Source organism: Apus apus, chromosome 13, assembly GCF_020740795.1.
Source record: "Apus apus isolate bApuApu2 chromosome 13, bApuApu2.pri.cur, whole genome shotgun sequence".
Taxonomy (NCBI): Eukaryota; Metazoa; Chordata; class Aves; order Apodiformes; family Apodidae; genus Apus; species Apus apus.
This window is the reverse complement of record NC_067294.1, coordinates 9,817,523-9,889,611: the sequence shown is the minus strand read 5'-3', so window position 1 is coordinate 9,889,611 and position 72,089 is coordinate 9,817,523. Positions and strand designations below refer to the sequence as shown.

Sequence of the window (72,089 nt, the reverse complement as noted above, 5' to 3'; positions counted from 1 at the left end):
GGCAGCAGAGATGATCCCTTTCTATGACAAAATGCACCCGACTCAGGGTGTTTCCCCAAGCTCAGTAACTGGTAAGCTGCATGAGCCTAAGATGGGAGAACTGCGCCATGCCTTCAACTGAGGGCATGTTTGTTGTTGTAGAGAAAGTGTCTTCTTCCTCTCCCCCTCTCCCTTAGCAGTGAAAAACCCAACCACCAGCCCTTCCCAAGCAAGTTTTGTGTGTGAGCTCAGGCATTGTGTTTAGGCACCTGCAGAGTAACAAATCTGAGAATTAATCAGGCTTCTATTTCTTTCATTGCCCAAGGAAACGTACAAACCTTAAATAGATTTTCTGGTCTTATTCTTTGCATTCTGGAGGGGATTTTTATAAATCACTGAGCATTTTGTTTTGGTGGGCAGGTTGGTTCATGTAGCAGCATTACTGGCTATTGCTGTTATGGCACAGGATCAGTAGCATTTTCCACTGTGAATGTGCCTCCCCTCTTTCTTCGCTGGCCCTCCCCAGACTTTTTGACTTCGTGGACTTTGGCTGCAAAACAAGCAGTTCCCTTCAGCTTGGGAAGCAGCATCTTCTCCCAGATAAAAAAAAAAAGAAAGAAAAAAAAAAAAAAGGATTTTCAGTGCAACCTAAAATATGTAGGTGCACAACCCCCCAAATTACATTAATCTAAATCCTAAAGCAGCTTTGGAAAAAATCTGTCGAGGTCTCTTTCATCACTGCGGGACTTAAAAGCAAAATAAGTTGGTGATGATTTCAGATGCCTGATTTAATCTCTATAATATTTTAGTTCCTTGGTTTTTCATGTATTTTGATGGAGTGGCTGGATGCCTCAGTAACAACTGGGTTAACCACTCAGTCTTCTGAGATGGCTGACAACAGGTTTCAGACCTATGCTGATGTTTGGAGAACACAGTGAGAATTCGGAGGCACTGAAGTCGACGTTAAGGCCTGGGTGTGAAAAAAGCAAAATTGGAGGAGAGCAGAAAAAGTGTATCACCAGGTTCTCTTTCACACACCACGTCCACAGATGGGCAAGTTGTCAGAAGCTGTGACTGCCCCTCTTCTGCTGGACACAGGCACGAGTGGGTCTCTGTGCCAGGCTGGGGCAGAGCCGGGCATGCTCCGGGGCAGCCGAGTCAGATGCAGAAGTGCAAAGCAGCAGATGTTCTAGGCAAGAACTAAGGCATAAAAGCTTATTCCGTGGGTATGGCCAGAGGCACGTGAGAAGAGCATTGCTTTCCCTGGCAGAAGTGTTTTGACAGCTGTGGGAGCAGGGAACTGGAAGAGCAGGTAGAGCTGCGCAGGAGCTCAGGACTGGAGCAGTGGTACATGGCAGGGCTGAGCCAGCTCCTGCTGCCAGCAGTTCTGTTTCACTGCCCAAACCTTCCTACTCAACCCCTGTCCTCTCCCTCCATCTTCCACCTTCTTTTTCATAAGCATTGTATGCAAAGGGCATGGATGTGAGGGCGTAATGGGTGGGAGGCTGTGGAGCAACAGGAGCAACAGTCTGAATGGCTTTGAACAGGTAATACCAGTAGCATTGTGGCAGAAAGAAGAAGTTTGCTACAGGCAAGTCACAAGGCAATTTGTGTTTGGGTTTGTTTTCTCAGTGTGGGAACAGAGGAAAGGCTAAAATTGAACATAGAGCAGAAGAAATGACAAGCCTCGGGAGTAATGTGGAGTCAAAGACTGAGTCAAGGAGTAAGCCAAGGCTTGGACTGGTAGAGAAGGGACATGAGTACTTTCTGCAAAAGAAAATGTGAGAAGGTTTGAGGGAAAAGATTTGACACACATTTGGTTGCATGGCATATGAGAACAGTTCTCCTGTGCTATGACCCCATGAGGCCTGGCCTCTCTCAGAGTAAGAGGTGCACCTTGTTGATGAGATGGGTAAAAACCACCATGTCCTAACATGAAGCCCAAAGCTCAAAAGAGAAAGAGGCAAAACCAGACTCTCACCACTGAGCATCTCCAAACTCAGTCACTCACAAATAGCTTTCCAATGAGCTCAGAAAGTTATTCCCAAAGGCAATATTCCTCAGGGGACTGTCACAACACACACTCACTTGGCGAATTCACTTGCGTGTAATAACAGGTGAGGAATGCACAGACCAATGTGGTGTTGGGGTTTTTTGTTATTTTTTTCTGGACATAACTGAGAAAAGATGAGTTGTTCCAGTGATGATCTGTAGCTTTTCACTCAAATTAACAAAACCAACAACAGGACCTGAATCAGGACCATCCTGTTTTGAAAGATGGGTCCTGGGAACAGGAACAGGTATATAACCAAACTGGAAATCATTACAGTACAGGCTTGCATGTGAATGGTTTAAAGAAGGCATTCAGGAGAGTCTCCACCCAGGAGGGATCCAAGCACACTCTGTACTGGGAAGGGAAAAGTCTGAGCCAACTATGTAATCATTCTCCACCTTATCATTGCCCCAACATGACTAATGAGCTAGGGACAGTCTGGAGGGAATGAGGAACATGGAAGCAGCAGCAAAAACAAAGTGTTTGCAATACCTCTTGTACTGAACAAGTGCACTGAAATTATGCAGCAACCCTTCCTGCAAAGTGGAGGAAATGGCTCTAGACTAGGTGTTAGATGAGTTTTTAATTTCTCCCCCAAATTAGCAATTGTTGGGGGAGGGAGGAGGAGGGATGTGAGAGTGAGGAAGTTGCTATTTTATATTTCAACTTTGATCTGATCTTGTCTCAATACTTCAAATTCTTGTAGCAGACCCTAGAAGCCAAAATGCAATTAGTTTTATAACCAGAGTTTCTATCTGTGTACAACTTGTGATCACAAATAGACATGACCCATTGCTTATTGCTTTGAAGACCAAGTAGATGTGAGTGAGCAATCTGCAGGGCAGGGACGTGCCATGTCTGCCAGGCATCAGTGCTCCTCATCTTTCTTTTCAAGTGGTAGATCCCACAGGTCAGGGGTGAAGATCTTCCTATCCAGTTATTTATAAACTGTCTTGACAGAGCTGTGGGGGAGAACTTGGCTGTATTGTCAGTGACCAGAAAAAAAAAAGCCAAAAAAAAAAAAAGCCCTTGCTTTCAGAAACACTAAATTAACTGCAAAATAAATAAATAAAATGAAGAGCTCTCATTATTGTGCTGCAGGCATCGTTTATTAGATGCTGCTGTACTGCAGAGTCCTTATCTCTCCCTCCAGATAGTGTAAATCAGAACTCCTGTTGCTGACACCCCAAGAGTGTTCTCATCTGTCAGAGATTTAGCTGCCCTTTTCTTGTATGTTTTCCTAGAGAGTGATTTTTTATTTTTACTTAACCCTCGGCGTACTCATCATTCATGGCATACACACTCAGGAAATAAAGGGCCAAGGAGGGATGCTCCAAGGTCTTTTGTTGCTGTTGATGAACGTTTCTTTCTGTCCTTAGTGAGAGGATCTCTGTCAAAGGCAGATGCTTCAGCCATGCTAAATACATGGTGCTTTATGCAGTGTAAAAGTCAGGGCTCACAGACTGGTTTTTCCCTCTCTTCCCAATCCAGCTGCAGTTATCAGGCTTAATCCCCCCCCACACTGTGGCTTTCACTAGTATTCTGTTAATGGGCTTAATGAATTTTTCCACTTCTGAAACATGAATCAAATGTACAAATTACTCCTGAAGGTATGTGGAAAAAGCTGTGATTTTATTTAGCTGCAGTGACTTCTCACTGAGAATCAGTGGTACCTCAGCCAGAGGCAGGAGAAGCAGACCCCATGTGGAGGGGTGATCCATCTCAGCAGGCAGATTTGGTGATTCATCACTGCCTTACCTCATTTAAATACACTATCCATTTGTCCTGAAGACTTGCTGTGGAGATGGGGAAAAATAATCTACTTTTAATTACTTAGTGGCTCTCAGAGTACAGTAGAGACTAGGAATTTCTCTGCCCAGTGTATCCCTGGCAGTAAGGGACTTTGTGCAACCCATTTTTAACCTGTCTGTGCCACAGAGATGTCACAGGTTCTAGTGCCCAATTGGAAGAATAGAAAAAACTTTATGAAGAGCTCAAAGAAATTAAAATAAATGTAACATGTTGACAAACAATCTGCATTGTGGTATAGATGTTTAGAAGTGTAATGTTGACTGTATGTTTTTGGGTTGGTGATTAAGGGCTATGAAACATTAACTGGTGCACAGCTCTATTGCAAGTGTTGTGACAGCTAAATGCTACATCTGAATGCTAAAAGAAGGTTTGTTTGTATACAATATAGATACATGTATATATATATACACACACCACTTTAAATATGAGTGGAAGTGTGTATTGTGTGCGTGTGCTCTATACATTCTGGACTGAGATATTCTGCTCCAGTGCTAATGAAACGTGTCAAAAAAACCCGTTTTTTGTTCTTGAGTATTTCTGAGACAGGTTCAAACAGCTGCTTTGCACCCCGAAGGTATTAGTCTCAGGAAATGGAGGGTGACCAAATCCAATTCCCTTTTACAGTGATTTTGATCCAGCTGTATTCAGCTTTCAAAGTTTCGTAAAAATCCAAACAAAGCACCCATCATTTTAGGAGAACTTCAGAAAGCAGCCTAGCAACAACTGCTTAATTATCTCCGCAGGTTGGTGTTCTTGTTCTAAGCATCAGCAAAGCAATCTGTCACCAACCCCAACGCTCAGTGCCGTAATTCCTGGGCCAGTTTCTGGTGCTCAGCAGGAGCTTGACTGTTGGAACACATTTTGCACAGAGAGCAGAGTTTGGCTTGAAGAACTACAGAACCCTGGATGAATTTCAGCCCACAGCCTACAGTAGTAGCTGACTCTGGGACAAACCACATACACTTCAGAAAAGCTGCCAAAATTAAGTCAAGGCTGAACAAGAAGAAATAAGCTGGAGGGTTTTTACTGGCCCAATAGGTTAAATGTACCACTTTTGCTATCCTGAAGAATCATTTATGATGATGCCCAACCATAACAGCAGAAAGCTTATTATTTTGGGTGCTAGCAGATGACCTGGGGACACATATTCAAATTGCTTTGCTACAGATTTATTGGGTGAAGAGTGTCCAAGTCGACTGGGTTGAGGTACTAAAAGATGTTTGGATGCTTGAACGCTGTTGAGACAAAGACAAAGGCACTGGAATGGGTTTCCCAGGAAGGTGGTGGAGTCACCAATTCTGGAGGTTTTTTAAAGCCATGTAGATGAGGCACTTCAGGACATACTCTAGTGGTTTGGTTTGGGTTTTTTTGGGGGGTGGGAGTTGACAGTTGGACACGATTATCTTAGAGGTCTTTTCCAACTATGACAATTCTGTGAAATCAGATTCCCAGTCCTTATTTAGGTGCCCACCTAGTCTGCCTCCAATCCTGCTTGTCAAATGTGTCCTGCTCCATTTGCTTTCTCATTTTTCATGAGCTGTCAGGGCTAAAACACTGAGCACCTGCTTCAGTGGTAAACAGCCATTTAGAAGACGTGTGCACCTACTCTGATAGGTCTAAATTGATACAGCAGAAGATCACAAAACCACAGGTTAAATTGGGCTGGCTTATATTAGACTGGGATGTAGCTACTTTTTCTTAGTATTTTGTCTTGTTCTGTAGAATCTGTTTTGTTTTGGGTTTTTGTTGGCCTGTTGTTTTTTTTTTTAATTATGCCTTTAATGCTATGATTAAATAATTATTTTCAGAATGCAGATTAATTACATGCAGTGCAATTGGCCTGGGTATAGTGGCAACTTGAAAAACATCTCAGAGGCATGTTTATGGAACAGAGAGTATCCATATAAAAAGTACCAGGACACCAACCTCAGGGATGGTGCAAGTGCACTGCAAGAGTTCTATATATTTCCTATATAAAAGTGTGTTGACACTGAAGCTCAGCAAAGGTGTTTGTAAACTTGTCAGCATTGTCTGGCTCCTATGATTCAATACTAGTCAGTGTGTCCTGCTGTCACCTCATCAAACTTCATAATTCACTGATAAGCAATGATTTCCATACACTACTGAGTTAGCTACATCCTGCAGCTGAAAACCTGGATGAAAGTACAGGAATGATCAGATGCAAGAAGTCAGCAGAGTCAGCTGTCTGTAATATAACCTGGAAACACAATACAGCATAGAAATGGGTTTGTGTGGCCTAAAGGATATAGATAGAATCTTTTCTCTCCCTAAGATATAGGCCAGAGCAGCAAAGTTCAGATCTAGTTTTGCATCACTCAAGTAGTTTGATAATATCCAACAGGAACATGACCCCACTGGATACCCCATTGGTTTGGGGGGTTTTGGAGATCTGCTTGTCTTCCACACTTCTACCCCCATTAGACCAAGTTACACTAGTGTAGAAGTGTCAAACTGGGTCTAGATCTTCCAGCCACAGAACTACGGGATGCAAATCGGAAAATCACAGGGAACATCTTCTGCCTTTTTAGTGGAGTTTAGACTGCAGCAATGGACAACTCAGTTCTGTTATGAACAATTTAATTATTGTATTTAATTTTATTATTAGTGGCTTTTAGGGCACCAATAGGCTGTGAGGAACTGTACAAACACATGGGGAAAAAAAGATCTGATGAAACCAGAGGCAAGAGAAGGGTTAGAATGAGCTGAAAGATCCTTCAAGGTAGAGAGGATGCCAAGGTATGCAGGATGGGTGATTAGTGCAAGGGAGCAATGCATGAGAGTGTGGTGGAGGACGCTTGAAATTCCAGTCTCTAGGACTGCAGTTACTAGACATTTAATATTTCTGACGGGTTGTTGTTGTTTTTTTTCTCTTCTCCCTTTACATGGCACACCTTCCATTTGTTTTTCAGAATTTCAGTGGTAGGCTTCAAATTCTTCTCCTCATCTTATTTACATCTAGGCGATTCTGTGCCTCTCTGAGGGCTGACATGCCCTGGCTTAAACTGGAGCTGCCCTGAGGATGGTTTTATATTTAGTAGCTCTTTATGAGCTGCTCTCATTTGAAGCAGCCCAGACTGCCTGATACAGAATTTACTGCAGAAATCTCTCTCTTGCTTCTCCCTTTCGCAGTGTAATGATACGGCTGAGCTTGAGAAGGGGCCAGGGCGTTACTCAATGTGTGCCTGGGTAGCAAAGCCTTGTGGGAGACAGTTTCTGCCCCCTTCATGTCACCAGAGTAACCCACATGATCTGTGGTGAGGGATGAAATTCTGTTGCAGGAAATCTGTTGCCAGGAGAGCAGAGCTATCAGCTTCTGCCACTCAGAATGCACTTGCATAACAGGCCTACCCAAGTCCAGCTGCTGAGATCCTCCCCTCATGTGTTGTGGGTTTTTTTTCTCCATTTATTACAAGCTGGCCCCTTCTTAGGGTGGCATATTGATTGGGAGGGCTAAAGAGAAATAGGTCTTCTGCAGGAGTGTTACAAGTGCAGAATCGCCTGGCTTCTCCCACCCTTTGGATGTCAGTTTTTTCACAGAGAGCTTCCAGGAATCTACTTCTCATTTTCAGATAAAACTCCTGGCTTTAATAACCAGGTGCTCTGATACGACCATTGCTCCACATGCCAACTCTTTGTGACAGTGACAGGGTGAAGCTCTGACCTGCAATTTTCCTCTTTCCAGTGTAAAAGTCAGCAGTGAAAGTCCATGGGACTGTGAAGGACCCACAGCTGTCCATCCAAGCAACCCACTGGGCTTCCAGTCTGCAGTAAACAGGCCAGTGCCTTTTAAAATGGTCCCTGTTTCAAGCCCGAGATGCCTTTAAATGGGACAGAGTGTGGGCAGGAAGCGGTGTATGAGATGGAGCAGGGTCTCAGCTCTCAACATTTGAGCCTGCAGAGTAAAGAAGTGGCACAATATTGCCCCCGTGGAGAGCAGCCCTTCCTGGAACGCTGGACTGAAGCAGCGACACGGTAACACAGACTCTGGTCTCTCTAGATTGTGTTCCCGGAAAAGCTGTTCAGTTATTGATAAGGGTCACATTGACATCACCAAAAGACAACGAGGCTCTTGGTTGCCTTTAATAATTCCTTACTCAGCAGATCTTTCATTTACAGCTCAGCAGAATCGGCACTGCAGACACTTCAGCTGCAACACAATAGGCTTTCTGGAAAGCCAGACAGGCGACTGCTCAGCTTCTTCATTTGCAACCTGGGCAGGAAAATCAGGCTGACACCTCAGGTCTATTCTGCTCTGCGAAGTGCTAACTGCCACCATGGAGCTGGCACCACCGGGTTTTCTTTCCTGCTGATAACGTTTGATCCTTGTTCATTGTTCAGAGCTGCTCCTGAGGTCCTCCTCCCCCACTTATCACATATGCTGGAAAGGAGGATTTCCCAATAAAGGTAAAGAGAAGAGACTGATACTAATGCTCCAGATCTAATTCAATTTAAAAAGCACTACTCTAGCTAGTAAAGCTGCTGCTGTTTTGTTCAAAGTGTAGCACTGACAGCTTATGCAGGGAGGGACATTAACCCCATCTGTTCCTTGTACGAGGTTTAGTATTCCAAGAGAACTTTTTAATTAAAGAGAAAGCTTTAAGCCTAAATGTCCCTTTGAGACCTGGGACTGTCTTGGGTTTGTTTCTGTGAATGTGTCCTACGGAATCAGCCCCAAGTGGGAAGCAGGGAGAAGTTCTGGAGGACTCTCAGATGAGATTCTGGTACTCTTAAACCTCAACCAGAAAAACCCAAAAGCAAGTTTGGACCAAAATCTGAACTGCCACCTAAAATAAATGCATATAAGGAGTCCTCTTTTTTTTCAGTCTGTTTTATTGTTCATAGACATTTCTGAGTCTCCTGGTAGTGACTGCCACTCACCTCACTAATGGGTTCACTAGCTGTCCATGAAGTGAGGAGCCTAATGATTGAGACCCATTAGGAAATGGAAGGGAGAGATTTTTGTATCAGCAGATCTGAATGTCAAGCAGGGCTTCCCATCCTTGAAAACATGAGAGGAGTAACTTCCCAGAAATTCCAGGCAAAACCAAAAATGTGCACAGGTGTCACACCTCGGAAGGGTTAGCCTGGTCATGGAGATTTTGTCTGAGATCTCTGCCGCCTTAGAAGCTGTCAAACCAACTGCTTTTCCACTTCCACTCAGTTCTAGCTGCAAGAGGTATATGTGTGTTTAAGGACCCTGTTTACTGTGCAAAGGTAAACAGTCAGGTTCCATTTTCACAATTATTCCTTGTTAGAGGTAGGTGCAAACATTGGGTTGCCAGCCCTCCTGCGTCACAGATGCAAACAATTTTCATCAGGGTGAAAGCCCGGATGATACCACCATGGCAACCAATTTTAAATAGAAACAATAGGCCAGCTTCTTTTGCTGAAATAAAGGCACAGAACTCAAGGATCTGGTTCCATATTCATACAACAGACAACACAATTTTTGAGCATTCATATTTTCTGCATTTTTACTCCTTTCCTCAGAGCATCTCCACATGCTGTTTGCAGTTTATATGCAGTAAATACTAATGGAATGAAGCCATCTCTGTGGGGCTGGCAGCAGTCAGAGAACAGCATGGTGGATAAGGGGAGATGTTGCCAACTTCTTTATCTTTCCACTTGCAGAATCTTTAAGTCCCATGCAGACAAGTCTGTCCGGTTTTTCCCTTGAAAATCTCAAAAAAATAAACAACAAATCATTAGTGTTGGAAAGATGAAGTGCTGAATCATGCCTCCCACGCTTTAGAACTTGTGTATCACTGAGGCTAATTATTTCACACTTGCTACATAACTCTTTGAGCAGCCTCTTCCAAGAATACTCATGGTGAGGGTTGAAAAAGAGAAACTTTTGATGAACAATCTAACATGGGGACAATAGTTCTGGTCAAGCTCACTGGAACCTGTTGTTGGCTTATCTCATAGGATGGGATTTTATTTGGCCCCCAAAAACCTCAAACAAATGGGAGAACAGCACAGTCAACGGGCAGCTGAGTGAGTGTATAGAAGGTGCAAGAAACTGTTGAACGTGTATTTAAGCATTTTAACCAGTGTCTTTTGTGTACCTGAAGCAAAGTGAAAATGTGCTAAAATCCCAAGAGATCTCTCTCTTTCTTTTTGCTGCCAGCGTATCCTTAACAGAGTCAGTGGGTGTAGAAAAAGGAAACTACTTTTTGTTTTGCTTGGGTATTGGGGATGGGGAGTTAGTATTTAAAAAACTACACAACAACAACAAAACCCCAAAAAAACTAAGCTACAGAAAATTCAGGAAGGGCACGGATCCAGGTACTCCACAGCTCTCAGTTCTGAGAAGGAACTTCAGTGTTCTGGCATTGTTTTCCCCTGTGCCCTTCTTATCCGACAGGTAGTATCAGTTGCCAGAAATGATGTGGGTTTACTCTAATATAAATGGAGCTGAATAGTTGTCATAGTCCTTTGGGCAGGGCTCCTTACTGCTGCAGGGTTTAATATTGAGATTGGCAACCCTGCGTTAGCTGATGTAATCCATTCCATTACAGATATTTATGGCATGCCATATTACAATACAAAGACAGAGGTTTAGAGACTAGAAAGATGTGACAAGCCAAAACAACCAGCCTGTTCAAAACTGAGACTCACGCTGTAGGGATCTGTTCCTCTCACACTACATTCACAAAAATATCTTTTAATGACTTTAGGAGCATACATGATGCAAAATTCGGCTCGGGCACAAAGCAAATGGCAACTCCACTTGTGGTAAATAAAGTGGCTGTTAGACACATGCATCTGACTGTAGATCTGTCTTTAACATTAGCCAGTGAGTCATGATCACCAGCATGTATTGTCCAAAGTCACTCCTAGGCTTCCCCATCATTTGGATGAACATCACAAGCCTTGGCTTATTGTAATGCAGGGGGAAGGAGCAGCATAGAGGAGTGTTTGTTCCTCTTTCTAGCAGCCTCTTTATGCTGCTGCAGTAGCCCAGGAGCTGGTACAGTGATCTGTGAGTTATTACAAGTCAGAAAACTATGTGCAGCTCATTTGTGCTTTCAAAGTCCTGGGTATTTCCTTCTTGAATTTCTTGCTTACCTCTAAATTCTCATCAAGCCTCATCAAGCAGCTCTTTCAGATTCAAGGGCAGGAGCTGAGTGACTCCCTAGCTGTGTAAGAGCCCATTTCTTCCCTACAGCCCTCCTGGAGGATCTGCAGCGGCTGTTGTGCAGAATCAGCACTTTCATTAATCTTAATGGAGCCTCTTCTTGTGGAAGACACTAGAGAGGCTTCACATGTAACTGAGGAATTTCTATTACAGCCCATCAAGGAGATATACACCCCACAGTGCCTAGTGCTTGTGATTTGAAGCAAAAAAAAAAAAACTGATAGTGTGGTATGAATGCAGTGCTGTGCTTCTGATACAGATGGGCCCAACCCAAGAGCTTGTTGCCCTGAATTTCTTAAAATTCACGGGAGGCTGGAGCCAAAATGCTTAACTGAACAGTCTGATTTTGTGTTTAGTTTTATTTGTCAAGGAAGTAGCAAAATTGGTTTTATGGAATAAATGTTGTTTGCCATACCATTAAATCACTTTATTGCCTTCTGCAATGGCTTCTCAATGCTGTTGGTAAAAATAATGTTGCTTTTCCAGTATATCATGTAAAGTGATTTCAGCTGTGATTTTTCCACTCCTGACCTCTACAATGCTTGCATTTTAGACAGTTTTACACGCTTATTGATTACCTGATGTACTGTTATAATTTCTAGGAAGTAAGAACATAGCCCTTAAATCATCTAGACTCTTTGAAATGTTTTAATTTCCTCAAGTAAATAGAGCATATTTTGCCAGGAATCTTAAGCATATGATACATGGATCTGATTCCACTTTTACACAGGTCTTGTATAACTCCCTTCACTTCAGTGAAATTACTCCTGATTAGCATTGAGAATCAGGTCCAGAGTATGGGGAGGAGAGTGGGTTAATGCCATTTTTTCTGACATTGAGTGCTTTAAAAGCACTCAGAGACTGTAACCCATTACTGTTTCTCAGTAAATGCTCTCTGAGAGGATTGGGAAGGATTGAAGAGTTTCTAACCAGGAAGTCACTTCAGGTCTTTCACAAAACAGTAGATTTAGCCATTTCTAGCTACTGGCTATTTGGTGACTGTGTGTAGCTGATAAGCTGGTGGTCTCAGCCACTGATGGACATGTGTCCACAGGACCACAGCTGCTGCGATTGAGGCTGAATGGAGCATGGAACTGGTTCTCTTCCCAGGCTTTGCAAGATTTCCTGTCAACAGGGAAGGAAAGTGTTCTTACAAAAATGCTTTACAAAATTGTATTATTTGCCTTATCCAGAATTGTCATGCTCCAATGCCTAAATACGCAGGCTGATATTCTCTAACAACCCTGTCAAACTCCCACACCGTAGATGACTGCTACAAGTTACAAGCACTCCGAAAATAGGGCTGGATTTTCACAGTGATAATTAAGAGCCATAACTTTCTACCAGGGAGGCTCTGGAGGAGGGAGCAACAGCAGAGACAGTAGTAGCAACAGTGTCGAGGCTTTTTACTAGGATCTTATCTAATTTTATTTCAGTATCAATATGCTGCAATCCTATCAAGTATAGCCTTTCCTTAGCAGATGTCTCCTGTAAATGGTTATGGACCCATCTTTTGTCAGTGTGAGAACCCCAGGGGAGCTAAGAAAAAGACTGTCCTTATGACTGCCCTAAGCCCTGGTTCAGGAAAATGTTCATATTCAGACTGTGTTTAAGCTTTCTGGACATTGTTGAATTGTGCTGGCTTCAGTGAACTCGTGACTAAAAAAACATGTCTATGCAGGGTTTTGTTCTCCTTCAAAAGAACTGAAAAGGTTACTTCGTGCTACCAATACTAAATAAAACCTTAAAACACCACCAATCACTCATTAGCTCAGTTCTGATGTAAATATCTGAATATTTAAAAACAAGTTAAAGAACGAGAAGCAAGATGGAGCAATATGCTCAGTCAATGTAAGCAATAACTGTTGCTCTTTTGGGACCACATGGCCAGAAAGACTGAATAAAAGAACACTTATGGGTCACATTCTTGTCTGGTACATCACCACCTCCATCAAATCACACCAGTGTTGCATTGCAGCAATTGCTGTTGAGATCAGAATCTGCATATAGATATTCTGCCTCTCAAGTTCTAAAAGTACTGTTCAATTTCCAATCAAAGTGGAGAGAGAACAAATAACACAATTTATTGCTGCAGATTATTTTTATGCCTGTGTGCTCCATTTAAGAGAATAATCTGTAAATGACTTATTATCAAGAAAAGTTATTTGTTTGCACTAATCAAGCCTTAAACTTGAAGGCATAATATGGAACTAATTATTTTTAACTAACTAATCAACATGTTTCATTCATAAGTTGGGATTTATCAATATAGCACATGAAAGGAGAGAACATATTATTATTTCAATTTAGATAATATGCAAAAAGCACTCTGTTTGTAATGACCTGCTTTCACTGAATATAATCAAGCTCCAAAGCTCTATTACAGGCTGGAAATAGCAGCAGCTTACTTTAATGAGATTTCTGGCTCTGGGCCCCAGCTGTTCTACGCAAGGCTCTCCCTTTGCTCTATGACCTACCAATATGTGCTGTCACCAGTAATGAGACAGGACCTATTTCCTAACATGGGGAAAAATTGGAAAGCATGAGTTCATTCTACTCTGTTGGTGGAAACACACACTCTTTCCCCTGCAAGGCAGAAGGAGGGGAACACTGAATATGCAACATGCCCCCACTCCCTTGCCAGTGGAATTATAACATGAAACCCATAAGGTAGAGAACTCAAAAGTAAGATGGAAAGGCTCTTCTTAACTAGTCCCCATAGCACATAGAAAACCAATATTCATTAGGCACACACAGAATATGTCTCTCCCCTGTGAAGTACCCCAGCAGAGAACTTGACACTACCTGCAAGGCTTGGGGAAAGGGGAACAGTAGCAGTCTGACGCTCTGAATGGGATGGATTTTGTGGAATTATGCTCATCTCAGAGCCATGTTAGGAATGTGCCAGGAGCCAAAGAGCTGCACTTCATTTGCCTAAAATGGAGCAGATTACCACTGCTCTCCTTTTTAATAATGGACATGCAGCCTGGAGACTACAGATTCCAGCAAGCAATGCTCCAGCAGGAGCCAAGCAGGCCAGGCACTGTGCTAGAGACAGAGCATTGTCCCCAGGGACACAGCCCCAAGGGCCAAAGCCTGCAGGGGGTAACTGTGACTCCCAGGTAGAAAAAAAGAACAATCTCATTTTGGTCTCTCTGAATCAGACCTTAATATTGTTCTCTTTGCCTTTTTATTATTATATCTCCGAATTTTCAGAAAATCTGGTCTTGGAAATGTTTTATTAGCTAACATTTGGGGGGGCTTTTGCTATTTTTATATTTAAGCTGTCACAGGGCATTCATTAACACTTTGCACGTGAATCTGGTTTTTTTAGGACAAGAAGGCAGTGGTTTTTTCCCTGAATAGCATTGTTAAGTATTTCAGGAATCTAAAATCCACAAACTATTCCTCTGCCCTGAATACAAGCCTCTTTGGAAAAAGCTGATGAACGTTTTAGTCAGAAATTGGAAGGTGTGTGCTTAATGCACTTGGAAATTAAATTATTTGGTGCTTTTCAATTTGTCTTTTTGCCCTTCCAAAATACCCAGAGGCACTAGCCCACTTTGTAAATGAATTGGCTATGAAATCTTATTCTGAGAAATGAAGGTGTCACCGAGTTGCAGTAAAAATTATACTTAGCAGCAGTGCACTTTGCAAGCCCTGACTAATTGGCCTTTGCAACAGCCCTGGTGGGTTCCTCCTTTATGAATAGGAATTAAATAATCCATTATTTGATTTTAGAAGTGGGGAGGGAAACAAAACAAACAAAGAACCCAAGAGACTGAGAAGCTAAGACTCCACAGCATAAATAGCTTCTTTCCCGTTAAATGCACGGAACAACCACTGCCTTCCAGGTGCCTCCTGGACAACTGGTGGGGCTGCCCATGGACAGGCTGTCCTGGCATGCCTGGGGCTGGCTCACCCACTGTGCTCAGGCTCAAATATTTGGAAAGAGGCCCCTGGCTGTGCCCCAGGCTGTGCTTGCAGGCTGCCTGTGTTCATGGCAGATGAGCCTGTGCTGAAAGGGATTTGGGGCAGCCCTTCCTGCAGACCAGGCACCAGAGGGAGGATCTGCCTCTGGCCTCCCCCATGGGCACAGTGCTGTGGTGTGGCTGGGATCAAACGTATTAACTTTCAGCTTCAGAAATCCCACTGTAGCAGAGATAACACGAGGCTCTTTGCGAAAGCCTGTAGTGGGCAGACAAATAACCCTTGTGTGCTTTTTGCCTTCTACCATTTCATAAATAAACTTATAAATTTGGCTTTCAAATTTGCATTTTAAAGCTCCGTACCTGTGTGGACTTTTTTTGCCCAGCTTGAGAAAGCAGTATCCTTAAATGAAAGAAGAAAAATGCATTTCCAAAGGCCATATCACCAAGTTTTGAAGTACAGTGCTAAGAACACCACTGCCTTTGGAACACTACCTATTTCCTTTCCTAAATTATTTATGTATTTATTCTATTTTACATGAGCCATGGAAGCTAGAGGCATTTTTGCAGTGTCAGGTCATTCTAAAGTACATTCCATACAAAGAATGGGGCTGGAAAATACAGTTGTACGTAATATTGTTCATTAATATTACATAATTACTGCACACAAAATAGTTCTTTGGGCAGTGATAAGGATTTTTTTCATAAAGACTAAAGACTCCAACGCAACATATTCCATTAAGGGGTTGCTTAACACATGAGGGCATATCACTATGTGGTCCCTTCATCCAGTTGCAGAAATATGACAAAGCCAGCTTAGCCAAATGAAGCCATTAGCATGTATAATGTGTTTGACACAAGAACTATATGGTTTACTGGGTTTATAAAATCATACTTTGATATTGCAGTGACCAAGCTGAGATACGATCTAGCAAACAGCACTTGCAGCTGCATCAGCACAAAAACGAGCTGTTGGATTTTCTCTGCGGCCTAGGGAACATTTTCTGCAGTCTTTTAAAACTGCTCTGAAATAGAAAAAAAAAAATCCTCTACTACTATTAATGACTAACAGCTTGCCTAGAGTTTTTAGCTTGGCCTTCCTGGAGCAATTGTTCAGGATAAAATGTTGATGCAGCTTTTCAGGTCTGTTGGTTGCCACTGAACATGAGCAAGTCCTGTGTATTATGTGATATATTAGACCTCAAGTTATGTGGTGGAACAACTAAGTGACTAATAATCTCATAAATTATCCCTTATGATGCAAGTATAGTCTTAATTTTTAGTTTTAATTTGGTCTATGAAATGGTTTTAATATGCTGTAGACTGTTGTATGGACAAGACCCAACAACCATTGTTAATATAAAACTGGAGACCTGGACATCCTGGTGAGGCTTTTGACATTCAAGAAAACATTAGGCATTGTTACAGGTTTTGATACCTAAGATCCTGTTGATGATTTTGGTTCCATAAAAGAGATTTTTATCCTCTGTTTGCCCCTTTAAGGCAGAGGATTACTTCAAATGTATGGCAGTGAGACCTGAATTCTCAGTTTCCCCACCAACGGTGTTGAACAGGTGCCCCAGTCAGATGTGTCTGTCACAGCAACGTGTGCAGTGTTAATGTTTGAAGTTTGTGTGTTGAGTCACCGAGGGTTCACCTTTCTTTCCAGATGACACTGTGACAGCTGCAATCAGCAGATGCATGAGAGATGACAGTCCTTTGATTTTTAAGAAAGAGGGTTGCTGGCAAGGCATTTTCCATAAGGAGTTCCTTCTTAGCTCTGTAAGTCATTTCACTTCTTAGCTCAATAGGACTTTGATTTGGTAACACTCAGGGTATAACACAAACTGCACATGTGCTCTCCTGGTCTCCCAGGATGAGTAGTGTGACTGAGCTGCAGACACTTTTTCTTCAGTATTACATTTTGGGGGGGGGTTAGTTTATCTGTGAGCTGATTTGATTAAATTATCATTAATGATTCCACATCTTATGGGTTACATGACCTTACCTAGGCTATGTGGTCTACCTGCCAAAATTGTTCTGATTTGCCCTGAAGATTTTCCCCTTTGCTGTGTTTCACCGGTTGTGTAACACTGAAAGGTTGAGTGGGGGCTACACCAGGCCCAGGCAAACCACAGATCTCAAGATTGTTTCTGACTGAGAAGCGAGCAAACAGATTTCTCTACCCCAGTTCAGCCATCCTCAATTTTTCCTGTGACCCGAGTCACCGTCGGGCGCTTACTGGGTGATGTGTTACGGTGAGACTGTCAGAGTAAAAGCAGGCTAAGAAATCTAATCCTCAGAGGAGAGCAATATGTTCCCACTTGTGAGTTAGTCTCACAGTGAAGAGGTTGTCAAGGGGTTTGTGATCCTGAAGATTGATTCTGGGGGGAGCCTGCTTAGTACACGGTGCCACTGGCAGTCATCAGCTGAAGCTGCCTAATGATGTCAGCTGGAGTGGCCAGGGGAATCCTCTCTTGTAAGGTAGCCAGAAGAGTTAAATTGCTTCCAGATGTGAATCCATTAGGTGCTGATAGTGATTAGTGCAAGGTACTATAATGACTAAAAGTACTTCAAGTGTAATTCAGTCTGCAGACCCTTTCAGGTGAAGGGTCACGACTGAGCTGCAGGTACCTGTTTGGTAAGAAAACTCTCCCCCTTCCTTCCCATTGAAAATACCCTTGGCTGTTTATTTTGAGGTAATGGGAAATTTGAGATTAAATTCCTGAATGAGTTAGATTCACATTATTTAGATGCCCAATGTTTGGTGGGTTTTTTAAGTTATTTTCATCTCATGTTTCAAGATTCACAAAAAATGAGGCCATAGTATAAGCTACATGAAAAACAGAGGGCCACTTGGTGCATGATAATAGGTTGATTTGACTGTGCAAAGATTTGAGCTTATGGCTTGAGTGATTTAAAAGAATTTCCTTATGCTGTTAGCTGTATGTTGCTAGCTATATGTTGAATTAGAGCAATGTCTGTGTAATGAAATGTGTCTGTAATGAAAAGCAACAACAATATCTTTCTCACTCCAGGTAAACTAGCTTGGCTTTGCAGTGTTAACACAGCTGAGAAAGGAAGACTCTCTCCTGTAAAAGAAAGTGGCAAATGAAATGATGTTGTTATTAAAAGTATTTTTTAGTGTTTGACAATATTTTAAGCTGATCAGTTGATTTGATGATTGGTTTCTGCAAAACTTTTGTGACAAAAAAAAATAATCCTGTTGGTTTTCATAAATTCCAAATAAAACTCAAAACATTATTTGAGACTCTCTTTATGTCACCAGTCATCAAAGCAGCAACTTCCTCCCAGGTTGTTAAAGGCCCTCATTTATACTTACTACTCTTCAGTGATTCAGTTTTCTTTGCAACTAAACGTAGTGAGTGGAATCCCTGTATCTTGTTCAGGCATTTTTTCCTCAAATAGGCTGAATAAAATGACATTAATTAAGTTCTGCTGGGCAGCTGATACCATTAAAACATCAGCCGTTATGAAACCCTCCCATGGTTTCAGCAAACCATGTTTGTCAAGCAAAGGGATTGAAGTCAGATTTTGGAAGTTCTGCTCGTACCACTCTAGCTGATCTGCATCTACCCTAATGCATTCCAAGGGTGTGCCTGAAATTATATGGAGGCAATCTACTCAGACTTTCTCAAACTATTCGTGTTACAGCAACCTACTGCTGGAGCCAGGCTCATAGCTTCTTGACAGAAGTGCTTGTTAACCCTAAATCCGACGATGATGATGATGGTAACAGCATTACTAGCAAAATGCAGAGGAAAATAATACTGAATATCAGATGGGCTCACACAGGTTCCAAACAGTAAACAAAAAGGGAAACTCAAACCCAATAATTACAAATCCACAAGCAGTGATGTTTGCACCAAATATAAAGAAGTTTGTTCTCACACCTGGAAATGAGGTATATATGACTGCAAAGAAAAATGTTTCTCTAATGAAACTGTTGAGAAATACCAGGTTTGTTAGAAGTATTTTATCACCCAAACTTAAATTCAGGTGATGGTAGGTTGGCAAGAGCCTTGGAGGAAGTAAATTACTAAAGTATTTAGGAAATGTTTCCCTTTCCTCTTGTTCTTTCTACCAGTGTATCTACATACAGCTATTTTTACTTTTTTTTGTTGTTATTTACTGTTGAACTATATTTTATTTCCATATTTTAATTTGCAGATGTGCAATAAGGGCTCTCATCCCAGAAAGGAACTATTTTACAGTACAGAACTGTAGCAGGCCAAAGATTTGATACTTGCTCTTGAACAATTCACATTCCTGCACACAAATACATTTTAAAGCATACTTCAGATTTGGAGCCATGGCTGTGCCCAGAGACCACAATTATATGTAAAAAAGCCAATCCAATGTGCAAGGTGTGGTGTTGGCCTGATGGTAACTGCAGTAGGAGTAAAACTGGAATTTCACTTTGTATGCCTGGCAGCTGGGGACAAACAAGCCCACTGCTTTTACACAGATCTCCTATGCGTGGTGAAATAATAATGACTAAATGTGTAACAGAGCTAAATAAAATACATGCTGAATATTTTATGTTGTACAACTTGCTGAAATATGAACTAACTTTCAATCCAGAACTTCCTAAAGAATACTGGAAATGAAAGCCTTTGTATCGGTTACTGGGATGGAATTTCTTGCTGGGACAATCTCATCCTGAGGCACCACTCACTCAAGCCAGTTTTGCACCAGGCTGAAGTGAAGGTGGTCTAGGAGCCACTACATGGGCCACAAGACAGTTCAAGATATCAGAGTAGTGCAACAAAGGTCTGCTCTCCTCACCACCACCCCAGCTCTGAGAGCTGCGCTTCAGTGCGAACGCGTCCTGTAATCCCCCTCCCTATAAACACCTCTATTTATAGGCTTAAAATGTTGTAATGGCCTCATCCATCATCCTGAAAGATGAGACTTGCTGGCTGTCGCAGCTCAAAACTCCTGTCCCTTCATTGACAAATACATCTGAAAATCAGAAAACCCCCTTCAGCCCAAGGGGTGGGTTTCAATGCCCCTGGTACCGGGTGGTGAGGGCCTGGCCAGCACCCACGGGCCCTGCAGCAAAAGCCACCTCTGAGTAATTCTCATTGACTGCCCTTTTTTTTTTTTTTTTTTTTTTTTTTTTTGCTTTCTATCTGTTCATATCTTTCACTGATCACTTTTTTGCCTTTCCTCCCCCCCTCCCTTAAATCCACATAACACATTTTATATGGGAAAGCCTTTAAGATACCAAAGTGAGCTGGGCTTGCAGAAGACTTTCAGAATGACAATCCTGGGAAAACCTCCCGGAAGTTTTTCACAGATTTTTAACGCAGCCCTCCGTCATTGTGTCCAACTTGCATGTGTCAAGAGCTAATAAAAATAAAAAGCAGAAGTCGGGTGTTGTAGCGTTTTCTCCGCTGAAGCTGCCCCTCCGAACATGCTGTGATTCTTAGTTTGCTCTTTCTGCTCCAGGAGATGGCTCGAACCTGGTGGCCCAGGCCGGGGTGATTCAGGGAGGAGATGATTCCCCACAGGCACCTCAGACCTCGGGTGTTGTTACCAACAGGCAGCGCTTCGGGTAAGGCTGATTTTTAGCTATTAGCCAGGCTATTCCAGCAGGGAGGGCCTGCCAGGGCCCGGCCCTGCCACCTGCCCTGCACAAAGATGGCGGCGGGAGCTGCGCTCCTCGCTCCAAGATGGCCGCCCCGCCGCCACCCGCCCTGACGTTGTGCCCTTACCTGGCATGGCGGCGAAGCGGCAGAGACCGTGCCCAAAGCAAAGGTGGCCGCCCCAGCCAGGGTGCTCCCTGCCCTTACCAAAGATGGCGGCGCGCGGCGGCGGGTGGGCGGGGCCTCCTCCCGGGGAGCCGGGCCCGGGGGCGGGGCGGGGGCGCGCCCGGCGCCGAACCGGAAGTGCCGCGCTGCCTCCTCCAGCTGGTTGTCATTTCGTGCGGCAGCTCGGTGCGGAGGAGACGGGGCTCGGCAGCGGCCGGGTGGGGAGGAGGGAGGCACCGGCTGCGGCACCGAGGCAGGAAGCGGCGGCCGCTGGGGGGGTGGGGGGAGGGGAAGGAGGCAGAAAAGAGAAAAAGAAGCAAAACAAGGCGGCGGCAGCGGAGGCTCCGCGCGGAGGACCCGTCGCGGCCAGGCTCGCCGGCTCCCGAAGCGCCTCCCGGCTCCCCGGGGTCGGTGTCGCGGCAGCTCTTCCCCTTCTCCTGCCGGTCTCGCCCGCGGAGCCTCCTCCCTCCTTCCACCTCCGCGGCGACCCTCCCGGTGCCCGGCCGGTGTACATGAGGGGTAAGGAAGCCCTCCTGGAGCCGAGAAGACGCGCAGCAGGGGAAGGACTGCTCCGAGGAGCCGCCGCCGGACCCCGCGCCCCGCTCAGCCCGCCCGGCCCCCCGCCCGCTGCGCCCGGCGGCCGAGAGCCCGTCCCGTGATCCCGGGCGATTCGGGAGAACCGGTTAAACACCTTCCATGGGGGAGAGAGGAGCCCGGCCCCCCGCCGCCTGCACCTTCCCCTCCCTGCCGGAGGCTGCTCCTCTCCTGAGGTAAAAAAAAAAAACAATCCAATCCCTCCTGCCTTCCCCGACACCGGGACTCTTGCGAGGGAGGGGGGACACCGCGGGGACACCCCACGGAGAGCCAGGGCCTGGCGAGCCCAGCCTGCCCCGCTGGATGCCGAGTCCCTGAGGAGGAAAAACACGTTCACGCGTATCCGCTCGGCCCTTCTTCGGCCAGGGGCTCGCTTGTCTGCAGGGAACCCACAGATCTCGGTGGAAGGAGGCGAGCCCCGCACCAGAAACCACCCTCCCGGCAGCAGTGAGCGAGAGAATCTCCTTCCCCTTCCTCCTGCACAACTCGCTGTCCCCTCCCTTCCCTTTTCCCGAACGCTGAATGCTGATTTCTGAGATGAAAATCTTCCTCTTCGGACAGCCAGGACTCATGTGAAGGACATGCAAATATTGGATCATAAATAAGAAGCGAGTCTGGCGAGCTCAGAAACCCAGCCCAAAAGGAGCAGCATTAAGAATCCACTCTTCTCCTGCACAACTCACTCCCCACCCAACACACATAGAATACTAATTTCCTGAGATAAGATCTTACCCCTTTAAACAACCACACACACGCATACACACACACACACACACAGAGTGTATATTATTACTAAATATAATAGGTTAAACACAGCAGCACAGGGAAAAGCCTCTTCTGCAACTCACTCCCTTTTTCACCCTTCTGAATGCTGAGATCCTAAGGTAAATTTTTCCCTTACCCACAGCAAAGACTGTTTTTGAACAGGACACAAATATATATTAGATTATAGAGATGTATTAAATTATTCCAGATTTAAATCTATTTTTTGCTGCCAAGGGGTCAGGGGACCAGACGTCATTGTATATTTTTTTTTTTCTTCCCTCTTAACTCATTTATGGGCGAGTCAAGGCTGCTGAGGAGGAAAAAAACAGGATAGTTAGAGTCTCTTTATCCTTATTCTCCAGAAGCTTTTTCTCTCATCGCTGTGCATTTCCTTTAGAAAAAGGAAACCTCTTATTTTGTGAACCAAAGATTGATTTTTCCCTTCCTCCTGGCCAAAGGAAGGAAACGGACACAAATTGACACATTTAAATAACTGAAGAGATCTATCTTTTGCAAAAACAAAACAAAACAAACAACCCCAACCATCTTTATCCAAATCTGAAATACACTGCGTGGAGGGAGAAACTGGAATATCTAGATAAAAACAGGATACAGACTAATCTCGCCTCAGAAGAGGACGAGGTAAACACTAAACATCAACTTGTTCTTACAGGGAGGATTCAAACCCTAAATATAATAAATGGGGGATTACGGGTTTGGAGTGTTAGTGCAAAACAACACTGGAAATAAGTCAGCTTTTCCAGTCAGATTTCATCCACATCTGCAGCCTCCACACCATCATCAAAATGCAACCCCCAGCCCTGCTGCTTTTATAAATAATAACACAGCTGCCAATGGCAGTAGTGCTGGGTCAGCTTGGCTCTTTCCTGCTCCAGCTGCCCATAATATTCAGGATGAGATTCTGGGGTCAGAAAAATCTAAAACTCAGCAACAGGAAAAGCAAGAGTCCCTAGAAAAACAGCAGCTTTCCCCTGGTCAAAGTCAGGAAGCAGGCATGCTCTCTGAACCTGAGAAAGCTAAAACTGAAGAAAGCCAGGGCGATAATTCTTCAGAGAACGGCAATGGGAAGGAGAAAATAAGAATAGAATCGCCGGTGTTAACAGGATTTGATTACCAAGAGGCTTCGGGGCTAGGTACTTCGACGCAGCCCTTGACATCCACTGCATCTTCTCTGACCGGTTTTAGTAACTGGTCTGCAGCTATAGCTCCTTCTTCTTCTACAATAATCAATGAAGATGCAAGTTTTTTTCACCAGGGAGGGGTCCCTACTGCCTCAGCTAATAATGGTGCTCTGCTGTTTCAGAATTTTCCACATCACGTCAGCCCTGGCTTTGGTGGTAGCTTTTCCCCCCAAATTGGACCCCTCTCTCAACACCACCCTCATCACCCCCATTTTCAGCATCATCACAATCAGCATCAGCAACAGAGGAGGTCTCCTGCAAGTCCTCATCCACCTCCATTCACACATAGAAATGCTGCTTTTAATCAATTGCCTCATTTGGCTAATAATCTTAACAAGCCACCTTCTCCGTGGAGCAACTACCAAAGTCCATCGCCTACCCCCTCTTCATGGAGCCCTGGTGGCGGTGGATACGGTGGGTGGGGTGGGTCCCAAGGTCGAGACCACCGCAGGGGACTGAACGGAGGGATAACACCCCTGAACTCCATCTCGCCCTTAAAGAAGAATTTTGCAAGTAATCATATCCAGTTACAGAAATATGCTCGACCCAGCTCAGCCTTTGCTCCAAAATCGTGGATGGAAGACAGTTTGAATAGAGCTGACAACATTTTTCCTTTTCAGGTGAGCACCCTCAGTTATATCCATAAGAAAAATAATGCCTAAGTGCATTAAGATGCCCTGGACAGGGCTGGGGTTTTGAACAGTACCTTCTGATTGTGACACTTATGTGCTTGCAACTGAAAGAAACAAATTACTAACTTGAAATGTCATAGTGTGAATTACGCTCTGCCCTGTGAATTCTGTGGGTTTTGTTGTTTATTTGTTTGGTTTTTTTTTAATAGTGGTGGTCGTAAAAATATCTGTTGCCCACCAGACATCTGTCTTAGCAGGTTTCCTTCAGCCTAACACATTCAGAAGTGGCCACTGAACAAATTCAGTTCCAAGTAGCAAGTATAACTATAAAAAGGAGTGAGGAAAAAAGTGCTGCCTGATGAAGTATGAAAGTATTTGAGAGCGTATCACGTCTGAGAAAAAGTATTAAGTGACTGTAATTTGTTTTACAATATCGCATGGGCTTGTAGGGCAACATAATTTCTGCTGTATTTTTTTGGGAACTCTGAATTTTTTACATGCTGAGAATCAACACAGTGTCCTTACCCAGCTTATGGCAGCATATTTTGGTTACAGGCCATTAAATCATCACCAAAAATAGATCTGGACCAGTTTCAGTTGGTGGTCTCCTGTATTTTAATATGGCCCTATCCTGGCAGGAGACAGGTTGTCTGGCAGTTCAACCTCTCCTTGTAGCTGACTTTTAATGAACTTGAAAAGAATTGTGTAATGTTGGACATAATTTGCAGTAAAAATGAAAACAGAAATACTCTTCATCTGACCACTAGTTAAACCTAGCTTCTGTGTGTGTGCCTTTTGTAAACTCCTTTAGAGTGAATCCAAAAATGCAGGGCTTCTTTTCCCTTGAGTGTGATGTTTTTCAAGATCTTAAATGAGGGTAAAAGTCAAAATTTCAGAAGGGCTGCAGTATTTCTAGTAAGAGCCAGGGTGACCTACTTTAAAATAATTTGAAAGATCTGTAGATAAAAACCATGCAATATGTCTCATGTTATAAACCACCCTAAAGAAACAGAAATATATTTAGCAATGACTTTGTGGATTCAGACATAGGAACAGTTCAGTTCTTCTTCATAAACTGTTCAGTTTCTGCCTGGTTTGCAGGGCCTGCCTGTGCAGCCTTCTGACAACACAGCAGCTGCTGGCAATAACTTAACATTAGAGACCTTTTTTCTGCTGCAGAGCTACTAGCTGGTTCAGTATCAGGTAAAGCCCTTGAAATTTAGAAAGCATAGTAATAATTGATTCTGATGTCAGGATTTGTAATTAATATAATGAACCTGTGTCCGGCATACCAAATTTATACACTGAAACCATTAGAGAAAGGGACACAGCTGGAGTCGGTCTTTTTTCAGCCTCACTGCAGCGAGACTTGGCTCACAGTTTAATTCACTCTGTACCCTGACACATAGCTGATGTGCAGAGTGACAGAATGAAATCAAGTGTGTCCTTGCTGCTGTGTATAAGGCCCAAATATATACACAGCAATAGAAATGTTCTTGGGTTGACATCAAGGAAATTTCAGGAAATTGGCAAAGTCAACCTTGGCTTCTCAGTTACGTGCCAAACATAAAATATCAGACACACGTATTTTGATCATGGTAAAGAAATATTTTTTGTGTAGCACGTTGGTATCTGTTTACATAAACACTAAGATGAAGCTGTACATGTCAAGACCAAGTCTGACACTTCCTCATGCCAAGAAAAGGAAAGTGTTGGAGCAAAGTGCTTTCCAGTCTGTTACTATCACTTCTGTGAAGAAAAGGGCAGGGCAGCAAAACAGGACTTCAGCACTGCAGACCTAGAAAGATGCTGATTAATTTTGAAGCCATCTTGGACAACTGCTCGTGATAACTTTTTTTTTCTTTTGGTATAAAATCTTTAGCTTCTTTGGTCACTTAGTCATTCGTGTGTTGGAAGCATACTGAATTTTTGAATCACTGGAAACAAATGATGTAAAATTTGACCTTTGATGTCTTTCTATTTTTTCTTGATTATGCAAATTGTATGCCTGACTCAAAGCAGAAATAAGGAGTTTTGCTCATTGTATATTTGTTTTCATGCATATATAAAAATATCTATAAAGTACCCTTGATGATGCAATCATGTACTGGACAAGGCTATTTTGTTACTGGAATCTTCTTAGATTCGTGTTTAGGAAATAATTGAAAGCTGTCTTTGCTGCAGCAACATAATGGAGTAATTTGATACAACTATCCCTTTCATTTAATATTTATGTTTTGCTGCTTAAATCATTAACAAGTGTTGTTGCAATCTAGTGAAAATTAGTTTCTTTAGAAGGCAAGATGTAAACTGGCAACTGCAAATATTTGGGGATCGCTTTCTTTTTTCTCAAAGGTTGTCTTTACTCCAAAGCTCAGTGAAACACAGAAGTTTGTGTTTTGATGGACATCTTAGGGCAACCAAGTGTAAGTGCTCGTTTCCTCTTCAGAGAGAACAACATTGCATAATGTCCCTATAAGCCACTAATGTGAACTGCTGCTCACTTCAAGTATTTCTGCCCATGGCCCTTAGGTGTTTTTGATGACATGGGCATTCCAAATGGTGCAGATAAAAGGAAAAATACTGTGGCGATCTGTTTGATAATCTTGCAATTTGAAGATTGCTTGCTTGGTCTTGAGAGCTGCATGCAAAACGTTGTGCTTTTTGTTCTAAGTGTTTTTCATTTGGAATTCTGTCTCACAACATTTCACAAGTAGCGTGTGTGTAGGAATCTTGCGTTGCAGGGATGGAACTGGATGCAAGGTCAGAGAAGACTGTTACCAGATCTGTTAATGACATTATGTTTTGATATTGTGCTTTAGCCACTGGGCAGGCTTCCCCTTCAAAGATCTTTTGAAAAGAGAAAAGCCATTGTTCTTTGTGCGTTCATTTGAAAAGGAAATGATCTCCAAATGAAAAAATGGTTCCTGAAGAAAAAAAAAAAAGTATTTTGGATATAACAGCTTTCCCTGAGAATTCATAAATGAACATGTTTTCACTGTGACTATTGAATCTTACAAAGTTACTGATTTTTAAAAAATAATTCTTTCTACTTCTCTCCCAGCAGCACTGACAAGCTAAGTGCTCAGTAATCGCATTTTACTGCAGCATTGCCCTCAGGATTGTTTTGGCTTTCCTTGTGCTGTGTACTTGCACTTCCTCATGAGAGTGGAACATCCTGCCTGTTATGCAATGCATAAATCTTGCTTTGATAGGCATTTCCAGGTTTCCAGATCTCATCTTCAAATGTGGGATGGTGTTTTTTTAAATTGATCTTTGAAGCACAAGCAAATTAAGCAGTAGTGTTCAGCTTTCTGTAAAAATGCTTAAAAATAATTTGTGTTTCTTCCTGGAATCAGGCTGGAAAATAACTGCCCGTTTCAAAGAATTTTGTACATGAGAACAGTTCATTATATTCACTTGTTCAAAATGTTTTTTCCTTTCTTCTCCAGTGGCTGGTTTCCAGGTATATAAGCCCTTCCAAATCCATTGGGGGTCTGTGCCAGAGAGGCTTTCTCTTCCCCCAGGCAGATATGGAATGTTTGAGAACATACATACGTGATTACAGAATGTGTTTTAATTCTGAGCTATACATCATGATTTGTTTGCCCATACAAATGGGTTGATTTAATAAGTGTGTTAAACAAATTCACAGGAAACTGGAATTGAAAAAGAACCTCTTGAAAGCATTTGCCGATCCTTCCTCTTGAAGGAATTTTGCAGAAAAATTTCCTTACCATGCCTCTCCATTTTAGTATTTGTTCTTTGTTTTTGAGGAACCTTTTACATAAATCACAATGGCTGGTTGCCTAAATGAGGTTACTTGCTTTGCAGAACTTTACTTTCCATTCTAACAACAGCAATTATTTAAAGACATTTCAAACTGTCTTTTTAAAATAGAAGAAATACTTAAAGTTGGATTTTTAAATTCCTCTTCCCCCATTTTTCTAGATCAGCTGTGTAGTAATTAGTGTTTTGTGAGCTGTTCCCCACAGCTACTGATCTGTGGAATTAGAAGCACCCTAATGTGGTATGACATGCACAAGTTAAGTACTGTGGAAGTTAACACTGTTCTTGTTTTATAAACTTACTACTGACGTTAATACTTTGGCTTTGGCCCTCCTGTGTGTTTTTGACCTCGGGGTTTCTTTTTAAAGAGAGCTTTTGTTAGAAGCTATTTGAATTATGTTTGTATTTTCCTAAGATTAAAAGGAGTACTTTTATTAAGCATTTTGCTTTGAAAATTGCATACTTAGCAGCCCAGCACAAAGACTGAGAACACAAGGTATTGTGGAAAATAATTTCTAGAAGGTACATGAAAAACTTAACTGTGTGGCTAAAATAGAATGAGACATGTTACTGGAAATTTTTATAAAGGTCTGTAATTTCTAACACTTAAAAAAAAAGTTCAAGTTTGACCAAACAAGAAGAGCTCCCTCCCAAAAAAAGTTCTACTTATGCGTCACTTAACTTTTCCAGCTTTTTCTTATTGTTCCCTGGTGAAGCTATAAAAGATGATCAGGGCAGCACACAGCAACATCCTTTCAGGAAAAACCTGTTTATTCAAAGCCTTTAATTCACTGGATACTGGACAGGGAGCTGGAATACAGCATTTGCAGGGTGGTGGGAAGGAGGAGAAGCTTACCCAGCAGCATAATCAAGCCCAAATTTGCTTCGCAATTAAAAGAAAATGTGGAACTTGTATTTAGTACCTACATCTTGCCTCTCCCTGCACACTTTACACAAGGCTTTTTAATTGTGGGAAATATGTACAAGGTTTCAGCAAGTTTCGGGCTTCCATGCTCTAATGAGGGTAGTAAATGTAGTGGTGAGTTTTCTAAGTTTCACAAGTAATTCTGGTTTGACAAAGATTTAAATACATAAAATAAGCTCCAGCTTCACAGCTACTTCTACTCCATAAATAATGATTACTCACCTTCAATAAACTGCTTAACGCAATAGCATACTTTGCATTATTATTAATGCCTTGGTCTTCAGAAAAGTTGTGCTTTATAAGATTAGGTGCAGCTTTAGCTACCAGCAAGTGCTTACACCCTGCCAGGCTTTACTACTTGTACAGTTTGGTATTTTAGCACTGGGAGGCCCATCATGGGAAGCTCAGGTTCTGGAATCGTAATTGTTCAGGTCATGATAATGCTATTGGTGCTGGTTTAATATAGTGAGTCTGCACTTTAATAGTTGTTATATGTACATTTTTCTGATGCTCAAGAGAATTTAGGTACAGGATTTATAAGTGCAAAATATCATCTTCCTGTGCGTGACAAATTCACCTTTAATTTCTTTGGCATAGGAGGATGTTCCACAATGTCTCATGCATGCTTAGTATCAAGTGACGTTCTTTTTGGAATCAAAATGTCTTTGGACTTTGAAAAATGAAATTTAAATAGGAATTAGAATGTAGTAATTTCCTATTTACAAGTGGCTCCATTTTAACATGAAATACTCTGTCTGGGTGCTACTGGGGAAACCATTCCAGTAACAGAGGTGAAGTGGTTTGCCCATGCTGTTTGAATCCAGTGACACCCTTGTGACATGAAGCTCTGATTTCTGCTCTCTATGCTTTTAAAATAAGATTGCATTATTATGAGTTCTTTACCTACTTAGCAATGATTTCTAGACAATAGGATAATCAGAATAATTTTATTTTTCTGCAGACAGAGCTGGCTAGTGTATAGTTCAGAACTGTCCTGTTTGCTGTTGTAGAGTGTTTCCAGTCTCGATAGCTCTTGCTTAACGAGATCTGCTAGCTGCCACCTCTTGTATATTAATATGGAAACAATACTGCTGATTCATGATTACGTTTCATGAATGCCTTTTAAAATGTTGGCTGACATTTAAAACATCGTCATGTATTAAGACTGCAGATGAATTTCTTTCTTTTTGGTTGACTTTTTTTTGTTGTTGTTGTTGCCATGTGTTCAACCTGATGCCTTTCTGCCTCTGTTCTCCTGCCCAAGGATAAATGTTTGTGCCCTTTGAGCCTTCTGATAAAGCAACATTTTAAATGCCTTAAACAAACTTATGTAAAGCCAAGTTCTTTTGATCAACCTGGGTAAATAATATCTGGCTGTAGTTAACTTATTTTGTTACTGAAGTGTACATACTCTTTATTTCAGGGTAATCATTGCCCCTATATATTTTCCCTATAAATACATGAAAAAGTATACAGTGAGCAATCCAGCTCTATGGAAAGCACTGTAACTTAGGGAATTGATCCATTAAAACATCACAATCTATTGTTATTAATTCTTTCTACATTCAGTCTCTTGGAGAAAAGCTTCCTTTTTTCCTAAGTACAGTGTGGCTTTTGTGCTCTATAACTCGTAACTAACATAACACTTACTAGTTAATGCTCAATATCTTGATTGTTACAGCTTTTTTGATGTCATGGAATAAAAAATGTATAGTTACACATTTCTTAAGCGATATGGCCACTACCACTAATCTGTCATCAGTCTTTTTTAATGGTAGCTATAAAATAATTATATATTCAGATATAATAATATTTCTCATAAAATGTGCTTGCCGTCGTGGAAGTTAAGACTGGCAAAATTTTTTCAAAGCACTCTGAAAATATCAGGCCTTTAAATTGTATAAAAATTTTAAAAAACTACGAATGGTGACTTTCTCTAGTAAAGTAGACCCTTTGCATATTAGGGCAAGTAGCCAATTAAATTAATGGGCTTCTTTTATAACAAGCACTGTGCAAACCTCTGAACCATTTGAGCATTTTGTCTGGTCTTTTGTTTAGGACATAGGTGGCTCTGACCTATTTTTGTTGGATAGATGGATACAGGTTGACTTACATACTAAGCTACTGAATGACTGCATTTCCAGACAAGTGGGCTGCTCCATTAATTTTAGGGATATATCCATGTTCAATGGACCAGTAGTGGTGGCTCTTAGCAAACCACACTGAGCACAACACTACCTTCTAGTTAACAAGCAGAGACATGGAAGAGCACACTGTTTCAAACAACCCAGGAACAAGACTGATCTTCCCAAGGGTGTTGAGGCTGGACCAATTCAGCACCATGTATTGACAACAGTGGTTAGATACACAGAGATCTTTTGTTGGAAAGACAGGCAAAAAATAGATGGTGACACATTGGCATTTTGAGGGTGGCAGTCTTCTCCATTGCTATGGCGAGTTACTGGAACCAGTGCAGAGCGTGAATATGAAAGTGGGCCATATTTTACCCAGCCCTCCTTTTTATGTGATTGCCAATAGCTGCAGGTAGGATTATGATCTTCTGTATCAGTGCACGGGGTCATGTTGTAAATGTTTGCAGTATAAGAAGCAGCTTATGGACCTTCTACTATCAAGTGACAGCTGGTTCACTCAGAAGGGGAAGACTATAAACTCCTTACCACAAAAAGCTTCCACTGGAGAATGTGGTGTCCCCACCACATAATCAGTTTAATATAATTTTAATTTTTTTTTCTCAAATGTTAAAACTCTTGCTTTCAATATTAAAAAGGTACCATCGCAGCCAAGCCCTCTGTTACTATATCTCTATGCAACATAACATTTTGGAGACAAGACTATCTTTGGGCTCACGTCCTCCAGCATGTACACAGCACAAACTAGAAATGGCTCAGCTTTGGTTTCTCTCTTCGTGTCTCTCAGACAGCTGAACTGTTAAGTGCCACAAGTTCAACAAAGACTTAGGACTAGTCAGGGTTCTGCACTTTGTGAAATCAGAATTGTGTGGTTGAACATGGGTTGGACTTGAGGTTAATTCCACAAAGAGAAACAGGATACACTATGAAATCAGAATGGAAGAAGGAGTAGCTACTGAGGGATGTCAGATTTTCAGAAAGTGCTCCCACCTGTGTTTTAGGCTATTTTTGTCATGTTGGGAGGTCTGCTGCAAATGTAGAGATTGCCTTCTAGCATCCATTCCTGAGTTTCACAGCTGTTAGATCCTAATGGATTCAAGATGCACAGACCCAAGAACTTTCCTGCTAAGGTATTTTAGTGTAACTAGAGTTCAAAATAGTTAGGAACTAGTAACACATAAACCAAAACAATACATAAATACTGCTATAAAAGGAAGTAACCAGTAGGAAACACGTACAAGTAAAAACCACAGAATGAAAGAACCTAGATGCTTATGATAGTTTCTGTAAGATGCTTCAATTATCTGGTAATATAAATGACTAAGGAAATAAAGATGGTGTAGAGAGAGGGCAGCACTATGCTTTTTATACCAAATTTGATTTGGGGTTAGACTAATAAAGCAAATGTCTCCAAACCCTGATCTTTCTAATGCTATTTGAAATGCAGCACATCCGGATAGAAATACTTCACCTGTTCTGTGTCAGTAATACACTACTCTGAAGAGAGGAATAATCTCAGAAAATTTCATTGAAAAATGGTATTTTTTGGCAGCCAGAATGTAATTTATGAACTTTGAAATGAATCAGACTCTATGACCTAATGGATTCCTACTCTTAAAACAGTATTTAGGTAAAGTCCAAGATGACTGATTGTTGTCTCAATACTGTGTTAGCATTTCATTCCTGGAAGGTAAAGGACATTATAACTTGAAACAACAGTCTTTGTGCAATGCTATTCTTTTAGTTCACCACTGGTTTTAAAAATCATCAAAGCTGGGTCTGTGTGCTTTGGAGACATTTCAGCTTCACAGCTAGAGTTAGGAACAAAAAGATATTCACTGCTGTAATAACGATAGTTGGTAGTGAAGCAGTTTAGAGAAAATGTCTCTTGAATTTCTCACATTTTGCTTTCTTATTTGAACAGATATTTTCCATGCTTGATCTCAGTTTGGCTGTGAGGCTCTTAGAACAAGAATGAAATAAAATCTTTAGAACTGATGTTACAGTTTTTCTTGGACACAGAAAATTAAATTCAAGGTGGATTAATGAAATTGTAGAAAATTTTATCCAGGTGTTTCTACAAATGTCCAAATGTGTAAATACCCAGGTAACATGTGTAAGTGAATAATTTTGGGAATGAGAGGGATTTTTTTATCTCCATTAGTGACTTTTTGTGATACTGTAAAGATTACAAAGTTTATATGTAATTTCATTTATTCTAAATATGCTAATTAAAACAATGCAGTGCCAGGATATTTTATGTGGTCTTACACTACTGTGGCATCAAATTTGTAAGATGTGGAATGTATTGTTTTAGTTGGGGAAGTCTGTGACAACTGCTGAAGTGTAGTTCAAATGGCTTGAGATAATGAAACAGTAGGGTCCATGAAACATCCTGCCTCCCATTTGTTGAGTCCTCTTTCAGTTCTAGGAATGTTTGGAATACCAAATTTGTGAATTCAGGGAATTAAAACTCAGAGCTAAATTGTCTGTCCCCTAGTGAATGAGGCTATTTGGAACACTACTGCTTGTATGGGACACTTCATGTATGGGATAATAATGCAGAATTTGAACTGACTGTGCAGAATTAAATTATTTGTTAGCATAGCAGTTCAGGTGAAGGGAATTCTGTGTGTTTCTGGAACTTAGATTTTTGTAAATTTGGGCTGAAATAACTTATTTATTATTTCTTTGTGCAGTTCTGTTACCTGGGATATGATCTCTACTTCCTAACTATGAAATGATTTTAAACAAAATTTAACTGTGTAGCAAGGAGTACAAACTAAGTATTGGAGTTCTCAAATTATTGTTTATGATACATTTAGATTAATCTTTAAGAGTATTCTAATGTTTAATATCAGACTGACTTTCGTGGTGTGTTTTTGTTTAATTATAGCAACTAGAACAAAGCTGAAGCTTTTCTGATGGTCATTTTTCTCAGCTGGTCTAGCTCAACACTGCATGTTGCTTCAAGTGGCTTTGTTTGTATTTGTTTGCAGGATCGAACAAGGACTTTTGACATGCATTCACTGGAGAACTCCCTAATTGACATAATGAGAGCTGAAAATGACTCACTGAAAGGTAAATTTAGAAAGAGACTAATTGGGAAGATGTGCTTACTTAGAGTAAGAAACCTCAGTTTTGGTTAGGAAAAGTGATGTGACATTGTGCACCTATTGCATGTGGGTCAGCTCGGGTGGGCCTCCTGTTACTCAGTTGTCTCTAGATGAAGCTGTTGCAATACATGAGCACTTGAGTGTCTTTTGTTTTAATACAAAGCAATGCGAAACACAAACATAAGCTGATCTTTTGTGTAAGTTGCCAGTGCTGTTTTTAATAGATACAATGTGTCCACCCTGTAAAAATGATCAATTTCAGGAATCTTGTGCAGATCAATAAGACGTAACTTTTTGCTTAATAGTTTTCCTGCTGAACTCATAATTCTTTCTGTCTTGGGGAAGAATGATGTTTGTCTATATCATTTTGACAAGAACATTGAGTATTGAATCACCTTTTTTTTTAATTTTACCTCTGTTTTTCTTGCTGCCTTGAATTGCAGAATTCTTTGAATCATTGGGAAAGAAAAACAGGGGGTTGAACTGATTTGCAGTTGGGATTTATCTTTTCTTCTTTTTTTTTTTTTTGGCAAATGAAATCTTGCTTTGAAAATACCTCAACTTACAAAGTATTCAAAGCATTGTTTACATATTTTATCTAAACTTGAATAGAAAATTGCCTATGGTATTACAATTCAGAAGTCTAGTTTGTTATTCTTGTTCTGCCTAATGAGTAGTCTATTTCAGTTTGAGGGTTACTTGTATAAGTGAAAGCAATCAAACTCTTACTTACGTTTGTTATCTAAGCACTCAGTTTTGTTACCAGACAAAAGACAACTAAATAAATAAGCCTGCATTTCTGGTTTCTGAAAGCAAATTTATTTCAATATCACAGTTTGTGGCGTTAAGGAAACCTGACCTGTCTTAATAGTGATTCTTGCTCAGAAAACCAAACTTTGATAACCTGGCAAAAACTTGCATTTGCTGCATTCACAGCTGTCTGAGATGCAGCTTGAGTTTCAGATCCCCAGCACTGTGCAGCAATTCAGGGTGATGAGAAACACCAAGAAATTCACTTCCCTATTGAAATGACAAGGAGAGCTTGTTGTAGCTAAAAAGTAATGTGAAATTAATTTAAAAAACCAAAACACATTCCCTCCTTACATGGTGGGGGCCAGGCTTTTATTAATGATAAGAATTAATAGCTTTCATTTGTTTTGTATGCTGTCTGGCAAGATCCTATGCCCCAGCATTGTATACTGACCCATGGATCAGGCACCTATCCTTGACTGCAGCACCCGGGATTTGCCCTGAGACCTTCTTTTTATTCAACTGGCAGGCAGACCCAGCCCAGGTTTTAGCTGCTGAAATCTAGCAAGATAATCCAAAGTGACATGGCTGTAGAACAAATAAAATTTCCCTTTAAATTTTAACTTGAATGGAGTCAGGTTAACATATATTTATATTCAGCAACTAAACAAGGGTAGTTCTATATGATTTTTAGTTTAAATGCATTAAAAAGGTTCTTTGCAATTGAAATGTGATTATTTTTTTTTTAGTCCTTACCATGTTTTAAGGATGATGGAGTAACTGTATCAGTAAAGAATACAGATAGTTCTGATATGTTAATTCCTGCTTGAGCTTGAGTGTTAGTCCCTTCTGCAGTCATCTGTGGTTTATCTAGGTTTTTGTGTGCATTGTATCATACTGATTGGAACACAGTAATATCAGTCAGAAATTGTTCTGGGAATTATTTCTTAAGTTCTTTATAAATTGTTCTGTTTACTGGTTACTAGTTATAAAACTATAAAGAAAAAGCCTCAAAGCTGAGATGAAGAAGTTAAGTGATCCTATGTGAAATACTTTGTTGTGAAGTCTCATTTTTCAAGGATTTCCTCGCAGAAAATTCAACTGTGCTTATAGTGAAATATGCAGTACACTGAATTTGACTGCTGCTTATCTAGCATGGCAGACTTAATACAGTAACTTACTTGTTGTAATATGCTTAGGGATGGATCTTTATTCAAACTAGCATCTCTTGTGTTGTGCTAATGCTGCAGTGATCGTCTGTAAGTAGGGCAGGATTTGTAAGGAGAGGAAATACCTTTATTTAAACCAACTGATACAGATGAAAAAAAGAAAAAAAAGGAGCTTGCTGGTACAAAGCATAGAAGGGCTGAAGAAGGGCTCATGTGATCTCGAGCCTTTTGTGTTGGTTTTTTTTTTCCCATCTGTATCAGTTGGTGTATGATTATGCCTTAACACAGATTCTGTTTTCTCCTGTTTTCACTTTTCTCTTCTTTTCTCACTTAAACAGTTGGAAAAGAATCTTTAAAAACCTTGGATCTAGAAATCTTATAAGATGAGAAATTACAGTGTCAGTTCAAATCTTGCTGTTTCAAACACCTACAGTTAAATAAGCAGTTCCATAAGATTTATTTTTTGTTTGTTTTGCATTTTAAATGGATTACTCAATGCATACAGTGCTTTTAAACTGAAGTGGGATACTCTCAGAAAGGAAAAGCTTCTGGGTTTGAGACATTAAAAATAGCCTGAGCAGGACACTAATGAAACACTAGAGAGCAATCTCAGAATGGCATGGAAATAATTTAGATGATCTAATAGGTCTCACTGCTATCTTGTGAGTATTTGAGAGGCTTTAATATTGACTCAACATGAGTTTAGTATATAGCAGGAACACCATCCCTTTTCATAGTTTAATGGACCTCGAGAAAAAGAGGTAGTGTGTTAAAATATACCTTCAAAACAACTTAAAATAATATGGACATGATAATAGATACCAGTCACAGTTTGGAACCCAGTGTCTCTTGGAAATAATGTCTGTCTTTAAATGGTATGTTCAGAGCAGCAGGTTTTTGATCCTGCAATAAAATTATAAGTAGGGATTCTTCAAAATGTTACAAAATCCATTCTCAGTGTGTACTGCTTGACTGGGGTGATTAGCTGTTCTAGCCTTGGATTTGTTTAGGAGTGTAACAGTTATGTTCTTGAGTTGTCTTGCTGTATGAAATAGTGTTTCCTGCTTGAGGTTCAAAGTAGATCTTAAGTATCATTGATTCGGTACATTCAATATTACGCTTAATGCTTTTGATTGGCATTTCCCCCCCTCTTTTAAGGTATATTTTTATCCCTGCTCAAATCCTCTTCCTTTGCTGAGCAGCTGCCATTTCAATATGTTATTTTTATCCATGCGAGCGAGTGTGCTGCACGCTGTGGAGCCAATGACAGCCTGCAAAGCCTTTCCCTAGAGACTAATTGCATCTTCTTTACAATGTGTTCGGCCTTCGTGAGCTGAGCCTGAGATCCAGAGACTGATTTTTGAATCTGGGTCTTCCAGATGGCAATTTGAGCTTTACTGTAATAGTAGTAGATTGACTAAATATTTCCTTGTTAAGTGACACTGAAATGTCTTTAAATACTTTATAGCCACAGACTGTTTTATTACTGAAATATCCTATGGTTCAGTTTGGGATATAAGGTTATTGCCTGGAAATCATGCAAGGTGAAATGGATTAAAGAAGTAGGCCAGAACATCTGCTTCTAGCACTGCAAAAAACTCCTGTAGAACTTGGATGTGCATAGCTCAGTATCTGCACAAAATGCTGTGAGTGTGAAGTAAAGACTAAAGACTAAACATATCTACACACACACAAAAAGGGAAGGTTTTAGAAGTAGCATGAAGTCAGAGTATACATATAGACACCAGGAGAGAGAGTCAAGTAGCACCTCTAAATGTCAGAGATGAGAAAGCCAAAATGATGAGAACTGGCACCATTCAGGAGTTCTCTGAGAAAGTGGATGCTTCTTGACTGTATTTTTAAAGCAATCATCAGCCTTTTAATATTGATCTGAAAAACTACTTCAGATCTGAAAAAAGTAGGTAATTCTTGTAAAGCCTTCTTTGGTGAATGGTGTTGAAGTATTTTTGACAGCATTTTCTGAATATCAGATAAGAAACTGAACGAGTTGTTTCTTTTCTAGCTGTAGGGATTATGCAACATGTTCATATTAATTGAGTAGAATGGGCCTGTATGATCCAGAAAATTAATGAGGATCTGTTAAGAATCAGTCCCAATTTTTGCCAAGGGCTAAATAAAATAACAAAGGCTATGATTCTTTTTGATTAAGTAGTCCTTTGTATATGCACAGGATAAAATCTGGGCTATTTTAAAATGAAAAATAATAGACGTTGAGGTTTTTCTTAAATTTTAAAACCATCTTTGTTTTCATAGGAGTGAGGAATGCTTGAGCTTGGTGGCTTAGATCAACCTTTCTTCCCTGCTTCTGTTCTGTGAGAAGAGGCAGATGATCTAGTTGTTGAGTGCTGAGAGTCACAGGCCTCTGGCCAACGTGTCTGTCTGTACTGGCACTGCAGTCGCCTTCAATCCTCTGCTGCCTGTTCAACTTCTGAGAGCAACATCAGTGATTGATCTCCCTTGTCTGCCTTGTCTCAGAACAATCTTACCTAGGAATTACTCTTTTGCAATTTTTTTATTGTATCTAACTTAGGATAAAATGCAGAAAACTTTTCCCTTCTACTGCATCAGGCTGTTGACAATTTTTTGCAGCCGATGAATGTTTTCTGCTCAGGGTCTCCTTGCATTGTATCTCCTGGGAAAGGCTAACAGGATTTACAGACTTGAGTGCAGATTAATTAAGAGTAAAACAAATTGTTTTATTACCTGAAAAGATTGCTGAACTGAGTCTAACAGCAATAAACTACAACCTGTGCTTGTGGAAATGTGATGGGGCAAATGGTTTGGAATCAGCAGCTTCCATTCCTGTTGCAGTCCTCTATTTTTTGGGTTAGAAGTGTGGTAACTTCTATTACCCAGTAAGGGCATGCTCCTTGCTTTCTAAATGCAACCATTATCTGTCATTTTTGGGGCAATATTCAATATTTTAATTTTTTTAGTCTTTGGTATTCTCATATCAAGACAGGCTGAGGGAACTGGGGCTGTTCAGACTCCTGGGGGACCTTACAGTGACCTTCCAATACCTTAAAGGGGCCTATGAGAAGGCTGGAGAAGACCTGTTCACAAGGGCATGTCATGCTAGGACAAGGGGTCATGGTTTCAAGATAGAGAAGGGTAGATTTAGGTTGGACATAAGGAAAGAGTTCTTGAATATGAGGGTAGTGGTCACTGGAACAGGTTGTCTAGGCAGGTGGTGTAGGCCTCATCCCTGGAGACATTCAAGGTCAGGCTTGATGGGGCTCTGAGCAATCTGTTTCAGGGTGAGATGTGCGATTCTGTGATTCTATCTATGCCCCTGCTTATTGTAAGGGGGTTGGACTAGATTGTCTTTATATGTCCTTTCCAACCCAAGACATTTTTATGCTTTTTTTTCCCCAGTTCCTCTCTTGGCAATTGAAGTGTTTGTTGATATATCCCTAACTTTCCAGTGTTTGGGGTTTACCAGAGCCTTTACTTAGAAACAGCCAACCATCTAGTAAGAAAATGAAATCCCCAGGGCAACAGGAGTGAACAGGAATCTGCTGTTAATAAATCCTGAAATCAGACCAGAGGCTGGATTCTAGCCTTGCCTAGAAGTAATCACAACCATACAGCACGTATGGTTTGGCTATTATCTAATGCACTTCCAGCTTTCTCATTTAAATTGACGTTTGGTTTTGTGGCTTGAACCAAGCGCTTCTTCGTCAGACGTGCCTGATGTGACGAGGCTTAGAAGGGCAAAAACTTGATTTGGAAAGAAAAAAAAAAAAAAAAAAAATCATGCCTTTAAACCTGCAAAAACGCCAGGGCTCGAGCAGAGATGACAAGGCAGCCAGAGGCTGAAACGAGCCGCCCACCAGCCCGCGGTTCCCGGGGCTGCCCAACCTCCCCGGGCGGCCCGGCCCGCAGGCCCCCGGGGGCGGCCCGCGGAAACGCGGGTTCGCGGCCCGCGGAAACCCCGCAGCTCGGAAGTCCTCGCTCCCCGCACGGCCGGGCTCGGGGCTGGGAGCAGCGGCTGCAGAAACCCCCCCGCGCCTGCTGCCTGCGTGGACTGTCCCGAGCGCCGTCTGGGCCGCCCCGCTCGGGCCTTGGTGAAGCGGCGCTGGCAGGTGAGGATTTCCTGAGGATTTCCCGAGGATTTCGCACCCCAGAAGGTATCTCTGTTCTGCTCGTGGGGTTGTTCATGCGCGGGCTGGGCTCGGCGCTAGGAGACCCGCACGCCTTGGTGGGGAGTTGCGGCCGAAGCTCTGCGGTGTTTTCAAGCTGCTGCGGGTTGACAAGACTTGTGTTGTAGCTGGGAAGGGGGGAGAGGGACACGGGGCAGGGAATTCCCGTCGGTGGCAGGTTCCAGGCGCTTCGCTCGGAGCGTGCGCTTCTTCGGGCTCGGATTTAAAGGTCACTGTTTGTGTTGTGCTTCCTGAATGCATGCGGGAGCCTGCAGTGTTCTGCCCGGTTCGTGGGATACCGGTGTGAAACAACAATGGAGACTTGGAACATGGCTGGGTTCTTAAAGTCACAGGCAGCCCCTCTCTCCCCCTACCCCGCCTCCGTAATTCCGGTTTCTGGTTCCTCGCCTCCAGTACCCACAGACCCCGGAGCAGGGGGAGTGCGCCGGGTGTGGGTTGTTTCTGCCGCAAGAGAAATAATATGGAACGGCTTGAGTTGGAACGGACCTTTAAAAAGGTCACCTGGTTCGACCTTTTCCCCCCCCCCCCCACGGGTGTATCCACGGTATTTTGGAGAGGGAAAGCCTTGAAATGAGACCGATTGCTGAGTTATCAGGTGATTGCTTGGTGTTGTGGCACTGTATGTCAGAACAAAAATTGGGTCAGGTTTTTAATTTATAGCCGTCTGGAATTGGCAGCATTTCGGTGGGTGTAAATGAAAAAAGAATTTGCTGTTTTGTGTGTGGACTAGAGCACGAGTTGCCCTGAGGCAAAGATAGAGTGTAATTTAGGTTAAGACTTTTGAGTGTTTTTCCTGGTTATTCCCTGGCTTCGGCACCTTAATTTTCAGTTATCAACTGCAAAAAGCCAATACCCATTCGTAGGAGCTCAGAAAACATTGTGGGTTGTATCCACGTGTGCTGATGCATATGATTTAAAAAATAAACCAGTAGTTATTGCTGTTAGTTTCACTCTATGCTATAAATTCTCTAATTATGATGAAAACTGCTAAAATGTTAGGACTGAGGTAGAATCATAGAATTCTTGTGGTTGGAAAAGTCCTTTAAGATCATCAAGACCAACCTGTGTTTTTATAGAAGTACACGTCTTCATAATAATGCAGCTGTCAAACAACTAGATGTTTTTACTTCACCACTTCAGGATTTTGAAGTAGGATACTAATTTAGCTGAGGAAGAGCAACACCTTGATTTATGCTCTCTGTCTAAAATGGAGCCATCAAGCAATAAGCTAGAGAGTATTAATGTAACTACCCTTTGAGGCCAGGAAATTCCTTCCCCTGCCACCACAGAGCAGTACAAATATCCCAGGGTTTTCTGATCCTGGTCCAGCTTTGAAATCTGTGTTAGGATTCCTGTTAACTTCATTGGAATACGAGACCTTCATTTTTTTTGTTCAATCTTAAAACATTTCTTACAGGCTCCTTGCCATGCTGTCCCATCTCCAGAGTCTGTATGGAAAATTAAATGCCTCTCATACTCCTTAGAGAAGATATTTTCTAAGAATTTATATGCTGCAAATAATGTGGCAGTTAAAGATTCTTAAAACACAACAAAACATTGAAATACTGCTAAAAATTTCATGTCTAACTCTGATTCAATTTTGAAAAGTGTTGGAGCCAACAAACTTGTGCTGAATTCCATGACAGCAGCCAGCAGCCTTGCTAATCTGATTAAAACTTTTCTAAGGTTTTCTTGCTTGCTTTTTTTACATTTTTGTCTTTGTTAAATTAATTCCATCCCTTTTCATAGAAGCATTTTGAATTTTATGCCTTCTTCGATATCACTGCCCACCAAGTGGGGTTTGCTTTTTTCTTTTTTTCTTTTTTTCTTTTCTGAATTCTTGCTTTGATAATCTCTGACCATCCTGGATCATCTTCAAAGCAGCCTTTAATTTGGAGCTGTATTCCATAAACAGTGTCTGTTCCTTGTTTTAGAAGACAGAGCTCACCAGCCTCCCCTCCCAAACTACTGAAACTACCTGTCTCCTCTTATGTTCACTTTGTTCACTTTTTTTTTTTCCTTGGTGGTGGATTGTTAGCTCTTTGAGACTTTTCTTGGCCTGGTTTTGCACACTCTCTACCATCACGTTTATCAGGCTGGAAACGGCATGAAAGGAGCAGAAAGAAAAGCCTGAAGTGCTTTTCTTAAACCCAGAGATAAAGAAGAAATGGGAGATATAAGAGTGAGGATGAGTTTTGGAAAAAGATAAGGAGTTGACAGATGAGGTGTAAGGGTAAACAGGAAAGTCCTAGAGAAACACGTTTTGATAGTGGACAGTCTTTGTATATACCTGAGTGACCATACAACCCCCTGAAATCTGTTTTTGGCATAAATTAAGATATTTCGAGATGGGATTGTGATTCACATACAATTTATGTGTTCAGTGTCATTTTAATTCAGTATTAGGTAGGTTTAATTCAACTATTGATGAGTCAAATCTAAAAATAATCTTACAATAGATTTATCCATACTTGACCTAACATAATGTTTGTTGGAATGCAGATTGGGTACCTGTGATGCTAGTTTTTGGGGTTTGTTGGCTTGTTGTTGTTGGTTTTTTTTTACTATAATGTTGATAGATTTTCAGGTGAGTGGAGCAGTCAAGTACTGTCTCTAGGTATGCAAATGTCAAGTGTCTTTAGAGGTGCAGGGAATGATATTGTTTCAGCTTAACTTAGAAATCCTATTAACAAGAAATCAAGCTAAGCAGTCAGATTGGTTAAGTGTGAGAAAAGGATACATTTTCTTTGTAGAATGTGATGATAATTGTGATAGATAAAATCTATAAACCGATTTATAATACATTAATAATATCCCAGTAATTTATAGTAATGCTACAGATGAATCTTCATATTGTCCTTAGTGCACACATGATGAGGGAGATGGGATAGCTTTCTGAAGGCATTCTAAAGAACATCTCCATTGTTCATATAGTGTTGGTGTCTGGTCCTGTATACCACTTAGTATCTAGGCAAAAAGATGAAGTATTGACTCTTTTGAAATGCAGTTTTCTGTTCCTCTTCTCATTTGGATTGGGTATGGAGGAGTGTATAGTACATTTTTTCCACGTATATTACAGGAAAAATTAGTGTATTAATCTATGCTGGTTACTGTAAACATGAAAAATGGTGAAATACTCTGATGCAGAGACTTGAGTGTGCTGGATGTTGGCTTGCTTGTATTTCTGTTTCCTTATTATTTGGGAGTGAAGTAAGAGGATGCTTAAAAAGGAGCAAAGCCCTGGTTTTGCATTCCAAGCTGTCTTGTGATCATTCCTTCCATGGACAAAAATAAGTTGCTTTGAACCTATTATTGTACTTAAGGAGCTCCGGTTTAAAATCTTGCAGCATGTAAGTGTATGTCAGTATAAATCCAGCTCTTGCAAGTCACGTGCTAGAATTGCATTTCAGGTTATTCATTAGAGCGTGGGCAGAACTCAGCCTGTTCCTGCACATGAGTTGTTGGGCTGGTGCTACAGGCAGATGATCTCTCCAGGCTGAACACTGTGTGTAGAGACTCCAGGAACACAGTGTGTGTGCACCATGACAGCCAATGGGAAGCTTGTGAAGCTTTTCCACTTTTTCCATATGCTTTCATAAGTTGTTCCATAAATTCTGTAACGGGTTCAGTAAATTATTCTTGTCACACTGTCTGGCTGGTGATGTTTAGACTCTGTCATCCCATTCTTTTCTTTCCTCATGTCAGAAAGTCCATGATTAGTTTGGAATTCACTGAAGTTAGCACATTTGAAGTAACTCTTTGGCTGACAACCTGATTTGCTCTTTGCTGGCAAAGCTGTGTAATGCTTTTCCTACTCCCAGTTGCAAACTCTGCCTTTCATTTTTCATTTTTAAAGTGAATATAGTAATAGTTTAAGTGTTCAAAAGATAAGTGTTGCCAGTTACTCCATATCATAAACTGGGAAATGTATTGAGAGAAAAGATGGAATGTTTTTATAACTTGTCTATTATTCAGAAATCATACATTAATATATATCTATAAAAAAAGAGAGCTCAGTGCCACCAGCAGTAGGCTGGCTGCTTTTCTGAAATACATAATTCCAACTCATATCCAGCCTTCAGAAGAGGGTTGTGCTCCATTATTTGCTTTTTCTGCTTTTGGTTTCTTATCTCTGACCCTGTTGGGGTTCCTGGGTTTCCTGCTCTGGCAGAGGGGTTGGGTTAGATGATCTTTTGAGGTCCCTTCCAGCCCCTAAGATTCTGTGATTCTGAGAGGGAAGAGTTATATGCAGATTCTTATAATATATAAAGGTTCCACTTAAATTGGTTTGCAGTAATGAAGTGTAACCTAATTGGATTTATAGAAAAAATATTGATACATTGTAGACAAAACTGTAGCTATGCTTAGGTTTTGAAGCAGGTTTATTTAGGAGGAGGTTTCTCGTTATTCTTCTGTTTGATAGCAAAGAAAACTTCAAAGTTAGCTTTGAAGCTTCTGTATTTCTGAGAGGAGTGAGACTGAACTTGATTTGTCATCTTTCATGAGTAGCTAAGTGGTTGTTGAAGTGTTTGAAAGATCTCTAGAGGTTCATTCTCCGTGGCACTGCTTTAGTCTGGCTGACTACCTGAGAGCATCAGGAGCAAAGGAATAGTAGTAACGTGCTGGTTTTTAAAGCTCTCACACAAACCTAACTGCAGTGTTTTCATAGTTAACCTTTTTTTGTTTCCATTTCTCTTTTAGTCTTATGCTTGTATAGCATGCTGGGAACATATGTTGGGTTTTTTGTCCCATTTGGAGTTAGCTTGAACTTGCAAAAGTGGATTTGAACTGATGCTGGGCTGACTGGCTGAGCCATAAACATGCGTGCCTTCCTGCCCTGGTTTGTGCAGTGACAGTGTCCCTGGGTACCACAGCAGCTGGGTTTGTGCAGTGCATGGGAATGAAAGACACTAACGTTTTTTCCCCCCAAGGATTATTCTTTTCTGAATAAAATAAAACTTGAAGCCCATTGCGCAAGTCTTGGAAACAGTAGCTTTCACTTTCACTGTTTCTCAGCTTCTCTCCCTCCTCCCCCACCTCCCCCCCTCCACTCTGGGTTATTTGGTGTATTAAGTTGTCAACAACCAAGCTATTAGAAGTAATTATGCTGATAATCTTCTTTGTGCTGTGCAGTCAGGTTTTACCTTTTTACCATGTGAACCCAAGTTGTTCAGCAGAACCTCAGGTAAAACAGCCCTGCTGTCAGAAGAGCCAGTGCTGGAAGGCCCAAGGTTCACTTCTTTTAGAAGAAAAGACTCTGGTTTGTCTGTTGTGTTTTGTGACAGTGACCTGGAGTTTAAAATGTTTTAGTCAGACCTGTACTTGAATGCTACAGAAAACCAGAAGCCTCATTTCATTAGAGCTCTTGACAGAAAGGTGAACAGTTGTCTTCAGGCATCTGGCCTTTCTTGAAATACAGTATAATAATTGCATCTACTATCTCTTGTTTTTCAGCATTTGTTTGGATGTAAACTAGAGCTATATTTCTCATCACATGCATGTGTGGGGTTTTTTTGTTTACCTTGAGTTTGTTTAAAAATAAATTAGGAGGGAAAAGACACAGTTTGGGGCATCTGCAACTTGATTTTGCAGCATCATTGCTATCCTGGCTTTGTGCTGACTTTGACATTGCTGAAAATGTGACAAATACACATTGTGCAGATGTGTGCATAGGGATGTTTAATTGCTGGAAGATTGTCTTAGATTAAGAAAAAACTATTTAATTGTTTTTCATTCTTTGAAGTTAGGTAGCGTTTGAAATCCACGTAATAGGGCTACTTTTTAGTAGCTTAGTTTTGACAACAATTTTTTAAACAGGGATTTCATTTTACAGTATCATAAAGGTAGCTGTGACTGTAACATGCAGAGTTCTGACATGAAATAAACCCGCTGTCAGTGTCGATAACATTTTGATCAATTTATCATGGAGTAGGTACCACGTGTGTGTGCCACTCCTTGCCATGCATTGGCTGTTGTTCCACACTCAGCGTACTGTGTGCTCAGCATGATTTGACAGAAATGAGATTATGTGCTTGAACTGGGCAAAGTCTTTGCACATATGCACATCTCCTAAGTTAACCATCATGGAACTGTGGCCTTTTGTCCTTAATATTTTAGAGCTAAAATCAAAGTATGAAAAGCAGTACTTTTTTTGCCTGCCAGGCAATTCTTTATGACACTATATGCTTTCCTGCTGAAAATGTCATCTAGACTTAGGTTGTAAGGCTCTTTTAAATGCACCTTTGTTTATAATACATATAGGTAGATGCAATTTTTATATTTTAACTTGCAACAGGACATACACCTCTCTGACAGTACCTGCCTTGCTCTCTGAATTGCTCCTTCATATACATACTTTAAATAAAGATAGGTTAAATATAGATGTTCTTCCTAATTTTAATTTCTTTGGTTTGGTTAAGGACACAATTAGATTCTTCACTAGTGAAACTGGGCTTGAGATGACCTTGCAGAACTGCTTGGGAAATGTACTTGTACCTATGGGAGAAACGTGGTCCCTGCATGGTGTTTGAAATGCGTTGTGAAATGTGAAGAGATGATAAAATTTAACTCCTGAATTATAATCAACCCTGCCCACCCTCAGGGAGTAGCAGGGGGAAAAAAGGTAGTAAGATGCTATAATTCATATTTTCATGGCTTTGTGCACAGCATTGTCAATCTTGCTGCACTTACAAAATACAGTTTAGTGTAGAATGAATTAGAAATAAGGCTTTGCTGTTGGAATGGCAAAACCAGATTGCACTTAAAGTGTTTTCTATAATTCAAAAGCAACACTCATGGAAGCATAAATGTTTTCTCTGGTAGATTCAGGGATACCTAGCTCACATTTAGAAATCATCCTGTGAAACTTTGATACTTCTGTTTCTCTAAAAGTTAAGTCCTAAGTGCAGCACCAGATGATTTCCCTATCCTCTGTTTAGGGGGAAAATTACTAGCAGAGTAAACAGTTTAATTGTAAATTTGAAGCTCTCTGTGTATGGATCATATTTGGTTTCCAGCATAAGCAACTGGCCATCAATAACCAATTACAGTTAAAAGTTATTTTAAATTATGTGGAGAGGTTTCTCAAGATGGTCTTAGAGAAAACCTTATTTTCCCTTTTTTTAAAAAACAATCTGAACTCTTCTCCATTATTATAATATTTAACAAATAGCTGATGATGGTACAGAGGCTTTGTTTTTTCTTCTACACTGTGCTGCTTTCAGCTGCAAGGGCTGTTGTTTGTTATTCCCGTAGTGGTCCCTGTGTTTGTACCACAGGTTCTTTGTCACTTTTGGTCCCTAAAAATCAGCAGTTAAAATAATTACTTAATTCATGAAAGCTTATGAAATTGGGACCACTTCAGGAAAATCTTGTTCAGTTTGAATATTTTTCCTGGATCCTAGATGATTGGTGTAATATATAAAAGAGTTGTATGTAAATTGACTTAAGCTTCCTTATTGGGAAGCTGTTGCAGTGGCAGAGCCTGGTGGAAGGATGTGTTCTCACAGTCAGATTATCTAAAAAGTCAACCTGAATATTTGTCCCTTTTAAATTTCAAAAATATTTCACTTGTCCCTTCAGTGATGTACCTGGACACCTGAAATTCCTTGGTACTCACTAATGAAACAGAGCATATCAATAACTAATGTAAAAGATTGTAGGGTGTTATTATATTGGCCTCTGTGCCAAGGTAAAGAACAGAATCCCTGCCTGGAGGAGCTCTTGAACTAAAGAGGTGAATGACATACAGAACTGGACGGGTTTGTCAACCTGGACCTGGCATGCCTTAAAGCAGCTCTAGCAAGGTAGTGATAATTTAACTTTGAGCATTTACTTACTCTGTCCATGCCAGGCTTTTATGATGTTTGTATTAACTGTGGATGCTTGTATAGTTCTCCCAGTTGTAAAGTGGCCTTAGAAAATTGGGATGATGTTCACGGGAGATATGGATCCTCTTGCTTGCTGGTCCCTTTGCTTGAAAGTCTGCTCTCACACTGACCTTTTCGTGTCAATCTTCCACAGTTAATGATATAAAATACTCCTGAAATGGCTACCTTGCTACTGTTCTGCCTACTGGGAGGCAGAAACAACCATTAAAGAGCAGTAGGTGCTCAGCCTGGGTACACTTTGTGCAGGTCAGGCTTGTAGTAAATTTGGGGTTTTAGAGCAAACACGTTTCATGCTTCCTCAGCAGAACATCTTTGTCATCAGGAGCTGTGTACACAACATATTGACAGTGCTTCCTGTAGAGAGAAGAAAGCTCAACACTGGGGTTTTTTTAGACACAAAATATGTGGTTTGTTTTTTTGTTTGGTTTTTTTTTTTTTAAGAAGAGGGAGATGGCCAGGAGCCCATTAAGTGTCTCAAGTGAAGGGAAGATGCAAAAAATGGAGTGGGTTGCTTATTCGTTGAGTTCCTTAAAATGAAAGTCAGTAAAAGCAGCAGATATTTGCAAAAGATCTATTGTTTTCTGTACAGCTTTATTTCTTACATAGAAAGCAGTGTTGCAGGAAGGGCCGAGGTAACAAAGTAATTGAAGCAGCTGCTACTAGCATTTTAAATTTCAGGCTGATTTTACTGGAAAAATATTTCTGCACAGACTATTAATGAGCAGTTGAACCAGTTGCATAAACACTTTGTATATTTCAGGTTTTTTAACATAATTCTTGCTAAAATATCTTGCGAGATTAGTAAATCTGTCCCGGGCTCCTTATGCAATTACCTGATATGCTGAAAAAAATGCGGAGAGGGAAAATATATTTGAGGAATCCAAACCAACTTGTAGTTGTCTCATTTCTCAGCAGGGGACAGGCAAACATCCTGATCTTCAGAATGAAATCTTTTTCTCTACTTGGTGACAATTACCTTAAGGCTTCAGTTATGTTACAGCTTAGCTAGGGTACTCCCATAGCAAAGGTTTCTCTTAATATGAAATTATGAAAGCCAGAGACAGAATGGGTAAATCACTGTTAGCTGTCCTCCTGGCCTGCCAAAACAGCATTCTTTAGTTCCAGTGTTGTGTATTACATTGTGTGAAATTAATGGCATGTGATGAGCTCTGAATTCAGTGAGCAGAGAAAGTTTGTGTCTGTGCTGCCCTGGGATAGTTTATAAACTGTGGCTGCTGAGAAATGTTTTGAAATGTCAAATGTTGGTATTTTGTGGGTTAGATGAAGGAAATGCAGAAAATAAGCCAAGTAAGAAGAAAAAAATCTTATTATTTGATTCTCAAAACCTCTTCAGCAGTATTTGGCACTGGAAATACTAACTAGCTGGTGGCTGAGCTTTTTTTTTGTTGTTTTCCATACTGGAAAAGGAGAAAAATCCTCTTGCCTTGAGTGACACAGGTGGTAAAGCAGTGAGGAGTCTGCTGACCTAAATTGTGGTCACAGATCTGCGGTGGGATTCGTATCTCTGCTGCATGCTTCATTGCCAAGAATGGGTGTACTAAGTGAAGGAGTTTGTGTGGTTTTGTTAGTAATTTAGAAACCACAAGCAAGATTTTTATGGCTTTATAGGCAGAGCTGTTTTTGAAAGTGCTTGATGTTTTCTGTAACGAGCTTCTGAGCCATGTCAGAAATGCAGTAAGATAGCTGATTGCCTTCCATGGAAGACAAGTTCCTTGAAGCTTTCTATTTTGAGGACTAAAAGAGGACCTTGGATTTCTAAATTCAAAATTACCGTGGAAAAATTATATTTGTAAAGACCCTCAGCCTTTAAGATTCTCCCATAAAGCCAGTACCCGTGGGAATGCTTGAGAGAACGCTCCAGTATGAAGACTAGGGCTTCCTTATTTTGTATTCTTGGTGTTCATTGTGAGTATCTTTATCAGCAAAAGATCAGAGAAGTAAAATGATGTTAAATAATCATGAAGTAAATTGGGTTGATATGATTTTTATTTTGAAAGAGGAAACAACTCCTGTTGTGGTTTACAAATATTTAAATGCTTAAACTAATTGTCAGCCTTAGTTTTGAATGAGGAAGCAAAATAAAATGCATTATGTGCTCCGAGTTTCTCATAGTACATGTCAGGAGAAACCAAGTTTTGAAAACAGTTGGCCTCGTTTCAGACACAGATTTTAATGAGATTAAAAGAGAGAAAGAATGTGCAAGTTTGATTAGAAAGTTTGTCCGTATTCTGACAAGGGGTCCCAGGAGCCAGGGCAGAAAAATGTTGTATTTTTTTAGTGAGAGAATTCATTTTGCTTTTGAAAATGAAAAGTAGGAAGCTGTGGATAGCTGTCAAATAATTACAGCAAAGGGTATTAAGTTAGTAGAAGAGAATGCCTGCTGTTGTACACAGACTGCGGGAGGTCTGAAAGGCAGTTTTAGTGGCCCAGATGTTTTCTCCTTGACTAAGTTTTTCAGCTGGTTATTTGCCAGTAATAATTTAACCAAGGACTTTGTGGATTGTGCAAAGCTTTTGTAGCAACCTCGTTTCCAAACAGAAATGAACACAATAGCCCTCCACCTTCCTGCAGCTCAGCTGAAGATCAGTGTTAGAGTATGCTTGATCTTGGCAAAGAGGAGAGCGTGGTGTGTTGCAGAATGTTTCAGGAGACCTGGTGCATGAGGAAGGAGGCATTTACTGGGAGGCATACACACAGCAGAGGGCTAAGGAATAGATTAAAAAATAAATGTGGAAATTAAGAACTAAAATGGTTTTCAAAACAGTCTTTTTTTGAGTATGCATGCATACTTTGTCAGCCTTGTATCAACATGTTCTATTAAAAAGATGGTGCAAGGAGGGCATGGTGCTGTGGGTGGTGGGGGAGGTCAGCTTCTGAACACTATTTTAAATGACCTGGAGTATGAAAAGGCTTGAGAACCACTGAGTTAGTATAAAGGCGATAAAACAAGGTCTTTTGGTCCTTATAACAATGTTTGAAAGGCTGTTTTCTTTCTCATTTAACATGCAGCAAGGACATATGGGAGAAGGCGAGGTAACAATATTCCTATTTAATTTTCTAATGTTGACATTGTCTCATGGCAGAAATAACATTAAGTTGTTACTAGAGGGCAAACTCCAAAATACAAGCATCAGTTTCACCTAAGTTTACGTAGTCTGCATGCCATCCATAAACATTTTAACTGAATTAGGTAGTACTCCACAGCAGTACTGTTGAAGCTGAAATGATCCCAACCTGGGGGTGGGCATCAGCTGTATGATTTGTTACACTGGAGGGCTGTGTTGTGTGTTTGTGTGTATGTTGTGAATGCCAATGCTGGACAAGTTTATTTTGGTTCTTCTGAGTGCTGATGGTGTTCATGATGCAGCCTAGACTGTAGGGAATATACATCCTGGCCTATTAAGTTAAAGAACCAGATCCTGCAAGCATGGATGTTGCATTATCTAACAGCAGTGGTGATGCTGAGGAACCTGAAGAGGTTGCTTAGATATGGAGAACTGCTTCCTTCCAATGACACCTGCAGGATTGGGGTCTTAAGAGATCAAACAAGATGTGCATCAGTTCATTAGGGGAAAACAAGATAACATTTAAGTCTGTATTACAGTATTTTTATCATAGTAGGAGCCAGGCTTGCCTAGCTACAGAAATAGGCCTGATTATAGTTTATTTTTATTTTAATTCAAGATGTACAAAGATACTTGAAATTTCAAATAAAGCAAGCTGACCAAGCCTTCCATTTTTTATTTGTATAAATTCGGTGGACTGTGGATTTTACTGTATTTTTTTTTTTTCTTACACCTTGTTAGCTGATTTTTGCATGGAAAATGTCCATATATTGGAATTGGCCAAATTTTTTGTTTTCAAGATGTTTTCTTATAAAAAATAAATGTTTTTCAAAGGAAGGAAGCAAGAGCAGGATAAATTAACCTTACCAGTGCCTTACTGTGGTAGATTGTAATGAATTCTGAAAAAGCAGACATAGCAAATCACATCATAGGCAAAAAGAAATGTATTAGAAAACTTGTAACATACCTCATTTTTTTTTTGCTTACTTTCCCTCTCTATGTATTTATTCTTAAAATGCTTCTTAAATGAGTGGGAGTCTATTTAGTTTGTTGTCTAGGTATTGAATACTGTAACTAAAGGATGGATTCACAGAAGAGATCAGCTTGTGTGCTCTATTTATGATATTATATACAGTTGCATTTAGAAATGCAAGCATCTTATTAAAAGTAAGAAATATTATTAAGGAAATCTATGATAATCATAGAAGAATACTGGGCTGTGAGGGGAAGCATGCTTACAGCATTTTCTCTTAGAATGAGTCCATTAAGGAAACTCTGTTGTAATATCTAAGTAAACTTGCTACTAGGAATTACACAGTATTGCCTAGTTTTAAGTCTTCGTGTGCAGAGTTACAGTGGGTCTTCCTGTTTTTATCAGGATATTTTTGTTATTTCCAAGTGGGTGGTTTTATGATATGTTTTGATACCAGGTAATTGAAACACAAAATTGTATAATATATTTAGCTGGTAGAATTCTTGGTGTTCCAATTGCACTGGGAAATTGTATCTGCTCATTGAAATATACTGTTCACTGGAAAATTACGTATGTGGCTTAGATTTAAGTGATGTCTGCTATTGGGAAAGTCCCAGAAAAAAAAAAAATGCCCTGTATTCCCTTCTGTTTTTACACCTCTTTGAAAGAAATCCAATTGGAAACATGAAATACTGTGGAAAACGGTCAACTTGAGCATCCATGAGAAATACAGTTTTGTTCCAGATTTTCATAGCTGTAGTGCAGCTGTGAAGAAGGTAGCAACCTCTTCTCTGAATTAATGCACTTGAGTTATTGAATGATACTGAACACTAAAAGGGTCATGTGAAATTGAGAACATAACTGCTCATTAAAAGGGAAGATTGCAAACAGTTCTATTGCTAATGCAGCAACTAGTGCCTTTAAAAAAATATATTTTAACAGTGTGTGCTTTGTTCTGTTAGTATGGTTTTTTTCCTTTTTTTTCTTTAACCCCCTCTTCAGGTCAGTCTTCACTGTTTCCAATGGAAGACGGGTTCTTGGATGATGGACGTGGGGATCAGACTCTTCACAGTGGTTTAGGATCACCTCACTGCTTCTCCCATCAGAATGGAGAAAGAGTGGAACGGTATTCCCGGAAAGTCTTTGTTGGTGGATTGCCACCAGATATTGATGAAGGTACGTCCAGAAAAGCAGCTCCTTCTGGCTTAATGACAGAACTGTGGTGTAAAACCTTTTGTCTGTTAGCTAATGAATGATTGTTTTCCAACTCTTTGGAAAGGCTCTAATATGTAAATGGATCTTTGTATGTTACCACTTCCAGTCCATGGAAAAGGTCATGTAACTGAAACTAGTTTAGGCTATAGCATTACTCTGCCATTGAAGAACTAAATGGTGTTACCACTTAGTTAACTGACTTTCACAGCAGAACGATTATAAAAAAGGGATAGGTGGAAAAATAAGCAAGTAAATATCACCTATTGAAACTCATGAATACATTACCATCATTTTTTAGGCACCAGAAGGCAATAGTAGGAAAGTATTGCCAGTAGTTTTTAAAGTTTGTGTAGTCCTAAGTCATAGGTCTTTATTTGGGTGCCTATGTGTAGTTCTCAGAGCTTGTTTCCAGCAATGATTATGACCTATGGCAGCTTCTAATGTGTGCCTAGTGAGGACTCGGACAGGAATGAATCTGTACAGAGGCAGTTACATAGAGTAAGGAACAAAGAATTTGTGGTGGGTCCATCATACAGACAAGGTGACAGAATACTGCAGTTGTTATTAAAAAAACAACAGTATATGTCATGCAAAAGTATTGTGAAGCTTCATTTCACCAGAGTTCTGCAATTCTGTATGAGTGTGCTGGGATAGTGGTTAAAGGAACTACAGCAACTGTAAATCTGAAAAGTTGCTCTTTTTTTTAAATCACAGAATCACATAATAACTGCTTTTTGTGTCAGGGAGGCTGAATGGTTTGCACTGCAGGGGGTACTACTATCATGTGGCAAATGGACTTTCATGTCAAACATAAGAGCTACTTTATTATTATAAGGTCAAATATAACATGGGGTTTACAAGAGGAAGAATGATCTTGAAGTTATTCTTTCTTTGGTGGTGTTGGGCTTTTGTTTGCTTTTTTAACTTTGCCACCTTGTGTTTTAAAAGCAGATGAGCACATGAATAGTTTGGTCTCTGTCAACCCTATTTACTGAAGAATGGGACCTTTCCTAAACCTGTGCTAGGAGGGTAGCTTGAATATTCCAGAGTTGCTTCTGTCAGCTCTCTTCCAATTTAAATGCTCAAGTGTGAACTAGAATAAGGAATATACAATATAAAATCTACATCACAGCTGAATGTTTCAGCTTCTTCTGATCCTGTTTCTAGAAAGCATTTTATGTTACGTGCTTTAACATTACAGTTGTGTGAAGTGTTGTTCTGAACAGAGATCTATTTTAAGAATAGATACGTAGTAAACGTTCTGCTTGGTGTGTATCTTCATCAGTATGTCATCTTGGCACACCACCATGGCTGTATACCTTCTGATGATCTGCAGTGCACAGAGAAGCTGTCAGCTCGTGGGATTGTCAGTTGCTATTTTGTTAGCTGTGTCATCAAAGACTCTAAATAAAGTGAAACAGACGTAATTCAGACCTTTTGAGATTTCTAACCAAATTGGAGGATATGGAATATCCTCAAAATCATGTCTTAGGAACTCCCAACAGTGTGCTAGTATAGAAAGCCCTGTCGTACCATAACCAGAACACAGCTGAGCAGTGTGCCAGGTTTTGTGACACTCTAGCAATGTGAGGTTTGTTCTTCTTGTTTCAATTTTTGAATGAGAATTTCTTGTCCAAAGAACTTTATCTGGCAATGATTCAAGCATGTTTGTCAAGAAGGAAAAGGGAATGATAACTCAATTTCAAGAAGAGCAGAATTGCTACTGGAGGACTTCTGTGGAACTAGCAGATGCAAATTTATGCCAGTAATTTGCAGTCAAAGGCAGAATTGAAATGCATGCAAGAATTACTCCTTGGTATAGTAATATGTTCTTGCCATCTCTCTTGTAAAATTACAGAACTATGTCCTGCAAGTTTACTGTTAGTTCAAGGTCAAGCTGAGAGGGTGTTTGCACATGTGGCACTGGCATGTGATATGAACAGGCATGGCTGGGTCTTGTGATAGTCTCTTAATTTTTTTCCAGTCTTTGTGCAATTATAAGGTATATTGGCAGAGCCAATTGCTTACTAGCTACCTGAATTAAGTTGGTGTTCTTTAATTTCAATTTGTGCCTTGTCCCTTCTCTCTTCACAGATGAGATCACTGCTAGTTTTCGTCGCTTTGGACCTTTGATTGTAGACTGGCCACACAAGGCAGAGAGCAAATCTTACTTTCCTCCTAAGGGTAAATACCTGATAACTAATAACAGATGAGCATTTTAGAATTTCTTTTTATAAGATTCCATTTTAGACAAGACTTTTGTGAAAATGACCCAATGTTTAAGGGGAAAAAAGGTTGAATCCTTAGGATTGTTATAAACTGAAGGAATTTAGTTGATGGCTTTGCAGTTATTCTGTACTAGAAGAATTCTTCCTTAGCTTCCTGTTTTTACTTTATTCCATATTTTTTTTAATTTTAGTAATATTTAGTCAAGACTAGTCCTCTTTAAAAGGACTAAATGCCCTCCACAGAAGCTAGGAAGGATTTGTACCTTCTGTTAACAACCATCCTGGCATGTTTGCCTTTGCAGCTGTGACTTTTGTTCAGTTCAAACTTCTTGTTAATTCTTTTCAAAGGAAATGGGGAGAGGGTATGCTCATCAAGCTCACTGCTTTCCTTCATGTCTCTGCAGAGCACTTGCAGGAGGCTGGGTTAGAAAATGAGTGAGAGCATCCTGAAGTTTGTCACTTACTGTGTGGTAGCATGATGACATGATGCCAAGCATAATGCTGGGTTAAATTATTCTTGCATAGGCAAAGAGACAAAGATGTGTGTGTGTTTTCCCTTGTAGGATATGCATTTTTGCTGTTCCAAGATGAAAGCTCTGTACAGGCACTGATTGATGCATGTATTGAAGAAGATGGAAAGCTCTATCTTTGTGTTTCCAGCCCCACTATCAAAGACAAACCGGTAGGTAGAATTGTCAGGGCCTGCACAATTCCTGTATGATAACCAGAAATAGTTCTCTTCAGACTTATTTTTTCTGTCTTCAGACTGTTAATGTTTAAACTTCTTTAAGATGTCAAATTAAGTTCTCAAAGAGAAGACCATCTTATTTATATTTAAACTAGGCATTTTTAGTCTAGTTATGATCAGTATTTTTGTTAGAAAAAGGTTTGCTAAATTTCACTGTTGCTGCTGTAGTAAATGTATTTCCAGAAAGGTATTTTATACTTCTTATTGAATAAAATGTAGAATTCATATTGTTTAAGTGTAACATTTTTTGACAGAGGAAAAAAACCCAACCAAAACATAATGAAGCATTGAGCTGTATTGATAGAAATGGTTTTGGGGCTGGTTCGAGTCTACTAATAGATGGAAAGACTTCTGCTATATTCCTGTACTTCAGATTTGGCCAGCTCTTGGCAAATACAAAGCAGCTACTTTTGCATAGTAAATAAACACATAACTTTGTGCTCTGGAGCCTGTTGCGCTGAGATAACGCTTGGCTAGAACAACACTAACAGCATAGATAGGTCTGCACCAGTGGGGTTTGTACAGCACATTTCAGTCATGATTAAGTAAATATGTAAGTAGAGGGTGAGGGGTTTTTTTGTTGTGTTGGTTTTTTTTTTCCCCCCAGAAATTTGAGTAACTAGGAAGTGGTGAAATTCAGTATGATCAAATGGTGTGTCGTAGCAGAGCTTACTGCTTTTTCATTTTGAGAAGTGGTTGCTGAACAAATAGCAAATGAGTTTAGAGCATAAAACATTTAAGAGGTTTTCTTCTTTGTAGGGTACTGCTTTAATTTATATTATTGAGATACTTTGAATTGTGAATGGTTAAAAAAAAAAGGCTTTTTGTCCATAGGTTCAGATCCGGCCTTGGAACCTTAGTGATAGTGATTTTGTTATGGATGGTTCACAGCCTCTTGACCCACGAAAAACCATTTTTGTTGGTGGTGTTCCTCGGCCTTTACGAGCAGGTACACTGCGTGTTCCGCAGCGCTGGGCATGTTGAGTATGCAGTCTGGTTTGGGGAGCAACGGGGGAAACCAGTTATGTCAGCAAGGGAAGTGTGAAGTGTTTCTGACACTTGTAGTGGGGGACACGAATGCAAGTGGACTGTTGCGTTTGCTGCCTTTAGAAAAACTTTGCAGGTCTCCACCCCTGTTTCACTTTCCTTTCTCATTTAGTGGAACTTGCGATGATAATGGATCGGCTGTACGGAGGGGTGTGCTATGCTGGAATTGACACAGACCCTGAGCTGAAGTACCCAAAAGGAGCTGGGCGGGTTGCATTTTCTAATCAACAGAGTTACATTGCTGCTATCAGTGCTCGCTTTGTTCAGCTGCAGCATGGAGAGATAGATAAACGGGTAAGGTCTTCAAGCATGTTCTATTTTTGTTCAGTGCTTTCTCTAGAAATGCTTTTCCATGTAAATGTGTGTCATCGTGAAGACTGTAAATGTTGTATCAGATTAATTGCATATTTAGGGCTAGGTTGTGCCACTTAGATACAACACAGAATAAAAATGAAAGAGTGGTAGAGAGCTGTTGCTTCTGGAACGTGGGAGGCAACTGTGAAGCAGACTTTCTCAAATTGCTTAGCATAATTGGAAGCATGTCAGCTGCCTTGCCCTTTTATAAGAATATTGCACTTGTCATATACTCCCACTGCAAGTATTTGCACTTAGTGTTTGTATAATGCCAGGGAGTAAGGTATCTGGTGCGGATGGAGCAGTTCTCAGTCCTGTTCTGCATCTTTTGAGAGAGTGAGCAGAATTGGGCCTTAGTGCACCACACTGTGTGCTGGGTGTTCCTGAAGACCATCATAGTAATCACTGTAAACTTGTCAGTGTGTATTGCAGCCACACAGTCATCTTCCTTACATAAAGGCCAGGTTTGGTTATTTTATTCCCTTATTATTGTAAATTAATGGATCTGCAGTTTGCTTGCATCTGCCCTCTGATCTATATAAAATGTGCCTTTGCCAGTAACCGTGATCTTCAGGTCACAGTTTTGAGAAACCTGGATCCTTTCATCTACTGTTCTGTCTAATTCATGGTTTGTCTCTGGAATTTTCTTACATGACTGTCATTATTGATCTTAATCTCATAATTACTACAGAGCAAAACCCCCAAGCTTGACTGATAAACTGCTTATCATTTCACTTCTGCTTTGGCAATAAAGCTTTGGTAGAAGAACAACAGTTTGACTGTGGGCCTGCGATATGGAGTGTCTTTGTTCTAATCTTGGCTCTGAAATAAGTTCTGTACGGCTTTGAACAAAAAATTTGGGCTGCCCTTGTGTAACTTCTGCTTGCATAAGCAGACACTTGGGTGAATAGGTTCACTGAAGCTGGTGGGACTACAAATTTAAGTAAGTACTTATGAACTCTAGCATAAAGATTTTGCAATTTATTTCCCCTTCCTTCTCCCCTCCCACTCCTTATTTCCCCATTTTTTGTGTAGTTGAGAAGAAATTGTGGGGAGATAAGTGCTCAGAGGATTCATTATAAGAGGGGCTGGGTGCATGAGAGCTACAAAAATGCAGCAGTGGAAATACTACTTTTATTAATAAGGTTTAATTGGGTTTTTTCCTAATGAAGGTTTTTTTGGTAAAAAAAGTAATAAAATTAGTAACAAGAAGAGATTTCCTATCAAATTGGACAAGGAGGTGCTGTGGCCTGCAGCACCCACCACTGCAAAGCTTCTGATGAGTGCTGCCACCCTAAGCCCACCTGATGAAGTTGCTGTGATTTGAGCTGTTTCTCTGTAGTTGGGAAACCTCAATATCCCCAGCACAAGTAGCAACTGCAGGCCAGGCCATCCATGTGCACTTCAACACACGCTGAATAAATGGGCTGAGGACTCTGACTACTGTCTGTCGGTTGCAAACTTGCACAAAAACCAGTGCTTGCCAAAGCAAGCAGAGGTGTAATCACCTGTGCTGTAGTCTGGCCTCTGAGTGTGTCTGAGAAGACATAAAAAAGAGCAGGGGAATTGCTATGTTAAGGAGGACTGTGTAGCTTATTTTTAGGTTGTCCTCTTAGCACTTGTAGAAGACAACACTCCTCAATAAACACCCAGCCTTAAACTTCATACCGAATTCAGTGATGAAGGTAGAATATAGTGTTAGGAGTATTTGTCTGCCTTTGCTCTCTTACACATTCATTCTTCTGAGTTGGCATGGAGGGGTGTTTGGGAAGCGCAACTCTAGCAGTGCAAGAGGAGAAAAACAGAAGTTAACAAAAACCAAACCTCTCTACTGTCTCCAAGTAGTTTATATGTACTCTAAGCACAAATGACATTAGACTGCTTCAGTGCCCTATCTGGACTGTGATAAAATTGGGTAAGTTTAAAAACTCAGGAACTTGTGACTGTCATTTGAATGAGCTGTGATACCTCTGAGCCTTGTAAGATACAGAAAGGACCATCCCTAAGCTTGATGCAGAGATAGCAGGTTAACAGTAGAAGCACCCGTTGCAGTCTGGGTATTTGGAAGTGTTTGTGAAAACATCCAATTAAATGAGCTTCACAGAAGGCTCTCAAGCATTTCTAGAACAGGAACTTGCACCTGTACTTCTTTAATGTGAAGTTTTGTGTTGAGCTTCTGATATGTCACATCATACTTTGACAGTTCTGTGGAGCAAAGGAATGGACGTTATGACTGGTTTCGAGGTGAATCTGAACCTTCAGGGGATGGCAGTGCTGCAGTTGTCATTTAAATATTTAGGCATGTTTAAATGAACTGTGCTGTAGCCAACATGGATGTTGCTAGCAGCAAGCTTTGCTCTGCTGTCACAAAGTGCTCTGGAGTGCTGTGAGCAGGGCTTTGTAGCCCACAATACAGCAGCTTTGGTTTGGGTATGCAAATGCCTAGATTAAAAACTAGTAGTTGCAGTGTGGATGTATCCTTGGAGCACCAGCTGGTATGTTCCTATGAGTCATTATCAGTTAAGAACTTGAAGAAATTTTTCTCCTTTCTCTCTGCTGTGCAGAATTACTGCTCATCATCTGACCCTTTAAGCCAGCAGCGTAGGTGGCCATCAGTCCCCTTTTAAGCTTCTCATTTGATTCCAAAAAGATTAGGTGTGTTTCCTTTTACTGAGAGGACTAAGCCAGAGGAACAGAAAAGCAGAAATGTGCTTTTACTGAAGATAATAAATGAAAATTTTTAAGGATGGAAATTCAGATGTTGACATTTGCAGACCGTGTGCATATTAATCTGTAGTTGGTGTTGTGAAAACATTTTCCATTCCTGCCTGAAAAGTTTGGAGCTTAATTGTGCATTACTGTACTTAAAAAGAAACCCCCGGAATTCTCCACAGTTTTGATGTGAATTTGTGTATCAGTTCTGTAGCAATGGGTCAACTGGTCCTTTCTGTAAATCAGTGCTGTGTGATACTGTTGGGCAGCATTGGGTTTTGGGTCTTTTCTAAGGATGGAGGAGGAGAGTGGGAGCAGGATTGTTCTCAAATTAACTGCCTATAGTTTTGGGTGTTTAATGGCTATGATCAAGTGCAATGAGGGGAAAAATCCCTGAATGTAGTGTTCTCTGTGACAGAACTGTGATCTCAATCCTGCTAGAACACAGGTAGCAGTAAATAGTGTGGGACTGTCATTATTGACATTGTTATTAAGAACTGTAAACTTTCTTCTCCTTTTCTGAATACAGGTGGAAGTTAAGCCATATGTCTTGGATGATCAGCTTTGTGATGAATGTCAAGGGGCCCGTTGTGGTGGAAAATTTGCTCCATTTTTCTGTGCTAATGTTACCTGTCTGCAGTATTACTGTGAATATTGCTGGGCTGCTATCCATTCACGCGCTGGCAGGGAGTTCCACAAGCCCCTGGTGAAGGAGGGAGGAGATCGCCCGAGACATATTTCATTCCGCTGGAACTAAAAGATCACTGCAGTGCTCATATGCAGGCTCAAATTAAGTGCACTCTTCTGTTATCCTGATTGTCCCCACCCCACCCTACCCTTTCTCTTATTCAAGATAGCATGTCCTTTTGTAGTAGTCTGTAATTTAACGATAGTATAATGAAAGAATGACCTATAATATGGGTATTTTGTAGAATCTTGTCATTGAAAACTGTATTGGGAACTCCTTTTCGTATCGATAACATGTTGCAAGTGAGTTACATTCTCTTGTCTTTACTACAGAGAGAACACTTAATTTCATGCAACATTTTCTTAGAGGAGAGAAAAATATTAAGAAAAGAGAATTGAAACAATAGAGTATTTTGGGTTTTTTAATTAAATTATTGTTAATAAAGAACATAAGGATACTTTTATTAAAATAACTGTGTAACAATAACACTATCAGTCTGTTCTGACACTTTTCCCCCAGGGAAGCCTGTTTTTGCCTCTCTTTTTGTTTTGACTTTGGATTTTTCCAGCAACAGATGAAGTTAGCATTTACCTACCAACAGGAAAGAGCATGTTTAAAGCAACATAAATGCATGAGCAAAGTTAAAGCAGCATTATAATAATGATCCTTTAAAAAAAATCCGTTAAGGGTTTTGAGGCTGAAAATTTAGCTCAGTATGTGACCATGCCTCTGACTACCACCCACATCCAAATTACTGATCAGATAGGCAGAGCTTACTATATTTTCATCAAAATTATTACATTTTAAGAATTGCTGAATGTAAAAGACGAGTAAAGTTACTACTGAGGGGGGAATGCACTTTTTTTTCTTTAAGAGAACTCATTTGTCTGGTTACAGCCCTAGAAATCCTACCAAAGCTAGAGTAATGACAACTAGTTAACTGGCATTTCCTCTCCTGAAGGATAAATATATAGATTTTATTTTTGATGGCTATATATAACTCTATATCCTAATATACTAACATTCATCAGGGGCCAGCCTTTGCTCTCCATTTTGACATGAAAAAGTAGAAAACCTAAAGATACCTCAAGGATATCACTGATTTTTACTGAAGTTTTGATATTCCATTGTGTCACACAAACTAAAATTGGCTGCTTATTCGTTTCCCATCTCTGATGTAAAGTTAGTTTTAAATGCCCTCTAACTTAGTTGTAACAGAAGGCATGAACCTTAGTAGTTTCCACGTCTTGTTTTGCACTATTTATGGAATTTGTGCATGAAATGGTGCAAGTGTGCATATGCCTTTCTTACTCTTCCTGTAGAAAGAATCCCAAGTAAAATTCCACCTCTTCAGAACTTCACATGGGGAAGTAAACACAGGTATTTGAAGTGCCAACATTGCTAAGTTAATGCCTTCTTTATTATAAATAAGTTCTACCTTGAGAAGCATTAACACAGTACATGTTAATTGAATGACAGAGTGGGTGCAGGGGTTTAGTTTGAAATAGTTGAATGAAGGAGTAGTTCTGAAAATTATTTTTATTACTTTTGAACTAAGGCCCTGGCCATCTTCTCAACTGATTATTTAGCAGTGTTCAAACAAACAAATGTAGCGGCAATCTTCTGAAGTGCCCGAGGGGCATGGTACCATCCTAGATTCTCTCAAACCAAAGACTTGCCTCAGCACTGCTTGGAAAACATCCCCTCTGTTCAAAGCCTTTTTTGGCCCCCCCTCGTCCCTTCCCCTAGCCCAGATTATCTTTATGAGAAGCAGTTTTTATTTTCAATACAGGCTTTAATGAATTATACCTTACCAAGTTCCAAAGGTCAAAATGGAGACATTTGCTGTCTACTAGTCAAGTATAGAAAGGGAGCTGCTTTTAATGAAATCCCTGAAAATATTGACAACAGTAATGCAAATGCAGAGTGCTCTTGTGTAGATTGTCAGGGACTTTTTTTTCTCTGAAGTACATACTTATAGTTAGAATGTTCTTTTAATTTTTTTAATGCTTGTAGGTGGCTTGGGGTGTGCTATTGTGCCGATCCTACCCAGTGAACAGGTGAGATGGGTTACCATTACAAGAAATAACACTGTTTGAGAACTAGCTTTGAATAATAATTTTCCCTTTGTACATGACCTGCTGAATTTCGGTACAGTGTTTTTGTAGCTAACTTATTTTGTCATGCACATAATGTATATTTGTTATGCACTACTTTTGTATATCTTGTTTTTCCAACAGTGAGCATTTTTAGGCACACTTTTCACTGACGGGATATCTCTTTATGCAATACCTCAATTTTTCATATTGCAAAGAGTAGCTTTTTGTACTTTTATTACTGAGAGATCTTCATATACTTCATTTTTTAATATAAATAATTTTAATAAATTTTATTTTCTTATATTCTGCTTTTTATACATTTCAGTGCTCTGCATACATTTTGAATTATGGATGTTGTGCACTGGCAATGCTATTTTAGAATCTGCAGAGAAAAGAAAGCATGTTGCTTAAACATCTTAGCCCAGCACCAGGTATTTGGTGTACATATAATTTAAGAAATAGTATATGTAAAGTTGAGAATTAAAGAAGAAAAGCATGAAAATGACAAATGACACTGTCTTTAGACCCATGAAATTTAAATGCATAAATATAGTGTAGAAATTTAAAAGTAAAGAAACATCAAAATTGTCTACAGCTTCTTACTGAGTTTTTAAAAATGATACACAAATGCAGACGTTTTTGGTGAATGTTTAGCCATTTTTAATATTAATACAAATTGATGTTAGGTGTTTGATGCAGAAATGTGTCTGCTCTTTTAAATTATATTTAAAGAATAAAAGAGAGCCTGCTAGGTGGCAGGCATGTAATGTTAGTATGCATGACTAATGTAAGAAATTGTTATTCTACTAATACTCACTTGTGATTGTGTGACAAGCGTGTTTACAGATTCTTTGGTTACACTTCGATTTACAGGGCATAAACAATTATATACATTACTCTGTACTTAAATAGTGATGACATGTCTTTCTGATTACATGGGATTTGTAGCTGGGGTTACCATGTAGCTCCAAATGTAATTAACATGTAATTGGGTTACCAGTCTTAGGGTATCACTTCGATTCGCAAAGGGGTTAATGAGCATGTAGATTGATCACACTAGCATGGCACTGGCCATGTATTTACAATGTAGTTACAGAGTAATTACATGGTTATTTTTGCAATGTAAAATAAAGTGTTTCTGATTATTTTATATGTAAAGGAACCCCACTGCCCCGTGCTTTTTGGTATAGTATCTACTTCTCCATACACAGACCTCTGCAGAATGCAAATTTAAAACTTGCAGTGAATGACTTTAGTGTTTTATAAGGATGCTGTTGGAAAGACTTGATAATTCACCCCTTTTGTTTTTGAAGAGTAAAACCTTCTGTTAAAAGGTAATTTAAAACTTGAATGTGATGAATTGTGGCAAGTTAACTTCAAGTTATGTGCAATACCTATTTCAGACTTCTGGAAGATCTTTGCAGTGTAATTCTTTGTTTTTAATTGCAGACATTTAAAAATGTCATTTTCTACTGTTCTAGTAAATCCTCTTTCTTGCTGGTGTTTCTAAAGAAAAGAATCAGAAATCAATCTTTCTACTAATGTAAATTTGAGATTATTTTTAAAAAAATGGAATAAAAGGTTTTGGTCATTTGCTTTATTTTATTATCTTATTTTAAAGCTACTGTGATAGCATTGTAAGAATTGGGACAATATTGTATTCAACTGTTTTATTTTTTATATTTTTAAATTTTAAAGTATAATTAGTTTTTATAATTTTCATCAGATTTTTTGTTATATTTTTTGGAAGTGAAACTTTTAGCAAGTGGGTGTCTAGTTTTTACTAATCCCTAATATGTTTTCCCCCCAATGTATTGCTCATATTATCAGAAGGAAAAGTTATTTAAGTATGTCAGTTAATTGTACTACTTGGCTGAATTTCCATATAGTTTTTACTGTGTATGGGGAGGTTGTAGTATTTATTATAGCATTTTAAATAAGGGTAATTCATTTTTTATTAAAGTCATTTTCACGTTTAAGTTCATATTTTTGTATGTTCTACTCTAAGTTATATAACACAAGTTACTTTTTTTAAAGAGTTCATTTGTTGAAGTGCTAGTGAAAATTAATGTTATTAAATAGTTTGCAAATGACTATTTATACCAGTATGCATATAATTTTTAAATATTTGTAATGTGAGATGTTGAATGAATAAAACTTTTAACTCAGTGTTTCTTCTTAAACTTTTTTATTTTACCCTTCCTATAGAAACATGTTCCTCTGTGGCTGAAGGTTGCAGGGCTCCGGGAGTTTTTTGACGAAGTGTACAGCACATGTCTGGCTGTAGGATGTGTGAAGTGCTTTAGACTAGGTTCTGCAGTCCTGTTCTGGTCAAAACCTGGAGCATGGTTGTGTAGGGGGTGTGTGAGGGAGGGTATCACCACTTGGGAGATGGTGACTACACTGAGCAGTGCATTGAATGGGGTGATGTCTAGAGGGCTGTAGAACTGCTCTCTCTTGAATCAGGCTGGAAAAACAACCCTTTTCACTGCTTGTGTCCAGATGTCTAATTACTTAATTTTGTGAATTTGGTGCTTGTTGAGTATCTATTAGAAATAGTCTGTAACTTTGGAAAAGCCTTTCAGCAGGTTCAAGCACTGGCACCTCTGGTTTTGTGCAGCCTCATGCCTATCAACCTAGCCAAAGAATTGTGGTTGGATCTTTTGTTTCTACCCAGTGTTCTCTGCAGCTAATCCATAGGGATGAAGACAGATGAAAACCTCTGAACAGCTACGAAATCAAGCTTACTGGGCAGGTGACATGTTCAGTGAGAAGAATACCACTGAGGCACGTGTAATGCATCGTGTAAGTCAGATGCAGCTGGGACAAAAGGGTAACCAGATTTTGGCCAGAGTTAAAGCCAAGCAAGGCATGGACAGGCAAGGATTCTTTTTAAATTGTCCCATGGTTGTGATCTGATGCTAAGAGAAGGAAAATGTCAAGCATTTCAAAGAGCTTGTTAGTGGCGCCCTTTATTTTAAAATAACTAAAATTAAAATGTCTAAAAAGTCTTGTGAAGTGCTACAGCTTGCATGTATCTGCCTTTCTATGGGCTGTTCAACAGGAACTGTGCTTGAAGGGTGCAGAGTTTTGCATCCTCAGTAGCTGGGAACTCCACAGACTGTTGGTTTTCTTACTTTGATACCAGCAGCTAAACTTCAATGAAAGATAATTCTGATTAGTCTGGAAGTAGCTCTGCTGAGTGGAACCATGAGTTGGAATCTGCACGTGTACCTTGTGAGAAAAATCTGCTGCCCAAAACACAGAGCTGTGGTAGGGATCAAACGGTGCTCACTGCACTGACCAACACTTTGCTTTTGGTATCTGAGCCACTAATCTCTTGTGCCATCTTCTGAGGAGGGTGTTGTAAATGTTAAGTAGATGTGTTCAGGATCATTCTTTTCTGTGGGTGCTTCAGGAAATGCAGATCTCATGGAATTGAGCTATAATGGGATTAGTTCTGCAAGATGCTAATCGATTCCCACGGGCTTCAGATGATGCAAGCTTGGAAGCCAATGCCTTTAGAAGCTAGTTTTTAATAAGAATGAAAAGTTTCACTGGTGACTCCATGTGTTTACTTCCGCTTCCTTAAAAAAGATACTTAGAAATGCTGTTATGCTTTAGATAAAAAATACAGAGGCTAGAGATGTGTTGCGTGCCCAGTGAATAATGAATTTTTCAGTCCTGCATTTTGTGCCAGCCAAACAGCACCAGACATTATGGACCAGTTTTTAGCGTGTGACTTGGCCGGTAGTGGAAGCATTATCTCTGTTGTCTGCACTGCTATTGTTAGGGAACAGCCATAGTTCAGCCTCTCCCACTGATAACAATTCTTGACATTGTTTTCAAGTGCAAATGGTCTTTCAGAAAGCATGTACTTATCAGTGGTTTATCTGATAATGTTTTTTAACGAGTATGATAGACTTGAAATTTGGTCTTGGAATACGGGGGGGTTTAAGTCTTTTGATGCCACAAGTGGTGGAATTAGCAATATCTTTGAGAAACAAGACAATCCATGTCTGATTTCAAGTCAAAATGCTATCAACTTAGAGGTGTTTATCAGGATATGGCATCTGATTTACAGTTGGGTATTTGTATATTTTTTCTAAAATTTTCTATATGAAGATTGGAAAATACTTTGTTGAAATGTATAATAGATGAAATTTTATTATATAGGCAGAGGCTAAAAAATTCAACTGAATTCAGTGAAATGCCAGAAGTCTGGAGCATTCAAAATTAAAATGAATCACTCTTGGTTGTAATGACCTTGGCTAATTCTGAATTGCAGAGAAGTAACTTTCTAGGAAAGATGATATAAAAAAATCCCTTTTTGGTTTCAGTTTGTCCTGAAACTATAAATAAATGGTACAGGCAGACTCCAGAAATGGAGGTATGTCTCCTGGGTGGAATTTCAGAATTTCCGCAGTCCATGAATCTCAACTTTCAGCCCAAACTCCTCGTCAAGCACAGCCACCAGCTTTCTCATGGGTGCTTCTTTCACTAAATGAACTGCTCCATTCCACCTCAGTGAAGAAACTCTCTTTGGGTAGAGATAGATGTAATCATCTAGTATAGATTTAAAGACTATGCTATCTTTTAAAGAGGGTGTTTTAGCTATCAAGTTGTCTGTCCTGATGTCCAGCTGCTGTTTTTTCAGTGCTACGAAAACCTGCTCAGCCACAGTCTGAAGTGCACATTGCTTGCCTACAGGAAATATAGGACAAACAGCCTCAGAAAGGATAGATGAGGAAAAAACACATTTTTTTCCTCTGTGTAAAATAAGCTGATTCAGTCTGTCAGTATGAAAAACAGCCTCTGGGATAAGAATATACTTGCAGCTGTCTTTGCAGGCATTGAAATTGAAGGGGGCAGGGGGGCTGGGTTGGTGCTCTAAATACATTACTGAACTCTTTGTATAAGATGAGGAAAAAAGTTTCTGAAACTTGACGCTCTGATGAATGCAATCAGATATCACCTGTTTTCATGACACATGAACTAGAATTTGCTGACTTGTTGTAGGGCTTGTCAGAGAGACAATTTGATACTACATGTTAATTTATTTGAATGTATTAATCACTGAGGAAAGCCCCCTCAAGTTACCTTGTTTGTGGAGCTTGGGAGACTTTGGTGCAGTACTATTCTGTTAAGGTTCCTTCACATAATGTTCTAGTTAGAAGCTCTCAGTCCTCTTTGTATATATAAAATATGTAAGGTTTGTGTTTGATTGTGTTTTTCTTTCTGAAATTTAATTTTGCTGAGATTATATCCTCTGAACACAACGCAGGGAAAGGGTAACTGTGACGATACATTTTTGGTTTTGCATTAAGCTTAGAGTTTAAAATGGACTTAGCTTTATTGCTCTCCGCTATGTGGCATTTTTTATTCCAAAACTGGATGGCAGGGTGACTTGCTGTGCTTTTCATGTGAATGAAGAACATTGATTTTACTTAAATGGTAGCCTGATAGTGTAGATGCTGCTAACACATGTGTGCCTTAGTAGCTCTTAACACAGTTTTGTAAACTGTGGAAGGAAAACAACTCACACACAGAGCAATTAATTTTTTTTAAAAAAAGTCTCCACTAACCTTCTGCAAGCCGAATGTTTGAGAAGATGTTTGCTCAATCTATATCACCATCTCACACTGCTGCTGACTCATGAACCAGGACCAGTTTGCTCAGTGCTTGTTTATGCCTTGCTGTGCATGTGCAAGCAGCGAGTTGTCCATTTAGCAAAGTGTCATTTTTCAAGACAGTGCTTGTTGCTGGGAGCACATGCCCAGCACTGATTTGTGTATGGGGTTTATTCACGCTAAGTGTTTTTGAATTTTCTTTCAGTCAGTTGGATGTGATTTTATATTTTTTTTTTTTTAGGTTTTTGAGGAATATTCTCATTGTAAGCAGCAGGCAGTAGCTCCCAGCTTTGCTTCAGCAGGCCAGCTGTTCACAGGCAGATGTTGCCCTGTACACACTGGCAGAAGCAACTCAGCTCTTCAGTCAGTGGCAAGAAAATTTGCTTAAGGGTTGCATTTATGGGGGGGGATGTCTTAGGAGAATGTGGTGGCAGAACAAAGCAGTGACTGCTTCAATTTTCTCTGCAGAGCTAGCAATCTTTGGAGACAGAAGCCCTGCTCTGTTCCTTTTCTGGCAGCATCCTTATGTTTCTGGGGGCAGGGAGGGAGGGAATGTTCAGCATCTGGAGCAGTTCAGGGAAGACCCTAGTACCATTTCCAAGTGGACTTACTGCTGAGGAATGAGTATGTTCCGTGGTATTTACTCTGTAGATAAAAAGGGCTGTCTCATAAATGCAGACAGATGTATTGGTGATCACTGTAGCCTGCAGGCACACTTTGGCCTGAGATGATGGTAGATTTCAGAAGACAGGCTAAGAAAACGTGAGCTTTCTGTGCCTTGGACAGATGGTCTTGGAAGACCTACATTACTGCTGAATCTGAGGATGACTTTGTGATTTTTGCTTTTTATATCCTGCACTGAAACCATGTTCTTCCAGGATGTGAGAAAACAGTATCTGGACATTTGTTGCAAGGAGGACTAAACTTCCCTATCTGTGTTCACGTAAGATCTAACTGCTCGTTTCCCAGAATAGCAATAGTAACATTTACTGCAACCTGAAATTTGAAAGAGCGGAGGTAAAGTTTTACTGTCTCTGATTAGGAAACAAAGGATATCATCATTAAATAACAGGAACTTGCACATTTGTGTGGAAAATGAAACCAGAGAAACCGAAGTCCTTGCCTGCCTTTCGCTGTATCTACTTGGCTACAAGTGGAAACAAGGCTGTTTAATTCTGGTGTTATTTTTCAGCAACCGTTTTGGCTATTTGAGTTCCCCCCATAGTTTTACTTCAGATTGGCAATCCCTATTTAAATACTGTAACACAAATTTCTCCTTGGCCAAGGGTTTTCAGTCTCACTGATCCGGGTTTTGTTTATAAAATCTATGGATCTTCTCGGTGAGTTGAACATCTCTCAAGGGCAGGCTCAGGCGTTTATGTAACAAACTTAGTTTATAGTCTGCTAAATATTTTTATGTGCAGCATGGAGAAATGGGAAAATATGCCTCTCCTTATGACTGGTGTGGATGAAATGATTCCCATGTGTATGGTTTGTAAAGCAAGCTGAGATATGCAGGTTCATTAATATGAAATGCAGGTGTGTTAAAATGGCAGCTGGCCATTTTTATCTCTCTGCCTCACTGTGTTGTTGCTTACATAATTAACTGTGAGATCCATTGTAAATTACGAAATGTTACAAGGAAGCAAAAACTAAAGGCATAATGCATTGCTTCAGTTTACCAGAAGTGGTGAATTTTGTTTTTTATAATGATTCCTAGTTATACTAATAAATGGTCCCTAGTGTATTCTGTAAAGTAGCCACATTCTAATAAAATACTTCACTCCAATGACTCTTATTAAATATTCTGTGAAAACAAAGGAGATACAGTAATTGTTTGTGGTACTGCTGAAGGTATAATTAACAAGGTTTGACTGTAGCTGCTGTCAGAATTAACATACTTTCCATGGAAAAATCCCTGCTAGCAGTGTTAAGATTCATATTTTGGATGTATTCACAATTTGCAGTTTATCAAAGTAATGTAATACTTAATAAGCAATCTGCCTTGCCTGAATGATGTTGAATCATGTGAGTACTTTATTTAATTCCATTTCAAAGAAGCCTTATAGAAAAACAAATCCCCAACAGCAGAAGGAGTTTGCTTTTTTGCAGGGAATCACTAGGCAAACACTTGATGTATATGCAGCAATGTCCCACTGGCTCCTTTCTTCCTCCTCCTTGGCATAAGCTGCAGGCTTTCTACCACCAAAAACTACCTTATTTTAAAATAATATTCAAGGTCAATAGATGATGATGCATACTTGGCCAAAGTAAATTTGAAGCAATAGAATTCAGGAAACAATGCAAGTTCTGAGCTGGAAAAGCTGACATTTTAATACAAAACAAATGGCATGATGAGGTGGTGCAGGCTGAAAGCTAGAATCTGGTCTATTTTTAACTAGACAGTTGAAGATGCAGTGAAAATTGAGATATTTTTTTGCAAGTGACAAATACAGAGAGAGTGGCTAGCAGGTAGTTGGTTTACACATGTGGAAAGGAGGAAGGAGAACAGTGTACAGCTAGAATAGCTGAATTTTCCAGTTCTGTTGATTGCTCAGAGATTTTAGGTGGCATTGATTTTTTTGCCAGTAGCAATAGATCCTGAAAAGGGATCTGAGCTGAATTTGCCTTTGAAAACTAAGTCCTAGCAATGTGCTATTGGGAAATGTGGAGAGAGTGTGCCACGCTAGGCACATGAATATGAGTAGGGTGGAGGCATATTCCAGAAATCCAGATGTTGTGATACCAACTGACTTGGCCGCCCTGATGGGGCCGTAGGAAGGAAGCAGCCTGCCAGTTGGCAAAGGGAGCTCCTGCCCAGGAAGATCCAGCAGCAAGTGCTTGCGTGCAGGGTGAAGGCACCCATGAGATGAACATGGGTGCTCTTCAGGTTTGTGTGTGTTCAGGGTTATTTTGTGGTTTGGGCTGAGTCTTATGTATTTCAGCCAAAGAGGTGCTTTCTTTACCAGGGCTTTGTGCTTAGTGGACATGACAAAGTTTGTACTCCAGGATTAGTTTTTAAGGAAAGCCGTCCAGCTGCCTCTCTCTGTGCTTATTATCCCCAAATTGAACTTGCTGACTGCTGCCTTGCCAGGCCAACTTGTTAGCTGAGGTCTTCGCAGAGGAGGAGGGAGTCCCTGGTGTTTGGGGGTTTTTTGACTCCAGGCTACTGGCACTGTGGCTGTCTTGTGTCTGTGACCTGCTGTTCAGCCTGTACGCTTTGGACCCTGCAGTAGATGCCCTTTTATCATGGGGAAATAACAAATGACTCTGGCAAACTAAGCCTCTGAAATTTTTCTTCTTCTTCAACTGCATACACGGAATGCCTGTTTCTGACGGTGCACAGAATACCTGGAAATCCCGGGATACTTGGCAGAAGGGTGCTGTGGTTTTGCTCCCTGCCCGGAGCACCTGGTGGCGGGGAGCGGGGCT

The 72,089-nt window shown here is 40.3% G+C and overlaps 1 protein-coding gene across 6 annotated transcripts; it reads left to right on the top strand.

The window, feature by feature from the left end:
* The first annotated feature begins 20,931 nt into the window (after nt 1–20,931).
* On the top strand, nt 20,932–65,196 carry CPEB4 (cytoplasmic polyadenylation element binding protein 4). Of its 6 annotated transcripts, none has more exons than XM_051630937.1 (9): nt 20,932–23,893; nt 33,769–33,850; nt 50,908–50,931; nt 52,939–53,112; nt 55,246–55,335; nt 55,943–56,061; nt 56,962–57,076; nt 57,287–57,468; nt 60,770–65,196. In XM_051630937.1, the coding sequence occupies exons 1-9, from the start codon at nt 22,772–22,774 to the stop codon at nt 60,995–60,997; spliced, it is 2,136 nt and encodes a 711-aa protein (XP_051486897.1). In that variant the 5' UTR covers nt 20,932–22,771; the 3' UTR covers nt 60,998–65,196. The 6 variants fall into 6 exon arrangements, with proteins under 6 accessions (XP_051486897.1, XP_051486898.1, XP_051486901.1 ...); XM_051630941.1 differs by having other exon boundaries at nt 20,939–21,482; XM_051630938.1 differs by lacking the exon at nt 50,908–50,931 and having other exon boundaries at nt 20,933–23,893.
* Nucleotides 65,197–72,089: the final 6,893 nt, after the last annotated feature.

Bases quoted from the DNA above. Each gene is read 5' to 3' on its own strand.
- CPEB4 (XM_051630937.1), top strand. From the start codon at position 22,772: ATGGGGGATTACGGGTTTGGAGTGTTAGTGCAAAACAACACTGGAAAT. The intron at 50,932-52,938 runs GTAACAATATTC...CCCCCTCTTCAG, and splicing joins GACATATGGGAGAAGGCGAG to GTCAGTCTTCACTGTTTCCA. The intron at 53,113-55,245 runs GTACGTCCAGAA...CTCTCTTCACAG, and splicing joins GCCACCAGATATTGATGAAG to ATGAGATCACTGCTAGTTTT.